The 62,729-nt window shown below is 39.5% G+C and overlaps 1 protein-coding gene across 2 annotated transcripts; it reads left to right on the forward strand.

Moving 5' to 3' along the window:
* Positions 1 to 19,063: 19,063 nt before the first annotated feature.
* Positions 19,064 to 59,440, forward strand: SLC44A3 (solute carrier family 44 member 3). 2 transcript variants are annotated; one of them, XM_035332672.1, is made up of 16 exons: positions 19,066 to 19,307; positions 19,439 to 19,546; positions 21,966 to 22,108; positions 22,717 to 22,853; positions 24,243 to 24,336; positions 25,831 to 26,000; positions 26,575 to 26,664; positions 27,294 to 27,418; positions 28,934 to 29,120; positions 37,462 to 37,627; positions 43,500 to 43,656; positions 46,215 to 46,298; positions 55,342 to 55,479; positions 55,969 to 56,205; positions 58,008 to 58,100; positions 59,161 to 59,440. In XM_035332672.1, exons 1-16 carry the CDS (start codon positions 19,281 to 19,283, stop codon positions 59,164 to 59,166), a joined length of 1,962 nt encoding a protein of 653 aa, XP_035188563.1. In that variant the 5' UTR covers positions 19,066 to 19,280; the 3' UTR covers positions 59,167 to 59,440. The 2 variants fall into 2 exon arrangements, with proteins under 2 accessions (XP_035188562.1, XP_035188563.1); XM_035332671.1 differs by having other exon boundaries at positions 19,064 to 19,307; positions 58,008 to 59,440.
* The last annotated feature ends 3,289 nt before the right edge of the window (positions 59,441 to 62,729 follow it).

Genomic DNA, 62,729 nt, shown 5'->3' on the forward strand with positions numbered 1-62,729 from the left:
GAGCTCCCATATATGCAATAAAGGCAAGTAAGTCATAAAGTCAGGTGTCTAGTGCTAAGAAAAAGATGATTGCTGTCCATATGAATCAATAGCAGCAGTCTGATATAACAGGTCCAACAATCAAAAAAGGGATTCTTCTGTTCCAAAATAGGGCTGGCTTTGTATACAAACATTTAATTAGACAATGATCACTTTTGAGAAAAAAAAAAAAAAAAAAAAGGATTTTTATTCAGAATAAAACTTTTGGTTTATTTACATGATGATAAGTCTTATATGAGTATTTACAAATGCCCAAATAATTTTAATGTAGAAATATCACAGAATCTATAGTTATCTCTCAAGAAAAGTAGAAAATGCTAAGAAAAAGTTTGGTTTTATCCATAAATTACAACATGCAATGACACTAGAATTGCCTACATATCCAAACTATTATCTGAAATACAAAGAGGCCCTAGTAAGTTTGCAGTTATTTTAATTGGTTTCATTAATTCACTTGTCACTTGTGTCAGTTTCTGTCACGTTACTTTTAAATGTGTGTAGCTGACTACATGCTCAGAGCAATGCACCAATTACACAGGCTCACATAGACCTATTGAATGTAATTGGCATTTCTTCTTCTTAACAGCTAGTTTTCAGTTTTCCCAGGGTATTACTACCTCCTCCTTGCAGAGTGGTTTGGCCATGATTTCTAATTGCATGAGTCAGATGTTCTTCCTTTTCCACAGCCTCCCACTTTGATATCAATGTTTTCCAGATTTATCAAGCAGAGAAGTATAAAACATTTGAAAACTGAGAGATGTGATGAAAAATGCTACATTTTAAAATTAATGATATTTTAATCTTTGAAAATGAATTACATAGTCTGTGAATCAAAAGTGTGCAATTACCAAAATAAAACATCAGATGTTTTTTGGTGCCAAGGGATTTTCTTTCAGTAGAATATGACTTTTAATTTAAGAAAATTTCCAGCCATTTTCTTGGCATATATTTTCATTCACAGATGAGACATTTAATTATTTTTTTTTTCTGTTCCCTAGCACACAAAATTCCAGTTTATTAAAAAAAAAAAAAAAAGGCTAATGATTCCCCAGCATCAAATAGATACACTTGAGGATCCAGCAATGAAGCCAGCTGAACATAATTTTATTTTCCCACACTGTTAAAAGGAAAAACTTAATGACAGACAAATTATTATTGTAGAATGTGTTTTCATGAATATGAGTACAAAGAGTCTGGTTAAAAGCTGAACAAAGCAATTTAATTTCTTCTTTGAATAGCTAAAGAGGCCAGCCCTTCAGCTTATTTTCTTCTTCATTAAACTGTCTTAACCATTGTTAGCTCAGCCACAAGAGTGAGTAGGAATGTGCTGATGGCCAGGTATATTGCAAACAGAAACCAGATAAGTAACGAGGAGATACTGCAGTAGTAGAAACTATTTTGAGAAATGACGGTTTTGACCGTATCCAATGATATTTTTTTTCAACTTCTTAAAATGCTCTGTCCAAATAAAGATTTGGGAGTAGGGAGATGGAATGCTAAACTCCACTGCTGAAAAAAACGTTCTGGCTTCTCACCTCTTATACTTGTGTCTGTTCTGATGAGCCATCATTGACTTCTACTAACGTTTCTCCATCAATGTAGCATATAACAGGATTTTTGTTAGACTGTGAGGTTTACATCAACACAATTTCCTCCTTTTTCTTGTCCTCTCTACTTCTGACTCTACTAGACTGGTTGCTTCTGAGAAAAAAAAAAAAAAAAAAAAAATCTTCATTCAGAAAATAAAAAAGCTGTAGCTAGCACTGGAGAGAGTGATACTGACTCATGAAGCCAAGCCTCACCAACAGGCTGCTGGTGGTTATTTTTCTCAAAATAAATGCGCTGAAAATGAACAAAGATGTTTTGTTAAAGTCAGATGTATGTCTGAAATCTTTCCAAATGCAAAGGAACTTTGCTCTTAATGTCTGATTCTCATGAAAATAGATGTCTGTCAGAGACCTCCCACTCCAGCAGTCTGTTCCAAGACCCTGCAAGAAGACATTAAATAATGAATTTCTGGTTCTGCCAGAGTATTTGGAAATGATCAAAACAAACAAACAAACAAAAACATTGAAAACAAAACCTATTGAAAACATTACAAAGTTTTTTATGCAGAAAGATCTCTCCATTTATTTGGAAACATGTAGGAAGCAGCCTGCTAGCACTCTTTGTATGTAGTCTACATTTATGCTGGTAGGTGAAATATAAGTCCAAGACCAAGCAAGCTAAGAGCCTGATCTGTCCTAGATCTTGTAGTCCAGATACCCACATGGCTTAAGATAGTCTTGCTATGCATGTTTCTGATAAGGCACTTCATGTGAAACCAAGTCATGGAGAGGACCACAGGACAGTACAGCAATCTGTATCATCTGATGCTGCTGCAAGGTGCTGTGGAATGAACAGCGGCAGACTTGAGCTGAGCAGGAATAGCCACGTCCGTCCATGCTGCTGATAGGATTGTGTTCAGGGAGAAGGCACTCGAGTAGTCCCTTCCTAATGCTATCAAATTTACCCAGAGCCCATGTAGGAGCACAGACTCATGTTCAGAGAGACCGGATACACCTTTTAGTCCAAATATAAACTCACACTTAAGTTTAAAACACTGTATAAGCAGAGTTATCAAACAGTAGTCTGAACTTGTGGATAAATGTTTATGTCTAATAGATACCACACTCTAGGAGAAGTCAATGTAATTCCCACCAACAAACTGAATGTGCAAAATGTCTGCCTGTAATGTTGGCCAAACTGAACATATCATAGTTGCTCACTAATTTAGTGTTCAGTGTCTTATTCTTTGCATATTGTGAGCACTGAATGCATTATGTTATTTGCTAACCATGAATTTTCTTCCTGTGTTAAACTTAAAAATACCTGCATATTTGATCAAAGCCAGATTTTAATCAAGCTTCCAAAGGTGAAAATCTTGTTCATCACAATTTTTAGTTGCACCAACTCAGACTGGATTTGCACATGCTACAAAAGAGAATTAAAGAATCTTCTAAACCAGAGACTTAAGACTTCTGATCAGCATCAAAACCAAAAGCATTGACATTCCCTGAGAAATATCGTGCTTCTGTTGTTTCCACCACAGGTATAAGCAATCAAAAATGCTTTGGGGAAGATAATCACTTCTCATGAAGTCACCATCATAATTTTCAAATCTTGGTAGGTTCAAAGAGTTCAAAGATACGGTTAAACGCCTTGAAAACTAATGAAAGTACTCTTTTATTATAACAGTGTGCAGTATGAGACAGAAGGGTATTTAGTATTCTTTCTCTACTACCAGACTGACTAACAAGGAGTGCATTGTACTTACATTTCAAGGTGTTTTGGATGAAGCAAACCATCTGAGGAATGCTATAAAAGGAAGCTGGAGGTCTTGGTGATACCGTCTTTCATTCTCAAATGGGAAAACTGGGTCACCAGAGAGTCAAGTGTCTTGGCCAAAGCCACCTGCAAACCTTAGAACTGAGAGCTATGGCACATTTGTTTATATTTATAAACATATATATCTTTCTATTTGCTGTACGGATAGTGCATATCTTTGCATGTTTGCTTTGCTGAAATGTAGTTGTGAGAACCATGATCTTTTCTTACAGTGGTAAAATGTTTGACTGTAAAGATGCATCAAAGAAAGTGGCATAAGGTGACTGACGTGCACAATCAGCAAAACTTCTGGGTCAGTGGAGAAAAGTCTTTGGCAAATGGATTGAAATCAACAAATATAGGTTGATGTTGAGATTAGGTTAAGTTTCTCAAAACAAATATATCCCTTCCGTTTAAGAGTCAGTGGCTAATGGCTATATGACATCAAAAGGTGATCTATTAAAATAGGAAAGTGCATTCTCTTATTGTCACAGCTGAACATACCGCAACTCCTAGTTGTGGTTTAATATTCCAGTAGGGCAGATTTCATTGTAGTTTCTGATAAATGTTAGAGAATTAACTTCATATTTTTATATACCCACCTGCCATTTCTAGGGTGTTTAGAGGTTATGTACTCAATAACATACTACCATAGCTTCCACATTTCACCGTGTGTTTCTGGATACCTTTAATCATGGAAATGTTTAACCAGCAAAACAAATAAGATCTGGAAGATCACCTCAGTGAGCAGATTCTTATTGTTACACTAAGATCCATTTCTGAAGTAAACAAACTTTAAACCCTTCCTTCTAATGTCCCAAAGACAACAGTCTTAGTCATGTCGATACTCATTTACAAATGCGTGTGAATAGATTTTAAGATCCAAATTTCAGCTTATTGTGCTTTATCAACTTGAATGGTAATGTTGGGTTCACAAGGAATGCAGAATTAACACATGGTAAGCTTTCAGGGAAGTCTTGTTACCAGTAGGCCTTAAACTCTAAAATTTGTCTGTAATGCAGGTTGATTGCACTGTCTTTTCTGTTTAAGAAGTTATATTTAGGTGATAGGACATTTGAACAGCAATATTCAGAAATACAACACTTTGTCATGCATATGGCAGTATGTATGTGTATTGCTGTATACATACGAATGCATGTCACATATATACTTATGCATAAATATATATGTACATACATCGGGAGCGCCACATGGAAACAAAAGCTTGGTTTATGTTATACTTCTCCTTTCTAAAGCTGGAGTACTGCTCAGTGCTAAGGAATGCTGCAGCTCTATTCATAGCAATTTCTGACACAGCATTTAGCATGACCATACAGAGACATAGAGACATAACAAGCAAAATTACTGGAAAATAGTTGTATTCTAATTAAGTGCCAATAAAGCTAATAGAAAGCACAAGCGCCACAGACATTTTGCAACATGAAGTAGTAAGACCTTCTGTTTGTAGAGGATGTGGTCTGAAAGAGCAGCAAATAGTCTGCAACAGTCAGAGCAGTTTTTTTTTAAGGGTTAGTATTACTCAGCAAGTTTCTTATACATGAGTCAACCGTTTTTCAGTTCTCTGGGGGTTTAGATGTTCAGTTTTAGCTGGCTGCAGGGTGTATATCATTCATGTTCTTTTTTTAAACCAAAGAAAGAGTTTTCAGAAAAACAAGGAAAACAATAATAACAAGACAATAGTGTGAACTATTTCACTTCTGAAGTTTATAGTAACTTAGAAACCAGAAATGTGATTTCTTCCATGGTGGAGCTGGTAGTAAAGGTTCTTTTCTGCCAAGTACCTGGAGAAGGAGAGAATGGTAAATTGTTCATCAGCTTTGCTGCAAAGAAAAATGTAGTGTCTGTTGCCTTGGACAATTACACACTGAAGCCAGTTTTTGACCCCTCAGAAATGTTGTGTCTTGACACAGATGACTTACAAGAGCAACCCTTTTTTTTGTCAAGTTTTTCCAGCGAGGATCAAGGGACAGAGTACATTGCCACTTGCTCCATGTGATTTCTTTCCTTCTCCTTCCTCTTTATTATTTTACCAGGCACGCAGCCAAGGTCTGGGCGTTTTGTCATTTCATAACCTCAGCTGTGCCGCTGCTATTTTCTCACCACACTTAGGTCCTGTGCCCGTCCCAGCCCAGCTCATTAGCATCAACTGGGCCCAGCCTGGCAGTGCTCCCCCGAGACCTGAGCCTCCACAGATGCCCGTATGTCAGACGCGCTGCCAGAGGCTATCTTCTCTGAAGCTGTGCCAGGGACTTGCTGTTTTCCTGGCTCATCCTGGTGGCCCTCCTCAGCCCCAAGCCCATAGCTCTGTGCCTGTCCCACATCTTAAGCAGTGCCATGAGCTGCACCTCCTCATTAGGCTCTAGGTTCATTCTCATGGTCCTCCCTTGCCCCGGGTCTCCCTCCTTCATGCCTGCCTTGCCCCTGGAACCCTGCCCTGATAGCTGCCTTCTCACCACACCTGCTTCCCATCATCCTCCCAGCCCCAAAGCCTTGCTCCTCCATGTCTGCTCAGCCTCCAGAACAGTGCTGGGGCCTCATTGCTGCCCTGCCCTGTCCTGGCTCCGAACCTCTGTGCCGCAGCCCCACTGGCACCATGCCTCACCCCAGTACTCCAGACTCTGTGTCTCCTTGTCAGTTTGGCCCTTGCTGGATAAATACAACTTCTCAGAAGCCATCATTGCTTTCACCCAGTTCCTCAATGCTCGCTTCCCATAGTGTGTTCAGAGAACAATGTTCTGCTAATGGCGAAGCAGATAATGACTGTGATCATCCTTAGTGTATGACTGCAAAGGGGCTCCATCTGATGGTTGTTGTTCCATCTTTTCCATCTCACCACCTCCTCCCTCTGAGACATCTTCTCTGTCAGATTAAGTTAGCTAAGGCAATAAATCAATTTTAAGACATTGAAGGCTCTATGCATATCATAATAATATAAATATTTTGTATTTACTGCTCATCATCGTTCATTAAGTTGTTACTTCTGACAGCATGTTTTTTTCCAGAGGAATAAACACTCAACGTTAAATTGAACAAGGCTGGACTTGGTATCTGTAAATGAAGGAGAGTTAATGACATCTCATGTGTTTTTATTTTTTTTCATGGATTTACTTTGTTTTGCTTTAGCTTTAAGCCACAAGCACTGAAGATTGTTGGGGAAAGCTATTTCCTAAAGATTGGGGATGGTTGTTAAGTAAATATTTTTATTGTGCTTAAAAACCTGGAAGATACTGCATAGCTTCTTACTGTGTTATTTACAGTCTTACAGCTCAATTCACTTAAGACATTCTTACACTATTTCCTAAATCACTCAACAAATAACTAGCAGAGGGAGATAGATGATTACTGACAATTTTGGGAATGAAACAGTATCATAACAGTAAATAGAAGAACAGGAAAGAAAAATAGATGTTACTAGGGTAATTCTAGGGACCGTGAATAATCTGAAGGGGAATGACAGAACAATATTTTAGCTATAAAAGCGATACCCTGGGAAAGTGCTGAAAGCCTGATCCCCCATGCCTCAGTCAAAAGTGGTCCTGGCTGAACATTAGAGAAAGTGCTGGGTTTCTGGTGAAGAAGTAAGGGACCATTTCACCAGTTAAATTTTTTGCTTCTGAGATTCCCATGACATAATTGATACCAGACATGGACCATATTACATGCGTTTCTTTGAGACAGCAGGGTTTCCTCCCGCCTGCTCATTTAGGCATCATCTTAAAGCCTCAGAGCAGATCAAGTAACAGGGCAAATTCATTGTATATGGTTTATGAAACATACATTCAGTCCAAGGTCACCAGGCTTTGGACCAGACCCTACATTTTAAAACCACTGTGGCCTGGGGCAGATGGAGCATAAGTAATCTGTTCCAGTCAAGAGAGGCAAAATGAAGTCCTGGAACATATTCTGGAGTCCCTTCTCTGTCTCTGAAGGTCTCCTGCAGCAGGGAATACGACCATCTGTGTATTGTGCTCCATCATTGTATGGATGAGCAGAGAATTTAGCCTAGAATGGTATTTGCAACCTTTTCTAATAAGGTCTAATCAGATTGCATTGAGGAAAAGCCATTATGGATTCCACAATTATTTGGTATTTCCAGGGGGAGATAAATCAGTAACATTCTTATTGTCTAGGTAAGCACAATGCTATTGCTTTACAGCACTACAGTTCAGCTGTTCTAAGCACATCAATGAAAAACACAAAGGATATAAACGTATTGGGATCTGGGGACTAGGGGCGGCTGTGAACAGCCTATGTTTGCTAGGAAGCACTCACATAACTGCCAACTCTGCGCATGACTGTGCATGTGTGAGGGGGACAGGGGAACAGTCCTTTTGCAGTCATTTTGCAGATGACCTCCTGATGGCTTTCAGACCTGCTGTGTCCCTGAATCACAGGCTGATTTCTGCCAGCCTAGAGTTCAACCTTAAGTACAGGCATACAAACAGTTTATTTTTACTAGACTTTACTGAGGGTATTTTTCCACTCCACGTTTTATTAAAGCTGTTTTCAGTCAGCTGTAGCTCTTGTAAAGATTCCAGCCTGGCAGTTCCAGGATGATTTTATGTCTATCCAACAGGCTGCAGCAACAGGGCTAGCACACGTTAGCCCACCTGATGAGCCTAGCCTCATCCGACGGGGCTCTGAATAGGGCTGAGTCAGCCTCAGTTATTCTGTTATCCACATCTCATGTTTTCTCTTTCCCAAACTTGGCATAATGGGTTAAAAAGAGTAACACAAAATACAAAAGGATTGTATTAGAAACAAAGAAATCCACTGAAGAATGGATGGCATTGGTAAATAACAGGGTACCTAAGTCAAAGTTCCTGAATCAATATACAAAATCCCCAAATATTTGTGACATTCTGACAAAGGTGTTTCCATCCCTGTAGAATTTCGGGCACAGCTACAGAATCAATGTTTTGAAAGATCAGGAAGGACAGCAAGTATTATCAATCAGTGTAATCAGTGTATCTTCCTCCACAACAGGAGGAACTATATTTCACCAAATTTGCTTTATCAGTCAGTATTAAAAAGCTCCTTCACTGATCCCTAGAGGGAAGGAAGTGAGATTTACACATGAGGGTTTCCAAATGATAAGAATTTGCAACAAATGTGTATGAGCAATAATAGAATTTCCTATTCAGTTACCTGGAAGTATTACGGATACTTCCAGAAATCTGAAGTGTTCTAGAGTGCTCAAGTACCACCTTCATGTGTCATGGAAAAGCCTAAAGAGCAAGCTGCAACAGGAAAGGTATGACTAGTGGCTTGATTTACAAACATATTAACAGGAGAGCTTCAAAAATATGGTACAAAGGAGTGAAGACTCCTTGTCCACACAGGTAGCTTAGGATGTTTGGAAAATAAGTATCTTCATGCTTTTAATTTTAAACAAAAGCTTCAGGGCACTCCACAGTAATAAGACCTGAACCATGGAGTACAGCTGGCTAATATGCATTAAGAACTTGCAGCTACTTCCCACAGATCTGACCAGATGCTATTTAGCAGGCTACATCCATGACACACATTGTTATCAATGGCTAAAGCACTGTTTACCTTGGACTCCGTCTCTTGGTTCATAACCCTCTTTAAGAAGTCTGATAAATAATACAGACCACACATGCTATAATTCTTTGGGTTATAGCTGTTGTCCTTTCAGATCATCACATACACACACAATATATACTTCTCTGGGACGGTGTCATAGTGAGAATGGAAGTTGCACTGTTCTGTGGAAAGCTGCCAAGTGAAACTTTTTTTTTTTTTTTTGAGTGATTTTCAAAAAAAATACATTCAAGGAAATCAGGCTCCCACTGTGACACCCACAGATGGGGATGTTGAAACCTCTTTGCAGATAGCTGATTCCTCTGGGGAATATATCACAGTTGAATGTTTTTATTCAGATTACATTATCTCGAATTGATATATTTGGTTTTGATGCCTCTTTTCCTGGTACAATATCAAATATTTTGTTGTTGGTGGTGTTTGTGGTGGTGTTTTTTGTTTGTTTGTTTGTTTTGTTGTTTTTGTTTTGTTTTTAATATATCATCTGGGAATAAGAAAACTGATGTACACTGGCTACTATTTTTAGAATTTCAGCCATGAATAATATATGTGATATGCATTTTTTTCTCCTTTTACTCTTTGTTTTATTTACATTCATCCGTAACAGAGCATACTCAGGTTAATAGAATGAACAAAATAATTTGTGGCAAAGATAGCTTACTTCTTGTACATAGATAGGTCTGAGAGTGCTTTACAGGAGCAGGAAAGCACCGCAGCTCGTGGTTTACCAAGGAGCGGGGCTGAGGCAAGCAGAGGTAGATACTTGTTTGACAGCAGTTAGTGAGGTAAGGAAGAACTGAGGAACTCTCTAAAGGTCAGATCTCTGCATATAACCCCAAGCCGATGCATTTTTTTGCTGCAAGAATGAGCAAGCGACTACAAACAAATAATCATATGGGAGCATACTGTGAGTTCAACTTGGTGCTATGTCCTGGTGTGCTTCAAATACTCTGCTTTCAGCAGTGGTAGCAAGACTACTACCTGGCCTACAGACTTCAATGGTTTCAGAGTAAAGCCAGAAACAGTGCAGGATTGCCCCTTGCCTCTAATTCTCTTACCACAGTTACATGCACAGAATATAATCAAATTTTAAATCCCTGTTTGCTGTGGCATGTTACTTTCAGAGCCAAGTGTTGACAGACAATGGGATTACTTTTAGCTGCATAACTGACTTATGTAAATACAGAAATTTGATACAAAGTTCATAGGTCAGCAGGGTGAAGAGTGTCAACTCGTATGAATAAGCCTTCGCATGATTAGCCCATAGATGTTAGTTTTGTCTGATCTCCCTTACTGGTAGACAGGAAGGATCATGGGAATTCCCAGACACATGCACATCCTTCGTGCTTTATAAGCTTTACTAAACAGCATTATCAGTAACATTATGTTGTGCAAACATGTTACGTGAACAGGAAACTGTATTATACTGTCATTGCTCAGACCATTTCAAATTTTAGTCACTAGAAAGATGGTCAACATCCTCTTTTCAAAAAATAGCTTTCCATTATTAAACACGCCATGATTGCTGCAAAATGTTGTTTCCTCAAATAGCTGCTCAAAGAAGATATTTTTACCTCCCATCAAGTGTGTTTGTATCACACATTACCTAATAGTTTACTCCACTGTAATGAGTTACTAAAAAAAAAAAAAAAAAAAAAGCTCTTGTAGGAACAGCTCTTTTACTGCATGAAAATGAACAAAGTACAGTAGCTATCCCATAACTTTCATTAGGGATACTGTTATTCTGTTGTTGAATCACAACAGCTTGGAACACTCCTAGGTTTAACTGCACATGATGAAAATAAATCAATACTGCAACAATATGTAGACATTCATGTACATTTGTCTTCATATAGGTCTCTAAGTCTACTACAGAAGTAATACTACATCTCATTTTAGCTAACACTGCAGAAGCATTTTACAAAATAATATTGCTGATATGCTGCATCAGGATTCTGTAATAAGCATTATGACCATGGCAAATTAGTTGTTATTACAGAAGCAGTGTTATTACTTGAAAGGAAGTCTCACAAGTCTCTCTAATGCATTTCTTAAACTTAATCTTAGAAATGGAACATAATGAACTTCAGTGACGATACTACCAAATAAGTAAATACTGATTTTACTGCTATCATAGAAAAATGGTTTCTTCTTTCACTTTAAGCAATCAATGGAAACATTGCTGCAAGTGCTTAAAAATTAGATGAAACTATATATTGGTACCTTAAGTAGCAAGAGGCAAATGGATGGAGCCCTGAAGAGTATGGCTGACTGATGACATGGAGCTGCCAGGCTCCTGTTTTTAGCATCCAGCTGCTCTAACTAGCTGAACTTAATGGATATATGCTGGATAGGATGCTACAAGACAGTCTGACATACACCATATAATGATATTTTCTATATATTTTTGATAATGGGGAAAATTAAAATGTCACGGAGAAGACTTCAGGTTTCAGGGTTCTCTTTTCTGAAACAGTAGCATATAATCACTTTATTAATAGAGTTGGAATTATTTCTCTAGCTATACAACATTTAATTGGGATTCGCAGAACTGGGCCATAGTTCCCAGCAAATATTTCAGCTATTGGACTCATCCTGAAAGCAGCTGCGCCTATAAGTATGACTACATAACTTCCGTGAGTTAGAGCCTGTCATCTGAGGGAGTTTCTCATCAGTGGCCCAGTGCTGATTCAGTATAACTTTAGTGAAGATGAACAAACTGTATACATAATTCATGCCATCAACATTCTGTAGAACTATCGCTCACTGCTAGTCATGGCTGCCTTCTGCTCACTGTTGATTTTCTTTTCATGAGTAATTAAGGTGAAACTTTCATTGAGCAGGTAATTTATGGGAAGTCCTGACTATTAAAATGTGTCTCTATAAAGCCATTAAAGTAAAATAGAGGTAGTATGAGGAATAAGTCAGATAAAAACCAGACATCTTGTTGGCCATTATCTGACTTCCTATGACTACTTGCATATAGCTCTTTTTTAAATTTGATGTTCAAACATCCATATTTATAAAGGAGTTTGTCAGTTCTTTGGAAGGCGAATATATTGCCAGTGAGCAAATAGTTACCTTTCCTCCCGCTGTTAACACGCTGAGCAAAGCAGGATGCTCAGCATTCTCTTTTCAAGCAACAAAGATGCCATGTCTTTGAGTCTTTTAAAGCGCATTGTGCTGGAGTTTTGATTCTCATTCATTTTTATAAAATGACACAGAAGCATGTCATTACACATGAAGAGCTTTATGCTGGAATTCCTCACTACCGTAATGATTATTCCTATGCATAGTAATGGCAGTAAGAGACCAGACATATGCGGAGAATACAATGAAGTCTACAAAGTGGCCCAGTAACTGGAGCAGATTTTTTGCTTGCTGCCTGTGTTGTGCTTGCGAGCATTAGGCCAGGTAAGTTTGAAAGGACTGGATGATCTATTGTCTTCTTAGCATAAAAGCTGTTATTTGTAAGAAGAAAAAACAGAAACTATATGCTGCTGTCTAAGCCTCTCTATGCTGTAAAAAGTTTAGTTTTAAAAATACAACTATAAAAATACAGATAGAATTGTACGTGCTTTTAAAACTGTACAACAAATGTCTAGACATAATAAAGCCATGACATTACTCTTAATTAGTCACTGAAGGAACCGGTGGGAAGCAGTTCCAGAAAGTCCAAAATTAAAATCAACAACAAAATTGCACTTAGGCCACTTAGCTGATACTGTAAACACAGTGATGTGCTGTGTATGCGTTAGCCATCTGGAATTCATAATCCTTCCTCTGCTGAAGGCAAAGCTGCCCAAGAGTGACATCCTGTGGGGAAATCGGCCACAGCAGCAGCTCCTTCCCATGCGCAGGAGCAGCACTTCTGAAAGGGACTAACGAAAAGCCTACAGACCAAGTTGTCTGTCGGGATTCAGTGGATTACTTTTTACTGGCAAACGTTCAATAGCTGAATCCACCTCGTTAAAATAAATTGAGCTTACAAGGACTGAACTATCAATGAAGGATCTTGTGCTGGCACAAAAGACTTCCTTCTAGTCCTCGTAATGAATATGTTACTTGATAAAAACCACGCTGCCATGGGCTCCACCCAATTAATGAAAAGCTCTCATCCTTTGCACTCAGAGCTAGACCTGACTGTATCGGTCACAGAAAGCTCTACGGGCTCCACATGGGCTGACTGATGCCTTTTGCTAGCTAACTGCCTGTTTGGCTGGGGTTTATTCCAGATATTCCCTGTTTCCTTTGCTGCTTTCTAGGGTGCCTTCTGTCCTTCCTTCCATTTACATAATTTATAGAACAAACCAGTCTTCTCCAGCCTTACAAAAACAGATCTTTACTGCTTTTTCATGATTTCCATTTCTCTGAAACACAGCCAATTCTGTTCCCTGGCTTTTGCTGTGTGTTGTGAAGAGCAATATATGTACTTCTCCAGTCTGTGTACTGATGCACACGGATGTACTGGTGTGTCTACTCTTTAGGATGGAGAGGGACAGCAGCAGTCCCAAATAGCAGATATACTTCCAAATCAAGCTCATTCCTTTTATGGTACCCATGCTATTTACCGCTCAGACCATTTAGTAAGTACATTGTAATTGTGACATTCCACAGAGGTACAACTCTAGTGCCGTTTCTTGTCTGGGCTTGTGTATAAAGAATATGCAATCCTGAAACACTGATCCTCTTGCTCTGTTCTAAGACCTTGAAATGACTCAGCTCTGAAGTTTATTATCAGCTTCAACTCAGCAAGCACACTCAAAGTTTTGCTAGGGTCAGATTGTACTCTAGCTTGGGTATTGGCAAGGCTGAAAGGGCTCTTTGTGAAGATCTCTGCTTGCTCATGTGGAAACTGGAACAAACTAACTTTGTGATGTTATACTCCTTTCTTGAATGATTCACACAACTGGTAAATCACAAGAGGGGTGGTCGTTAGCGGTAGCAAGCTAAAGCTAATGTAGCTGGGCTCTAAGACATGTACACTCTGTTCTTCTAAATCCCTGTGTATTCGACACAATAAATAGAGCCCCTGGATGCACTGGAACCACCCATGAGACTATTAGCTTGTTAAATTAGAGTGACTTTTAAGGCTAAGATGTGAAACATCTCAAAAAATAAAAAAATTAAATTACTAGAAAAAATATTATTTCATATTTTGTGCTTTTTCGTTCATGATCACCTGGATAATGTAGAGCAGTTTGTTTCCCAGCTGGAAGCATATTCTTTTATAGCTTTATCAGGTGGGACTTTACAGCTGAGCAAACAGAAAAGCTAACATGGAGCATCGTAAAGACACTAATTCAAATTGTCAAAAGGATTGAAGGATTGGATTCCCTAGATACATGGGACAGACCTCTGCCAGCTGATCCAGTGGAGGAACTGACAGCACTAGCAGGCTGATCAGAGCCTCCGGAGGGCAACCTGACTTGTTTGGCAGGCCCAGGACACTTCCAAGGAGCTTTGCGGATGTTTGCTGAGAGCAGAGGAAAGGTGATACTCTGGCTGTGAAAGGGAGTGGTGTTAGCAGACCCAGATTATTTTACACATTTCCCACAGTCTTAATCTTTTATGCACATTCAGGACTTGTGCTATTGCTTGCTTAGTCCCCACATAGTTTTCATGCTTCTCAGACCTACCCTTTTCTGCCCTGGCCAGTTGTACTCTTCCTTAAACCGGTGCTAACCTGTCTTTGCTCTCTGTGTCGTTCTTTGTCCCATCTTCACCTCACTTTTCCAGCTGTCTCCTTCCTGGCTTTCAGACTCATTCACATCCATTCCTACTCCTTTCTCCAATCCTGCATGCTGTCCCTCTGATGGCCCTCTCTCCACCTCCTCTCTCTGGCTATCATTCCCCTGCCACCACTGTCTCCCATTTTGCTCTAAGATTTATTTCCAGTGTCTTCGCTGAGCCACTCCTGGCTGTCAGTCACGGCTACTGCGGCTCAACAGAAGCATAACGACCCATTGTGTAGGGCTATATGTTAGGTGCTTTAATGAGCCCTCCTGATACTGACCTTTCGAATCCTCTGATCACTTGCAGAGAGCTCCTAGGCCCTGCTTTCCTTATTCACCAAGGTATTCCTTATCAACTGCAAGAAGCTGTTTGCCAAAAACAATCACTGCTTTCGTTTTTCTTTACATGCATCTCAGCATTTTTCTTTGACTACTGTACCTGGACACCATCAAGACGGTCACTGAGACACAAAAAGTGTGAGTATGTGGCAGGTCAGAAGCACATTTCGGGGTAATCCAAACAGTGTTGAGCAGACTCAGGAATATACGATGTAGACAGTCTTCAGACTCCTTAGCTTCTTTGTGAAACTTAGCAAGTTGACTGAGCCTACACTGTGATTTATCAAAGTAATTTGGGCAAACGCATATGATGTTTCTCAGACATGAGAAGAAACAGAAGAAGAAGTTCTTCTCCTTGTCCAGCCAATCTCTGATCTAAAACATCTGTAAGAATTTCTTTACTAATACCCAAAAAAGGTGTTGCATTTATTTACTACAGATAATGTCTGCTTTTCTACTTTCATTCTTAGAAATGACTGAATAGTTTGGGTTGAAATTGTCCAAAAATCTTTAGCACCTGCCATGAGAAATTTCAGGCTGAATGGTTCGAGTAAGGCAAGGTCATAAACAACAGGCTTTAGAGTGGAAATTGTCAGAAAACCTAACAGCCTGAACATAATAGGTGGCATTCATAGGTGGTGTTCAGTCTCTGGGTGTGTTTCAGTTCAGGATATTCCAAGTAACATAGCTACATATGGAGAATAGTGCCTACTTGCAAAACTACTGAACATAAGCAAGATTATTTGAGATTAATGGAAATTGTGCCCAGCTGCACCTTCTCTACTTAGGCAGAAAATGTTTGCTTTTAGATTGACTTTCTCAGTTGCTGTATCCTGCTGTTAAAGTAACTGGTCTCTGTTTCTTTTCTGACCCAGAAGGGGATACAGATAGGGGCAGTCATCTCACTTAACCAGTCTAGCAAGGAAATGTCATGCTGTCATTCAAAACCTTCTCCCAACCCACATTCCTGCCCCAGTTTTAACCAGGTAGGTTTTCTGGTAAGAAAGAGGATCTGTGAATGCTGTCCTGGTAGCACCAGGACTCATTCTCTGTGAATAACCACCACCCCCGTAAGGAATAACAAGAACCTTGTGATTAAAGCAGAGGCTTGGAGTCAGGAAGCTTGAGTTTTTCTTCTATATATATTCTGAGTGACTTTGTGAATTGAAACCAGAAGACAGTGCCCAGGAGTTCCTGGTTGCAGCAGAGTGTATGAAGCATTAGGATTTTAAGTAGCTTTTGTCTTTGCAGGGAGCAGTGCATCCTCCAGAGAGCACTGAAGACTCCTAGAAGAATGCAGACACACATCATACTAATCTCCCAGGAAAGTGGCTGTAGTTGGATACAAGACTTAAAAGTAGCATATTATAAAAGTCAGTGTCTTGTGCATGTGGCCCAGGGGATGGAGACCAAAGGCTCCAAGTTAAGCTTCTCATCAGAGGGCACAAGTCAGTGTACACCTCTGTAGCCAAGTCATTAGTGCTCTCAGAAAAGGAACAATTCTGGAATCCAGTACCCTTTTTCCAGAACTCTATTTTATCTTGTTTCTACTTAGGTTAAAGTGGATCAGTGCCACAAATTGTCAATTCTAAAAATCCCCGTTCCCCATTAAGTGCTGGAACTACCGAGCTGCAGAACCAGGTTCTTTCCAGTCCTCTAAAACTCAACTTTTCTCTGTCGATAGAAACGTTCACACTAAAGAGGTACAGATAATTTTTTGCCTCAGGTAACATACAGGGCAGAAAAAACCCTGAACAGAGCCCAGACCCTTACTGCTCCAGTGCCAGGCTGTTACAAAAGCAAGAAACCTTTGCAGCTGCCAGTACAAGTTCTGCAGGCTTCACCCCATCTGGTGTTGAGGGCAGGCACGTGGCAGTGAGAACACGCTCTGAAGCGTGCCCCTGTGCTGAGGGGTGCCAGCCCTTTGGTCCTGGCCGTGTTCAGCTGTGAGGCACCTCAGGGCTGCTAGGCCTGTGCAAGGTGAGGCGCTGGTGGCTGTCACCCCAAGGCTCAGTAGGGATACCTGAAAACAGTATGGCAGAAACCTCAAAGTCATTGGTGGACCCAGGCCATTTTGGCACTGGCAGGATTGGACAAATAACAAGAAAAAATTTCAGTATTACACTTTGGATGTGGATTTTTAAACCCTTATCAAATCTGAGCCTTGCTTAGGGGTATACTCTTCAACTGTAACGTGAAAATCCTCAATTGTTATTATTTGCTACGGTCTGCATATGGCCCTTGGCACAAGTCCTGTAACTCAAAGTAAGGAGCAGAGCACCACCTGGTGACACGCCACAGCATTACCCACCTGCTACTACTAAATGCAATAAAGGTTTGATTCGGGCATGTTTAAAATTCAGGAAAAACAAAACAAAACAAAACAACAACACTATTAAATTAGTTTTTTTGTTGTTGTTGTTTGTTTGTTTTAAATCCTATTCTAATCCGGAAGTATTTGCTATTGAGTATAAGATAACTTTCCCAGACTGATTGAAAGAATGCACTAATTCTGATGCCATTTGGTAAAAGCAGACCTTACACTTGATTCTGGTGATTTTCCATGAACTTCATCTGCATGGAATCTGAATTTGTTAAAAACATGTGCTCTTCTTGCTGCTTTCCGTTATTCACAGTAAGAATGTAATGCAAAGCTTAAGGAGAATCATTCAGAAAGGGGCAAATCAACAATGAAAGCTAGTATTAGCAAGCCATCAGTTCTAATATCAGCCTTCATCCTTGGCATTGTTCTTTCAGAGGGATTTTTCCCAATCAGACAAGGAGGTTACTCCTCCTGTCCAAGTTACAAGTTGTTAATAATTTTGGTTATTTTTCTTGATATAATCAAAATACTAAATTTCTCTTACAGAAAAAAAATTGAGCATCACATGAAATTTCACATTGGTATTTTGATGGAAAATGACTTCTTTTCTTCATGTATTTTTAAAGTGCAGTAGAGCAAGGAAAAGTTATTTGTCTATTTAGGCTCTACAGACACAAAATTACTTGTGCAACATGTATTAAATCTTAAAACTTCATTCTAAATGTCCTACATTACGAAAACTCTACAGACAGATGAATCATGAACATTAAAAGGTACAATGCTGATAAAGACAGCTGTGAGTTGCCTAGAAATTAAAAGGTTTAGGAAAGCCTTTTTAAAACAGTTTTCAGCAACCCTTTCTGTCATGTTTGGTCAGAACCACTTGTGCAGGGGGGTTAAATATAAGGCAGAATGGTGCTGAGCCCTATTAAATCAGTAGAAAAAGTTAATTTAAGAAAGATTGCATAGGTTAACTTATTATTATTATTATTTTTCAGTTAGCATAGAAGCAGCCTGAAATGCTCTGGGACAGATTCATATTCTCTCCCTCTCTCCCTCTCTCTCTCTTTTTTTTTTTTTTTTTTTTTTTTTTTAGTCTGAGTTTCTGGTATTGGCAATTTACTTCCATCTGTGCTAGTTTGCCACCAGTATTTCATTCTGTATTTGCATTTGAACACCGAGGCAAGTTCTTTCTTCTAAGCAAAGCCGGCCTTACGCTCTCCCTCCTGTGCAAGACAGACCAGCTCTGAAACAGCTTTTCACAACAGCTTCAGTTTAATTCCGTTTTATTGCAGTTGCTGATTTTGTATTGCTGAAAAAGCACATTTTTCCATTGACTGTCAAGATAGAGAACACTAATACTTTATCTTTTTGAAATATTAGCTTTCTCTACTTTATTGAGCTGGATGTGGTGAACATACATCTGGAAAGACCGCAGGGACAGCACTGCACAGAAAACGGCTCGCTGCAACCGGGCGGTGCTTTCTGCATTCGCTGGTCATTCCAGCCACAGGTGCTGATCTAACTCAGGGTGGTTATTGTGTGCATGCTGAATTCATGTGGGCATCCGTGAGAGGCATGTGCGATCTACAGCGTCAGTGTAATGTAACTGTACAAACAGAGAAAGACAACGCAAAGCCCCGCGGCCACCCCCAGCGCAAACCGGCAGGGCCTCACAGCGGTCTGTATTTCAGCAAGGCCGCCGGGACGGCGACTTGGGCGGCGGCTGCCCCGGAGAGGGGAGGGAAAATGCCCTTTCCCCGGCGGCAGGAGGAGCCACCGCGGTGCCGCTGCCCTCCCGGCAGGGCCCGGCCCTCGGGCCCCGGTGGCGCCCCCGAGCGGCGCGGTCCGGCCTGGCCCGGCCCGGCCCGGCCCGGCGTGAGGGAGGGAGCATGGCGCGGCCGGGGGGCCGGCGGCAGGTGAGCCGGGGGCCGGGACCGTGCGGGGCCGTGGGTGTCCGGTGTCCGGCATTTTAGGTGCTTTCAGAGGATCTCAGGCATCGGGAACTTGTTTTTGATTTCACAGTTGGTTTTCTTTCCTTTCATTTTAGGATTCTGGAGAATGCGTTGCTGAACTAAGGGAATGGAGACCGGTCGTTTATAGAAAGTGCACGGACCCTCTGTGGCTGCTCCTTTTCTTCCTTTTCTGGGCTGGTTCGGTAAGCGTGCCCTGCCTGGAGGCAGCCCAGCCCCGCAGCGCGGTGTGCTCGGCTCGCGGCGGGCCGGGGCCGGGGCACTGCTGCCCGGGGGCTCCCGCACCTCGCCGCCGGCTCACACCTCCGGGTCCTGCCCCTGCGCGCCGTATCCCGGGTCTGTGCAGGGCTGGGGTACTCGGAGTCCACTTCCCGTAAGCTAATCGGGCTCAGACTGGACTCTTGTTTCTACTTATTTCACCCTCAGGAGCTTTTTTATCTTGCAACATGTCTCTCGGTCTGTCAGCTGGCCTTCTGCCCCGTTTCTGGAACAGGACACAAGCTGTGGGGAGCCTGCCTTGTCTTAAGCATGAGTGTTTTTTCACGACGTGTCTGAGGCTACTGAGCGATGAATACACTATTAAATCAGTTTTAAATTCAATTCCTAATAACTGCTTTAATGGAAGCTCATGAAGAAGAATATATACACATCTTGAACACTGCATAAGCTGGAGCAGAACGTTGTGGTCGGGGTGGTTGGTTGGTTGGTTTAAATGTGTTGTCTTATGCTTGGTGCTTTGGTCAGTGTAAGACATGCCAAATGTTAATCCCATCAAAGGGTGAGGATTTAGGATTTTTGTTTGTTTTCTCTGCCACTATTCTTAGTGCTTAATTTCTGTAAAATAGTTTTGTTTAATCTTATTTTTAGAAGACTTGGAAAAAAAAAGGTAATACTGATTTATTCACATAATGGGAAAAAAAAGAAATCACACTATTGGCTGTGTGGAAATGCATATCACTGGCAGGCTGAGAATGACACACCCCTCCAGCAGTCACACAGCTGTCTATTGCTTAACGAGATTTATGGCTTGTGTGCAGCATTCTGTACCTTAAAAAAAATCATTCACATGCACACAGTACTTGCTGCACCGATGGCAATGGTCCTGTAACTTCTGTCTTTAGAAGGTTTACCAGATTTTTTTTTTTTTTATTTTTTTTTTATGGTTTTTTTTTTTTTTTTTTTTTTTTTTTGTTAAAAGATTTTTAACAGGTATTTGCTTTGTAAATAAACTGGATCTGAAAATAACTTGTTACTGTAACAAGCATCACACACACAAGTAGTATGCCAACTTTAATTATGGAGTCTCTACAAAGTTCTCCATGTTAAGACAACATTAACATGTGAGCATAATTTAAATAGTATTATTTAAATAGTTACAGTGCAAACACATAAGCACAAATTAGACTACCCTTAGGACTAAGGAGACACATTTACTTGTTTGTGTATGAGACTCGGTTTCTGCCCAGATCCCATCTTTAGTCATGAGTGCTAAAAGTAGAATAACAAAGGCACTAAACCTTAACTAATAAAGCAGTTGTGCTGGATCTGATAAGTGCCATCTCTCCCCAGCACAGCCGATACTCAGCTACTCTATGCGAAGTAGCAGTGGTTAATGAGGGACAGAGAAGACTTGCTGCTGCCAACAATTTGCATGCAGCCATAGAGCCAACTGTTTTGTCCTTGATGTATGCGAAATGTGTTTTACACCCCATGGGACAGAGGAGATGATTAAATCACCAAGTTCCTCAGCTGGAGAGCTGTAAATAAGCTGTTGGGTAAAATGCTCAAGACTTCAGCTTCACAGAATTACTGCTTCTTGGCACTTGGAAAGCTTCTCTTCAAAGGGCATTTTGGCCCTCACGGGGTACATGAGCAGGGTATAGGCTGCATTCCTAGGCACAGCATCTTATGTTGATGAAATGTTGCTGCTACTCAGGTAGCAGAGGTGCTTAGCTGCCCCTGAGGTGTACAGCTGACCTGCAGTGCCGGGGCTGTGGTGAGGCAACAGAGCATCCAAAAGTTTGGTGCAGTGACACCTAAGTTCACAATGTAGTTCTTTTGAGGTTTTTCACGTGGTAAACAATGCACCTTCCTGAAATTTAAGATAACCTGAATTTTAATTACCCTTTGTTTTTAAAATACACCTTAATAGCAGCTGCAATGTCTCAACATTTCAGCAGATGTAGTGTCCAGGTGTGTTCCTAAGGGCACTCTGAAATACGAGAAGCAGTAGCTACATACGGAAAATTACCACCTGAGTGACCTTGCCCAGGGACACACAGGAACTTCGGCAGAGGCAGGATTTAGCACCTTATTGCTTTTTTCCAGTCATTTTAATCTCAGCCCCTATCTTTCTTTGCCTGTGATGTTCTGCTAAATTAATTCGTGTACTGTCTGCTTTCTGCAAGATAAAGGAAGGGTCTGAGGAGACACCAGGGCTAAACTTGTCCATATGACTTGCTCTGGCCTTGTTCAGAGGGGTGAATTTTAGATTTAACTGTTTGCCTTCACAAGACAAAAATGCATGTGTTAAAAGAAATATTTATTGAATGGGAGGGAAAGGCTATCATAGCATGATTTCACATTAATATTTTTTTTTAATAGATGTTTATAACTGGCTATGCTGTGATGGCTGGTGCGGCAGAAAGACTTGTGCTTGGATACGACAGCTTTGGGAACATATGTGGTAGGAAGAATACTCCTGTAAAAGGGGCACCCCTTTCTGGACAGGACATGACTAATAAAAAGTAAGTACATCAGAGAATGTTTAAATAAATCTAATGTTTGAGAAGTGAGCATAACTTCATACAATATACATCATCTAGTTGTCAATCATTTACATGCATATATAATTACATGCTTAAATTTAAAGGCAAATAAGGTCTAAGAAGTGTGCAAAATGGTGAGGGAAACTAAAACTTTAAGATGGAATTTGAAAAGGTACTACATCGTTATGCTTTATGCTGATTTTTTCTTAGATAGGGTCTTAAATAGGACTTCAGACAGACCAGCAGTCATTCTACACAGACAAGTGTTTGTATTTATGGAAGTTTAAAAAAAGCTGAAGTTGCCAGTCGTTCTGTTGACTGCTGTGCAAGAGAACACTTGGAGAGTGGCACCCACCTTGGAAATTTCTGATCCCATTTAAGAACCTAAACTGAAATGTAAAAATGTAGCATATTCTCAAATTGCTTCTTAACTTTAGCCTTCAAACTCCATTTTTTTTTTCATTGTATGTGGAAAAAGTTTCATCTGCTTTGTAGCACTTTAAAAAGATGGAAAGAAGACTCAGAATTTAAACCTATGAAAACCAGAAAGCTTGTTTTTTGAAACGAGGATCTTTTTGTCTTTCTAGGTATGTGTTCTTTCTGAATTCATGCAGCCTGGAAATGCAAAGCCTCAAAATCAGTTCAGTTTCCTTGTGCGTGTCTAGTTGTCCACAAGAGCAGCTCAACTCTTTGGAAGACCTCCAGAGTTTTGCAAGGAACAATGGTGTGCAACAGGGAATATGAGTATCTAATGTATCTGTAGTACAGTTGAGAAGCTTTCACTTTATTATTCTTCTGTTTGCTACGCTAGGGAGTCATTTCTTACCATTAATTTCCTGAGCAGTCCATGGCAACAGAAAATAAAACATCGTCTCTGCTATTTCAGAGCCATAGTTTCTAGAATTGTTACAACTCTCTTATGCAAATTTAAAAGCTGTTGATTCATTTCTGCACGATGCTGAGATTGTCCAGCAGAAAACTGGCTGCTGAGAATGAACTGAATTGGTTTGTTGGGGATGCCTGTATGTGAACAGAGCTTATGTGCTATTCGAGAAACTTGCCTCAATGGTTCTTTTAAAATTGGTTAAAACCATGGTGGAATTATTAATTCTAGATATACAGAGGCAGTGTTACCTTTTTTGACATCAGAGCCCCAAATTTGCAATTTTACCTAGATTTTTTTTTTTAATTTTTCTACTGTTCAAGATGAATATGATGTCAGAAGTAGCTATTGTGCAAAAGAGGCAGCTCCAGTTTATTCATTTCCATCACGTAAGTAAAATAACCTGTGGCCTAACCCTTGTTCCACAGTGTATGCGTCAACTGCAGACCGTACAGATACGAGTGGCTATTTTTATTGGAGGTCAGAATTCTATTCTTTTTGGTTTTGTTGAATTTTTGGCAAGGGTTTATATTTAAATTGACAACATTTGTTAAAATTTCATTTTGGGATATTTTGTCATCATTCGGTTATGTACAGAAAGCTGTAAACACCTGTGATATTGTGTAAGTAATTTCAGTGTAACTGAATAAAATGGCATGAAATTCCATCCACATGCTAAAACTGCTTGCATATTCATCTCGAGGGAGAGGGCAATGTTGCATTTTGAATGGCTTGAATGCAACCAGCATTTCTCTCCTAGAAGCATTAGATAATGGAGCAGAGCATTATTAGCAGAGTGCCTGGCACTATTTAGGCAGAGTCCAGAAAGTACTAAGCTTCTGGATAGACATATATTCTGTTCTAAATTATGAGGGACCTGGCCCTATTGAAGCTTGTGTCAATTTAGGTTTTTCTGTTGTCTAAAGGAGCAAGAGTTTAAAACTGAAGTACTGTACTATGGAACAAGCAGTGTGCCTGCCCTCAAGGAAGATCTTTAAATGGTAATTGAAGTTAAGTGTAGAAGACAGAAGATCCTGTAGGGGTTGCTGTAGGTTTATCCATTAATTCTAATGGGTAACTAATTCTAATGGGGAATCTACATTCCTACAAGAATATCAGTGATGAATATGGCCTGCTAAGGGATTAAAACAGAAGTGCAAACAAAACTTAATGTATTTTTTTTTTCAAAATTGTAGCTAATATTAAGCTACCATTTCTCTTATTTCTTAGGTTCTTGTCTTTGTGTTTACAACCTGAACGTTTCCAGCTACACACTAAATCCAAAGGCAGCTGAGTTGTGTCCCACACTGCCAGTTCCACCAAGGTAAGAATTAATTGGTACTTTACAACACCCTTGAGTACAAACAGCTTCTTAAGGGTTCTTACTTCCTCGCATTTTGTAGCTGACGTGATGCTTTACAATCAGAATTTTGTTGCTGTGTGCCTGTGAACACGCCTGTGTCCTGTCCCACAGAATGAACAAGGACTGCATTCTCATCATCCCTCCACCCTTTAGAGATGTTTCCTCTCCAGATCAGGGTCAGAGCACTCCGCATGAGGAGCAGCTTATCTCCTGCACAGACTTTTGCTCTCTCCCTCAATGCCAAGGAAGAGGAGCTGTGCTCTCGGACCTGGCTTGTTATGCTGAACCCAGAAATTTTCTGTCAGAATCATTTCACAGCCAACTGGCTTGAACCGCAGGTCTGTGGATGTCAGCATCTAACATTCTGCAGCATGTAAAAAGTACAGATGTCAGTTTAGTTGTATTGTTTAATTTGTTACAAATTAGTGAGTCAAAATCCTTAAACCCATGATTTTCAATTCCACTGTCATGAAGATACAGCAAATAATTGGAATCTCCATGTCTGCAGAGCTAAGTCCTCTACTGCTCTGAACAAGAGAAAATAGAGGGAAGAAAAAACCACAGAAGAGAGCAGGAGACACATAAAAGCATTATACAATGGATCAAAGGAAGGCATGTAAACGGATGAAAAATATGACATTTTACTTATTTCTTTGCCTTTTTAAGCCTTTATTTGGCAAGGAACTTACCATATACATCTCACACAGTAACATTTCACAGTAGCAGCAAAGCTAGTCAGAGAAGCTTTAAAGTGCTGACGAGCAGACCTCTCCTTTTTAGGCAGGGATGTCTCTTTGTTGTAGTGTGGCCTTGCCAAAATAGGATGATAAATAAATTCAATAGGCTGGCTCTGAGAGGCAGATAATTTTATATGTAAATATTAGGTGGTGTTAATTGTACAGTACAAACATTGCTGTGGAGCAGCTTTGAGAATACTTAAACATCCTCAAAATGATGCAAAAATGTTCATGCTCTAGAATTACCTACAACAACATAGTTTCCAGCCATGCTAGCAGGAGTTTAGGTTTTACATAAACACATGGGAGCAAAGCAGACGAAGCCAGATTAGAAACAGGATAGGAGCTACATGCTGATGATGACTGAGATAGTAATTCTCCAGGTTGGTTTCGAATGGATGTTACAGCACAGCAACACAGACATGGTGCTGCCAAGAGTTTATTTTGCAGATAGAACTGCTGTCTGGCCACTTGTTAACAGACCACTCCCATGCCCGGTGTCCTGGTGTGTCAGACTCCGTGTGTAAGGTTTTCTCCCAGGCAGGGAGGATAACTGGTAGGTCGCAGATTGTCTGGATGCTGCTGCAAACGTGTATTGAGGCCGCTGGAAGCGCACTGCTTGAAAGGGAGCAGTGGAATAGATTGTTGTGAGTTTGAAACTGTTTGTTCAGTAATGAAAACATTTTTCATCATCTTTTTTTTTTTTTTAACCTTCCAGTAAATCTTTTCCATTATTTAATCGGTGTGTTCCACAACATCCTGAATGCTATTCCAAATATGCATCTGTCTTAATAAGTATGGTTAATGAAATGGATGTTTTTCACCGAATTCTGAGTGGAATATTGGCAGGAAGAGATACTGTGATAGGACTGAGTGTCCTTGCACTAGGTAAGGTTACAAAAAAAAATGAGGTTATAAATAAAAAGTGAATAATATTCAATTAGAGTTTGAGGTTTAAAATGTTTCTATGACCTTTATAGTTTTTTATTTAAAAGTACTGACCTTTTTTACATTTTCTGGGTAGAGTTGTTTTCAAGGAAGAGTTCTTGTTTCGTATCAGGAGGCATAGACTGGTGAAATTCAGTGCTAGCAAATATAAGATTCTGTGTTCCTAGATATGATCATAAACCTTTTTTCATGGGACTAAGAAATTGTTGTTAAAAAGAATAATAGCATTAGCTTTAACATTTAGATTTTAACTTTAGTCTTTATACAAAATATTACTGAATAGCCAATTATTCCCAAAGGGAAATATTTCAGTTATAAACTTTACTAGAAAGTTATCTATAACTGTTTTAAATTTTAAAAAGGTCACCAACTTCAGTACATGCTGTTGCTTTTGAGACCACCCTTTAAAAGTAAAAGCCCAAATTCTACTAGGACCTTAAAATTAACTATAATATTAACAAGAGTTAAGTTAAATGGTTGGTAACACTAATAATAAACTTTGTGTATTTTTCAGCTTTCTGTTTTATAATGGTTTTAACCTTCAGATTCATTCGGACACTTCTGGTCCATACCTTGATTGCTCTGGTTGTATTTGGGTTGTTATGTAAGTATATTTACCTTTTAGTGTATGCGTAGTTAAAGCACTCATCTCACTGAACTGAAGGAGAGACAGCTGAACAAACAGCTGTCCCTTTTCTCCTTGGTTCTCCTCGGTAACCTTAAGCTTACCCCAGCCATTTCCAAACTGAGTCCTGCTTGCCTTGGGGTACCAACATCTGGCTGTGCTGTTCCAGCTGCTGAGTGTTGGGGTGATGATAAGATTTAGTTATTAATAGATGCCTGGAAATGACATTTCTTCTGGCAGATAAGTACAGTTACAAAAATGCTGCTGTTTCACAGAAAGTTTAGTGAAATTTTATATTGCCTGCTTTGGAAAGAGAGAACTGTAGGAATGTGTCCAGCTAATGCTTGTCATTCCATAACAGTTAGCTTCTTTTTTCCTCAACAAAATTATATTGGCTGAGTTTTAGCCTAGCTCCTTCTTCTGGGTTTGTACCTCAGAGTAACAGACCATGATGTGAATTTTCTTTGTGATCGTAGATACTGTACCTCTCGTACATGACAACTCCTGAGCGGAGCTGGGTGTAGGCAGAAGGGTGAGGGGATCGGGAGAGAGGTGGGAGCTGCAGCCTGGGGAGCACTGCCCATCTTCACACTGCTTGTTTGCTGCAGTTGTCTCAGGTGTCCTCTGGTGGCTCTACTATGACTACAGAAATGATCCCAGCACTGAACTGGAAACAGAAAAGGAGAACGTAAAATTTCTACTTGGATATGCTATCTTCTCTACAATAATTACAGTAAGTAGTAGTTTACAGTAAGCAGTGACGGAGGCTGTAACTAAAAATTTTGAACTACAGGGGTTCTGCAGCAGTAAGAATAATTCCTCATCCATTTCAAATTTGAAAAGGAGAATCAATGATGAGATCTGCTTACGGTCATTTAAACAGTTCTGTATCTTCACTGTGAATTTCATTTTTCATCACAGGGCTATGTCACACTTGTATAAGCATCATTAGCACCAGTTTTGTAGAAATGCAGGAGTTACGTTCCATCCCCATTCTTCTGTGCATCAGCTAGTTGGAGAACCATGGCGAGTGAAGAGAGAGGCTCTGGCTCCTCGTGAACAAGATCTGTGCATTCGGCCCACCATGTCAGAAGTAGAGAGGGGTGGCTCTTTCAGACAATGAAAGGGGTAGGTGAAGCACAGGCAGCAGTGTGTAGGCCTCAAGTTACAGGGTTAAATTCTGCTTTTCTCTCACTGACCTTGTTTTCCAACAGAAAACCTGACTCTGGCCTTCAACTTTTAAAGGCATTTTTTTTCACTCTGATGTTGCAGTGTTAAAGGAGTCATTGTTCAATACAAGTGTACAATTTGTAGTTGATGAGACATTTGTCAAAATGTATTTCTGTTTTCTTCAAGCAGATCCACAGACTAGGATTCACTGGATATGAACAGTCTGAGTTTATAGTGAAAATATAAATGTTACAGATCAGATTTTTTCATATCCTCTGTAACTTACGAACTTACCTTTTAACATCTGTTGATAATAAGAGGGTAAGAAAAGGTCCATTTGTATGCAACTGACTTTCATTCATAGGACAGTGGGAACGTCTGCTCTTCTCTCATGGCTGGTGGCATCTTCGTAGTACAGGCAAGAAAACTGGTGAAGGAACTGCCACGGGTTGCATTTATTATTTTATGAATTTCAGCCTGTCTCTTAAATGTTGTTCATAGTTCCATGTCAAATACAAAACACTTGTGAGGTGTTTACACCTTGTTGTTGTTTTTTGAATTTGTTTTTGTACTTTGGCAAAACTGAATTATTTAAATGGAGGTTTCATCGTACATCTGCTTTGCTTCAGTGTAGACAGAGCTCTTAAATCTATTTAGTTTTGCTACTGTTACTTTCTGCAGAAAAGGACTGGACCTCCTCCTAGTGTGAATGGTGGCAAGCTGACTTGAGTAGGAAGGAAGTTTACATGTTCATGACATACAGAATATCTGGAAGTGTAGCATGAAACATACATTTATGTTTGTTGCTGTAAAGCAAAACAAACTGTTTCCGTTGGGTGAACTGAAGTTTTTTGAGTCTTATTTTGTTTTAAAGCAGCAATAGTAACACTTCATAGATTTAATTTCATGAAACTAAAGATTTTAATTCACAGGCTCCTTGATAATATAGGCAGTGTCTTAGAAAGCATTTCCAGTGCACAGTGTTTGTGGAATATAAATTTCACGTATGACAACTTCTCCTACTTTTCTTAAGGAAAGAAAAAAAAATTACTATTTTTTGTTTTCTTTTTTGTAACAGATTGTTCTGCTTTCCCTTATACTTGTGCTAAGAAAGAAGCTTCAGTTCACTGTACAGCTCTTTCAGATTGTTGGTAAAATAATAAGTAGAATCCCTTTCCTCCTTTTCCAACCACTTTGGACCTTTCTGATTCTGATTGTCTTCTGGATATTCTGGGTTGCTGTACTACTAAGCTTAGGAACTGCAGGTAAGTATATGCTGTTCATGTTTTTGATGAATGTTATCTGCTTCTGAAGTTCAGTTCTTAAATATGTGACCTTCTGGTGTTAGTATGCAAACTATGGGCTAGCAATTTTATTTAGCCATTTTATTTAAAAAAAAAAAATCTTGCTGCAGTCTTTGACATTGCTATATTTCTGTGCGTCAGCACTACAGGAGAAAGGTTTTTTGTTCCTAGATGTGGGCTTTAGGTTTGTTCTTTCTCAGTTATTTAATTTATGATTAGATGGTGGTAGATATGTATATGCTTTATGTATTTAAATGAGGAAAGTAACTCATTTCATAACTGCATTAAAAGTTGTCATCTCTCTCCTGTTAATTTCCTCTGACTTTAAACAATGCCCAGTTGTCGTGGAGGCAGCACATTGTTTTAGAGCAGTACTTTATTGACAACTGCTGTAATTATTTAGATTGGTACAATAGTATTTGGATCGATCCAGAGGCTCTTGCAATTGTAGAGGAGGTGCTCTATAGAGAAAGTCAATCATACTGTGAAACATCTGTAAGAAGAACAGGTCATGAGTATGGAAATGGTATTACTGAGGGACATTCTGCTATAAGATTTGTCACTGATTGAACCACAGCTAACTTGGATGCTGTCCCTTGGCACAGCATCACTGTCTGAGGGAGAGGAAGGTTATCCTTTTGTGAAACATCACCTGAAGGAAGGATGCTAAACTGGTTGTGTGTAGCTCTGGGAATAACTCTTCATGCAGATACCAGCTTTTGTCCATGGGAATCATAATGATTTGAGTGTTGTTTTTTTGTTTGTTTTTCATTTTGAATTTCTACAGTGACTACTACTAGGAGTCAGATGTTGTCCTGTGGGTTGGAGTTCGTACAGAATTGATGCAGGCAGAGACAGCTCTTTGTCATGGAAGCTTTAGTTATTCTTGTGTGTTCTGTTGTTGTTTGTTTGTTTGTTTTCCTGAATCTTTGCGGTCCTTTGTGTGTGGAGAAGCAAAATGCAGCCAAGGTCTTTTAACACTTATGTTTTATTTTGTCATGTGCTTCCACCACTTCTTGAGCCTGTGGTTGTAATAACTCCTCTGCACAGGCTTGTAGATCCCTCCAAGGCCAGAAAAGCCTCCAACTTTTCTGTAGCTGAGCCCATTTGCCAAAGCTGGCAATATTCCCCACCTCTGTGGGTCAGGCACCTCACTCCTCTCCCATGACAACTGCTTCCATCTCAGTCTCACCCCGTTAAATCTGGCAATGTACAAAACCCACTTCACCTGCAACATGAGACACCATCTGTCTGAGTCTATACTGGTATTGTGCATCAGTCAGCCACTGCTTCGGCTAGACCAGGATCTATTTCCCTCCATTTTTCCTTGGAGAGTTATGCAGGTTTGCAAGGATCTCTCTGCTTCAGCTACCATTTTCCAGTAGCTCACGTGCATCAGATATTGCTGCTTGAAGCACTGTCTGCCTGATGACCTGCTTCTACAAAACGGTCTGACCTAGCAAGGCCAGATGTCCAGCCTGCAGTCTCTTTGTGAGTGGTTCCTGCCTGACTAAATAGTCAGACAGATTCACTTTGCTTTAAGGGTCATGGATATTTCTTTTCCACGCTCCTCTGAGTTGGGTTTTCCCATTACAGAGACTGTATTGTGTGCTAGACATACCTTTGAGTGTTAGCTTTTCTGTAGTCTTAATCCCGTTTTTGCACAGATCAGCTAGGTGGCACTAATTTTCGAACTGTCCTTGTGGGGTACCTTTTCACTGGTTCAGACCAGTCCTTTATAGAAAGGAGCATCTCCTGAACCAACTGTTCATTTCATGCACCTGCTTGGATCACAAGCAATTTAAGATAAACATTAACTATAGTAAAAATAGCAGCAGGTAAATAAAATGAATGACAACACACAGATTTGCTAAATATATAATTAACCGGAACTATTAGAAAAAATACTACATCCTTGATTTTTATCTGAGCTGACACATTACCCACAAGAATATTCATTGGTTCTCTTAATAAGCACACGTAGGGATGTGAAGCTTGCCCTTGTTAAATCTAAATTTAGAAAACGCCAGCCGAGTGTGTCATATTGAAAAGCTTTTGGAAATGCAGAAATCATTAAAAGAGTAGAAATATTTTAGCTTATATAACAGAAACAGCTTGATGATAAGTGCCGGATGAGGAACTAGTCAGATACTTCCTGGATGCTTTTACAGATTTGCAGGAAAATAGTGAGTTGCACATTACATCTGAAAGCAAATTCCACGTGTATTCACAGGGAAATAAAAAACAGTGAAAACCGCCTTTGAGAGACTTTTTATGATTTGTCCACGTTGTGCCATTTTCCCGTATTGGTTATGTTCTTTGTTTTCTGCTAGACATTTCCATTCAGCTTATTTTTCCTGCCATATTGGAGAACAGAATCCAAATAGCTTGTGACGTGCTCTAACATTCATAGTGCAGCAGACGTCTCTTGGCTCTGAGGTATTTTACTTTTTTTTTTTTTTTTTCCCTAGCATAATAGGAATGTTAGTGCTCCAAGATACAAATGGTGGTACGGAAGGCAGCATAATCTTGCTGCATAGTAGAGCAATGTTGAAATGTCTAGCGTGCTCTCAGTTTTTAAAGAATTGATTTCTTGCAGATATAGCATAAGAATGGAAGGTCATTTCCAGGCACTTACCTATCAATGTATTGCTCATGTAGGGAGTCTAGTAAAACATATGTTTTAACAGATCTTCTGCCAGGATATTTTTAGTGTAGGTGTCAATCCTTGTATGGGTTTTCTGCTAATAGATAGCATGTTAATACTTAGAAGGGAATGTGTATCTGATAAAGGATCTGTACCAATTCTAAGTCACAGCCTAAGCGTGAATGCAGGTAGCAAAATGCACTCTACGAGTTTCATTAATTTACCTGATTAAAGCTTGAATCCATTGGTTTTATCATTTGTTTGCAAGTATGCTTTTTATTATGATGTCTGTGTTACATGGTGGCTGTTGTTACCCAACAGATGTAAACTGAGTTTTTGGCAAAGTCCAGGGCTGAGGTGTTCTTATGTAAATAACATGTAAATGACCTGCAGCAGCCTCAGTGCCCACTAGGTGCCGATAAAGTAGTGTAGGAAAGATTTATTTCTGAATCTACTCAGTTGTTTACAGCTGCTCTGATTACAGATAACTCCTGAGAGGAGCTCGAAGACAACAAAGGCAGTTTTAGCCTTTTAATGATCTGGGGAGATAATAAAGGATTGTTTTTATCTGGCTCACAGATCAAGGGGTTTTGATGAGGTGACACTGAAGGTCGGTGTCAGCAAGAAGTTATGATAGTTGTTCCAGTCCTGTACTCTACCCAGTAAACCACAGCTTAGATTTCTTTCGTAGTTCAAAATGAGGTTAATGATCTCTAGGCTAGATTTGATATTGAGAAAATTCCTTTAAATTTTATTTCAAATTTTCAACCCAAATATGAGTCCTCAAAATGCTGCCTGATATAGCAGATCAGAGTAAGGTAGCTGGTTGCTTTGGTTTTTTAGAATGGCTAGAACTTAAGCATCCCATATATATATATACGTACATATATGTACGTATATATGTGTGTATATATATGTACGTATATATACACACACACATATATATACTGTACTGTTTGGCTAATAATACATTGGCAGACCAGCTTTGCATTTTTTACTTGTTTTCTTTAATCACCCTGTAGATGGAAGACATTTCTTTTGCTTTTTGAATTCTGGGGACTTTTTGCAAGAGCTCACAGTACTTTTCTGAAGATCTCCCAGGATCTGCTCTCTTTGAACAATTTGTTTTCTCTGTTGACAAATAGCTGCCTAGCCAGCATTCACTACATAAAATGTAGGTGGTTTTGTCTTGTTTATGACACTGACTTTTTTTCTCACACGTGTATTTTCTGGATCTATATCTTAAATGGAAATATATTAAGAAAGCTGAGAAACTGAAATGTTTATAAAGACACGAGTCTTTTGTATAATACAAAGAAATGGGCAAATTAAATTGACTTGCTACTGTGCTGCACCTGTTCTTAACATTTTTCTTGGATCTTCACTAGTTGTATAATATTTATAGTGTCTCTGCATCTCACAGCTCTGGAGCACTGGATTCTCGCTTGAGCTGTGATGCACCTGATCTTTATGTGACCACACAGGCACCTTATTTACATCCTCTCCAAAAGTTAGTGTTACTTTGAGAAGAGACTAACTTCTTGGGAGCTATAGAAACCTATGGATGCCCTTGGAAAGGTACTTATGCACATGACTGGCTTGAAAAACGTTGATAATCCTATTAAAATCAGTGGGACGACTTATGCATTTTAAGGTAGGCATCTGCTTAAGTACCTCAGTAATTCAGAGGCTGTAAGAGCAGCAGAGAGCGAGTGAATTCCAGACCTAGAGATCTAGGACAAATGCCAGACTCCACGAGACTTGAGACAGCGCAAACAGTGGCACCAGTTAGAACCATTAGCTGGGTAGGAATGGAATTCAGCTGTGCTTTGGAAAAGCTGATATATCTTAGGGTTATTGAGTCTTATTGTTTGCGAATTTGTGTGCTGTTTCATTGCAGAACTTAAGTGTCTGTCTGGCACAGCAGAACACGTCTTTCAGCTTTCTAGCATGCGGGAGCTGTGAAGTCCAGGTGGCATTAATACTATGTGCGTAATGCAGGATGAGAAGGCAGCATGAGATTTTCCTGTAGTGAAGGTGCATCCTACAGGCAAGAGCAATAGAACTGCTGTATAAAGTTGTTCAGTAGCTAAACCAACAATAAAAACCTAATCCTTGCAGAGTCCTTGACATTCCAATTACAGTTGGCTAGCTTTGCTGTAAATACCACCACATGGAAAAAATAAATAAATAAAATTACACAATAAATTCTGTTGGAGGACACATGAAGATTCCGTGCATGCTGCCAGAACCTTTCCTCCCTTAGCAGTGGGAAGTGCACATTGTATTTTCATGTTAACAGGAACTGATAAACAGGCTCTTGGTATTTTCTGGGCAGTGGTTCTTTGTTCTGATAGTGAAATTGCTAAACTAGACTTCCCAGGAAATTTCATCCCTTTAAAACAGCCTGCTGCTTTGGGCATCAGCAAAAACTTGCAGCAGCTGCTGCCGAACAAGAGCATCTGACCCAGGTCTTAGAGTGCCAGAGTGTAGCTGGTGATGCTGCCTGTGCACGCTGCCTTTCTTGTCGTTGCACTGCTGTGCTGGCTGGCACAACGGCGCGGCACGGCGCTGCAGTCAGCGCACAGCCAGGTGGAGGAACTGTTCCGAATCCTGCTGCAAACACTTGTGATTGTTTGCATTGTTAACAGCACCGCTTTGAAGTATTTGCAGCAGATGAACATTTGTACTGATCAGAGGTTTTCAGATTTGGTGATTCAGCTGGAGGACTCTAGTTCTGTAAGCTCTTTACTACTGACTTGTTAGCCTTGCCACTAGGAGCATATATATAGTACACCAGAAGGATTCACTTTCAGCAGACTGTGCTGTGAGTGTGTAGCTGGAGGAAAAAAGCTCTGCTGACAAATTAAAACTGTATTTCAAGGCTTTGTTGAGAAAGTTTAGCTTACGTGAACAGTAAGATCAAAGTGGAGTGATGAGGAAAAAGGCATATGCTTTTCTCATAAGCATATCTAGGGTAGCATTAAAGCTTATCTGTGCTGCTGGGACTGACATGAAAAGCAGCATTGCATGGAATTCTGTTGACAGCATTGTATATGCACAGTAGGCCCAACAGACAGGGTATCAGCCAGGCACAGATATTTACATTGGTAAACAGATTTCTGTGAGGTAACAAAACCTGTGCAGCGGGGTACAGTGCTGTACACACGGCCGTGTGTAAGGTTGGCCAGGAAACAAACCCACTGCTGTTGTTTCTGCAGGTGGTTATTTCAGTAGGCTGGAAAAAAGCAAAAGGAATTAGTTTACAATGCAGATATTTGCCAATCCTCGTGACAAAGCTAGAGAAGCAAAATCAGAAATGTGCTTTTTTAAAAATAAATAAATAAATAAATGTTCAGGTAGATTTTATGCTGGAAAGCATGGTTAATCCTGGTACCAAACGGCATAATGTCTTTGCATAGAAATGGGGAGGTAGGAGACCTTGTATTTTATTGACCTATCATTTGCACAAATTCCGCAGAGAAGGTTATAGGCTATGGTTAGTGGGCATATTTGGGGAGAATTAACTGGGTGTGCTGCAGGAAACTGGCAGTCTAGAGCCCCTGGAAGATGCAAGGGCGATGAACCCCCCCTTGGATTCAGAACAAGAAGAAATGGTATAGCACATAGCTTGTTTTAATGTGCCAAAGTAGATGAACCTCTTCTCAAAAAATCTAAAAAGGATAAATAGCTTTTGTATCCAAACTTAAAAACAAGGAGTAAGGGAATGGGGAAGAATGGCTGTGATTTTGTGATAAGGGATCTGAGGTAAGAGTAATATCTTTTTCACAACAGCAAGCATCTTGCATTTCACAGACTTAAAATGCATTTGAATATAATGGAAGCAGCAATATTTCTGGGAATGATCAGCCTTACAGCACTGCAAAGAGTTTAGCTGTTTAGTTAAAATTGATAACCTTTCAGAAAACAAAATAGTTAAAAAATATGTCTGTCTGCACTTCAGCAACGTTTGCCTTGCTGAACAAGCCTGATACCTACAGTACCTACAAGCGCTTCCTTGAGGCCAGCTGTGTTGTGTTGATGGATGCGAGTCTTGATTACAAGAGTGCTGAGAACAAGATTGGTTCAGCTGTGGGAAGAATGCTTAGTTTGTAGGCTATAAATCTATTCATAGACTTGTTCTTTTTTCCATGCCTTTCAATAGCAAATAGTTCTTCTCTGAGCATCTAAGAGGGATGAGTTTCTTATAGTGCTAATGTTGTAGGAGTAAAATAATTTGTTTATTTAAATACAGACACATATTTAAGCTAACCATGTAGTAATGATTATGCACCTGTGTAGTGATTTTTGGTCCTTTCAAAGCACTTCAAACTAATTTTGCAGTGCTGCTATGGGGTGGATTAATATTTTTCATAATTTACAGGCAAATGGACTTGGGTTGTAAAGCTTGCCTAAACCTGATGGCTGAAAACAAATCTTTATTGTTTCTACTTCTAGCTATTCTTGAGTATGAACTCTGTTGTTGTAGAAAATAGGACAGAATTAAGTGAACCACTTCATAGCTTACTATCTGTGGTATTTTTGAACTTGCAGATGGTGCACATTAGTGCTGGCATTAGAATGCTGCTCCAGCAGTAAAAGACAATTCTGTCTCTTCTTGCAAGCAGCTGGAGTAAGAAACCACTCACCTCCAGAGATCATTTTATTCTGTGATCATGTATATCTTGAAGGTTAATGGAGTAATGGCTTGGTAAAATAAAAAAAAGCAAAAGCAAAACATTAAAAAAACAACCACAGGTTATGGACCTAGAGACCTTTCCCTAGGAATGAATGTTCTGATACAGTTACTCCATGACTAGACTTCAAAGTCAAGTGTCATAAATTGGATTGTATAGGGAAAGGTCTGATTGCTAAGTTGCCTGAGTTATTCCTACCTTCTGTGAAAAGCTATCTTTTGAGTATGGAATGAATTCTTTGTTATTGATGAAAGTGGAGACAGTTTTATTTAGCTTGAATAAGTGCATTTTTCAATGTTCCTCGATGTAGTAGTCACTGTGGAGCACTTACTACCATATAGATGTCTGCATTATTATTGGCACTGGGTTTGGAGAGGCTTTTCTTATATGCCTGTATTTTGCACAAAGATTGCAAAGTATAGAGAATGCAAACTGAGTTGCCATTGTTCTATTTAGTAATAATCATTAAAATAGTAATTTTGTTTTGTTGCAGTGTTATACATCCTTAATATTCCATGCACTTTTTCTCTTTTGCTCCTTGTAAAGAAAATCTAAAGCATTTCATATTTTCAAATTTGAGTTTATTTCAAATTTGAATGACGAAAACAAAGATTTTTTTAGGATGCTTCTGAAGCATTTGATTACTAAAATATTGAGTAATGTTTTCGTAGAAATCTTTACTGATTTATATTTCTCCTCTTGACTTTATTGGCAGCTCTGCTTTAGACCAAATTTAAACCCAAGCTTTTAGTTTTTGCAAGAGTTTCTTTTTCAAAATTCTAGTTCGATTACAAAATTTTGGCTCTTTGGTTTTGTTGGAGTGGGTAGAAATAAATAGCACTTGAACTTATTTTTTTTATAATTTCATTGGACAAATGTTAGGAAAAAGGTTACATACATACTTATTTGTTCTTCTCTGATGAATTATATTCATATGGTGGTATAATCCCAATCCCAGGTACGGCACAGACCATTTCAGAAGGACAAGTAGAATACAGAGCTCTGTCTGGAATTTGCTACATGGCATGGTACCATTTCGTTGGCCTTATCTGGACTAGTGAATTCATTCTTGCCTGTCAGCAAATGACAATTGCTGGGGCAGTGGTTATTTGCTACTTCAACAGGTAAGTGCTGAATTGCCCCCTTACAGTTCTGGGGATTTACCAGCATTTACTTTCAGTCTCTTTCTAGGTAAGGTAGGCTCAAATGAACTGCAGTTTATGCCAATATTTTGGAATCTAGTTTAGTATAAAATAGTGTTGCTCGTTGCAAGATCTTGATTTTACAGCATGAGTGATCTTAATATGACTCATCCCTACTGCTTGAGTTACTGGGCCAAATTGAGCCATGATACAAGCCAAGAGAACTCTGTTGACTCTGATGAAATTGCCATTCATAAGGCATAAGGCTGCATTTGACCCTTTTTCAGGAGATTGCATTAGCTCCAAATGGGGATGTAATATATGGCTCTGCTGTAATTTCATGTATTCATCGGCCGTTTGACCTCTTCCTAAGTGTTCATCCCTGCTCTGGGTTTCCAGCTCTGACTGCAGGTGCCTAGTCTGCTCCATTTCTTTTATTCTGTGCAGATATTTGCAGTTAACTGTAAATGCTTTAACAGCCCTGTTAAGATTTTCGAGATGTGTAAAGAAACTTCCTTGAATTTTATACTACATTGGGAGGTAAAGGTGGAGGAAAAATCCCTACTTATCATGATTTGTACTGCTTTTTACATTTAAAATATTATAAGATGATTGGTTTCATCTTGTATCAGTTAAACTGGTTTCATGCACCTGTGTGGTGCTACCCTGTCACTGTGAGGGAGATTTAAATCTCACAATTGCTGGCCTTTTTTTTTTTTTTTTTTTTTTTTGACAATGGGAAGAGTAGTATCTGGAAAGCATTTTTCTTCATAAATATTTCATGAGCTTTCTTCCCCTCATTGCTCTGTTCCTCTACTCCCAGCAATGAGGGTTTTCCGTTTGTAAAAACTCAAGTGTGGCAGGAGAGGGCCCAGGGAGCTTCAGCGAAAGCAGCTTGGGACAGCTGGGATTGGGGATCAGGGAAGGGAGACTTCAGGCTTCGCCAACACCTGGGTAGCAGGTTTCTGTTGATGCTCTGTAGAACATATCCCTGGATGTTTCCGTATCTGAGAAAAGCCTCCTTCCAAAAGGTTTCCAAATGGTTTCTGCTGTGCCCAGCAGAGATAGCAGCACAGGGCCTGTGTGCAGGAGTGCTCCAGCGGTACCAGCACAGCTGGAAGGTGTAACAGCCGGTAGCCATTCTTGTTTTAAGCAGTGTTTAGCCATCCCATTCAGAAAGCCAGGGCAGGGCACTGTTTAACATGTGCATTATGAATTCTGTGCTAGGATCCTCTACACAGCCAAGAGCCATTCCACAGAATGGGTGCTAGTAGGAGTGCTGACAGAACTTAAAATGCTGTTTTTCAAAAGGTTAAGACCTGCTGAGTGACACCGCTACTTTACATGCTGTGAAAGGACCTGATAAGGGAGGAGCTCACAGTTAAGTCATCTTTTTCCCTATTGAGGCTCTGAGTGCAAGTAACTAGCATGTCTGTGGTTCTGGGGTAGCTGGTTGCTCTGTTCTCCTAAGCAAATTTTATGTTCTTCAAGCTTTAGCAATTGATTTAGCTTTGGCAGCTGAGTGCTGAGGCACTAAGTATTCATTTAGGTTGTTTGCTTGGGAAAGTACAGGAAAGAAAATAAGTTTTGCTGCCTTTTACTGTTTTGCATGCTGCAGTGCATCTTTGGACGATACACCATCTAAATCCCCAAGGTAAAGACACTGTCCATATCTTCATGCAGAGCAGGGAAGCAGCTGTAGAAGCTGTTGTGGTGACTTCTGCTGCTCTGTCAGGGTCTTCCGCTTTCCAGCTATTTTCTACTGCTGCAGGAACTGGCTGTGGAGTACACAAGGTTCCTGCACCCACTTGTATTGAAATCATTTTTGTACTGCTACTTTTGAGCCCTCCTCTTGCTTGCCAGGTTAAACATACAGTGTTGAGTGACTTGTGCTTGGAAAAGGAAATGCAGGTTTGGCGTGGTGGTGACCCCTCTTCATGGTCTTTAGGCTGTCAGCGCAGACCTGCAGAGATCAGGGAAGGGACGGGGAGAGGATGGTGAGCTACAAGAGCAGTCGCACTGTCGAGGGCAGGGGTTATCTCAAGCTCTTCCAGAAATTCAGGGCTTGCCTCCTATGTGTTTTTAATGTATTCCCTGGGGCAGCATCTCAAAGGCATGTCACAAGAGTTTGTTTATGATACCTCACAGAGATGCTTTCTTCTTGGCTTCTGAGTGCTCTGAGGAAATGGCATGGCCTTTCCTTGCGGAAATCTCCTTCCACAGCACACGCAGCCACGTGCTGTGCGGCTGGCAGCCGCCGCAGGATTGTGAGCAGGGAGGGCAGGGTGGTGGTTTTAGCTGGGTCAGCTTTACAGGTAATGTACATTTGACCTGCAGTACCACCACCACAAGGGAATTTTACCTTCTTTGGTTTTAGATGAAACATGAATTTGTGAAATAATTTATTAATTCAATAAAATAGATTGGTTACTTTGTATGACTTGTGAAGAAGGTTCAATCTAAATATATATATATATTCTTTGTTAGTATTGCTGTCCTACACGAGGGTTTATTTTCACCTTGGTGGGCTTAGGGGTTACGCACGTGTTTGCCTTTTTGATGAGATGAGGTTTTTCCTTTCCCTGGGATTAAAGGAGGGTGGTATGGCAACTTGACCTATGTCACAGGGATCACAGTCCTGTCCATGTTTGAGCTTAGCCAATAACTAAGTCTTGTATGTATTTCACTGCATAGTGTTGATGATCAGGAAGTATATAAACATTGGCAGGACTGGAGTTTTCAACCTGACTCTAAGATGCTCAGCACCACGAACTTCCAGTAGACTCAGCAAGAGGTGAAATACATCTTGCAGTAAACCAAGGTTTATGGATTTACAGTCAAGATTTATGGATTTGCACCGAAGTCATTGAGACATGAACTAGGACCAAATTTGTTAAGGATTCCTCTCCCCTTTTCCAATACATCTGTAGCATTTATGAGCATCCTTTGCCCTACTGACCTACCTCATGAAAAGGGTTATCAGCATGCATGTAGTCAGACCTGTCCCTGTGATGCTGAGAGCAGCTAAAAGGGCAATTTTAAGTACACTCTGAGAGTTTTCTGTTAGCCTGATAATGTCTCTTCTGTTACAAATCTTGAAATTTTTAGTGGTTCTTTAAAAACTGGAATTCATATTTACTTGGAGAATACATGATTTGTTCGTTAATGCTTTTGAAGTATTTTACAGTGAATCTCTTTTTAGGCAAGCTTTGAAAAAGGTGAGGCAGGATTAAGAAAACTATAAGCACAGCTCTGAGGAGAAGTGTTTTTGTTTTGTTTTGTTTTTCCTTTTAAATATCTAAGACTTCTGGGTCAGTCTAGATGGCATTTTTTCATCACACAAGAAGTGGTTTTAAAATTCAAGTTGAGATGCTTGTGATCATTCAATCCAAGGAACTTAGTGTTAAGAAAGATATCCAATATCACAGAGCTTATAAGAAAATAAAGACAGCTGGCAGCACTTGAAGAAATAAAGTGATTAAAAGATGATGTAGTATCGAGGACAATTCACAGGGTTTTGGAATGGTAGTGTTCTGTATAAATCAAGCAATCCCTTGGTGACATAAAATAGGAATACTAAAGAGGAAAATCAAGCTGTGGCCCTAATCAGTCTTGTAACCAGTCCTATCAGGAATCTTCCTGTTTTTCCGTGGTATCTTGCGTATGTTGGGGCACTGCGTTCATGCTGTGAGTCTACATGCACAGAATTCACTGAGCAATACGAACTTTCCACAAAACCTTATGCATGTGGCTGACTGCATGCTTGTGCTAAAGTTGTTCCAGGATTGCAGGCATAATGTAAAAAGCTGGATGAAACTTCATCCTTGAGGGTACTTGGGTGTACATGGATAATTGAGCCAAAACTTGATTAGTCACAAGCATCACCTGTTGTTATATTTGGCTAGATATTTTCCTATGTTTCCTTCCCTGAGCCAGAATTAAAAGGAAAAAGTTTTTTCTTTTTCCAATCTGTTTGGAAGCAAAGCAAGAAACTTTGTCAGACTCTGTTCTTGTGAGAATTCCTGTGCTAGGAAAAGAAGATGTGAAAGAGCTTCCAAATGTGTAGAAATTTATCTAAACTTCAAATTCTGAGATTTTTTTCCCATTAATCAGACCTGTTAAAAGTATGAAAGCCATTCTTTATTATTCTCCTTGGTAGCAAGTAAATTATCAAGTAAAATTTCTCAGCCTTGGTTACCTTTTAACTTGCAGAAACTTAATCTTTTATATTCTGAGATTTGACTGAGGCTGTTACGTGTAGGACAGTGTAAAAGGGAAAAGGAAACACTAGTGCTATATGAATAGAGTACCTTCTCTATTTTGAGATGGATGTGTTTCCAACATGGAAACCTGATAACTTGAAAGAAAAACAAACAAACAAAAAGACTTATTATAAAATTTCAGTATCCCCAAGCGGTTCCTCTAGTTGTGAGACCAAAAATAATAAATGCAGCAACTGCATTGCTGGAATTTCCTATTTAAAATAATGTGGTATATTCACATATTTAAATATAACTGCAGTTAGTGTTTTGAATGAACTGCGGCGATACCTTCAGGATTCTTGCAGAATTGTGATACCCATCATAAAGCAGTGTATATGAAGACTTAATTAAAAAATATTTATATAACAAAAATATATTTGTCACAGTCACCCTCTCTTATCACTTCCTTTTTATTTTTAAGCTGCTTCTGCAAACTATTAATTTTTCAAGGTAACAAATGTTTTGAAGGAATTACTTATGAAAATAGAACATTGTATTTATGATGTCTGATCTTTACTTAACCACTGTTTCTGTTGCTTGAGTAAATTTTTCAGGGTTGGGCCTATTGCATATGGTTGCATTATAAATGGATAGTTTGTGACTCTTAATCATTGGTGGTTTTTTGTTGTTGTTTCTTGTTGAACCCTCTGAAATATACTTTTAGGTATTTATAGTGTTAATCTAATTGATTTTTTTTTCTTACAGTGTTTGAAGAGGGGTTGGGCAATGGCTTTAAGTTCATTTCCTGGATTTCATATGAATTCTTGAGAGCTGTGTCATAGTATTCTCTGTAAATGATTGACATTAAACTGAACTCTATAAAGGAAGCAAGGAAATAAAACCTGTATTTGGGATTCTTAGGCCAGTTGTATGAGGTTAACTTTTTGTCTTTCTATTTGAAATTTGGGAAATACATTATTTCCCCAAAATGACACAGATTGCAGGGGAATTACAAGATTTTTAGGCCAAATTATAATGTTAAACATACAATTTAAAATTCCTTTCTTGTGTGTTCCATTTTAAAACAAAACCTGTTCAGTGAAAAATAAAAAGCATTAATTATCTGAACAAAATTTAAAACAAAATTCAGTCAAGTTGCAACAGTGGAAGTAGACACTAGACCTCAGTTTTGCACAAGAGATCTTGTCATATTTTTTGTTTTTAGCTTTACCACTAAAGAAGAAATAGTGAATTCATTCCTTCAGACTAAAATCTTGCAGAAAAGACAGTCAAAGAAAAGATTGAGAGGATAAAAGTGACAGAAACTGGAGGGAGATATTTGAGGAAGTATTCTCAGATGTTGCTCACTTCTGTTCCATAGAATTTTTTTCTAGATATTTTTTCCATTACTGAATATATCAAAATGTCATTGCTTAAGAATTAAACAAACTAATAAAAGTTATAAACTTGGCTACTTTGCTTTGGACTAAGGTGAACGTTCAGATGAAGTCAGAAGGAAAACTGGAGTAGTTTTAAGTGTGAAAGCGTATACCAGCTTAAATGCTTAAATCTCCAAATACTGAAATGATACTACGCATATCTCCTTAAACAACAGTTTCCAAAACATTTTAAAATGTTGTTTTTCTTTCTAGAAACAAAAATAGCCCACCACGTCACCCAGTCCTGTCTTCCATTTCAATTCTTTTCTGCTATCATCTAGGAACTGTTGTAAAAGGCTCATTTTTAATTACTATACTGAGAATACCAAGGATTGTTCTCTTGTACCTTTATAATATCCTAAAACAAAAGGTAAGTATATAATTCTGTAACACATAAAAGTAGTAGTTAAATGGTGAGGTTTGAGAAAAATAATGTGAAGAATATACCTTCTTTAAAATGGATGTGAATTTTTATTCTATCCCATTTTCTTCATGAAGAAAGCCTTTTTCAAGTGCTTCCATTTTTTTCTCTCAACTCGGATATTTATACGAGGAGAAAATGATAACATTAAAAAACACCTTTATTTAGTTTTTGTATGTAAATGTTTTTATGACAGATAAAGGAAAAATACAGATTTGGCAGAAGGCTTTATTTAGAATTTTCTCATCATAAATTGAAAAAAGTAAAGATAATAAGAATTATATTGTTTAGTATAAAATACCTTTTGTAGAAAAGATTTCATGTGTTTTATGATATGTGTTTATAGAAAGAATATGTGAAATAAGAACTATTCCAGAGATTTATACAGGATCCAAACCACATCTTTTAAGGTATATAAAAATACAGCTAGGCTGTTGTGGTTGTTGCCTGCATTCTTTCTGTCTTTCATGCATCTCTGCATCTCTTACCTTCTGCTGAAAACATACCAGTGTGGTTAGCTCTGGCACTTCGGCAAGGAGAGAGTGAGCTCTCGTGACTGCATAGCTCTGACTTCAGAGGTAGATTCAGACTAAGTTTTTAAATGTAGCTCTTAGAATTCATCTCTTTTACTCCAGAAAAAATGCCTTGACCGTGAAGCATGTTATATATAGTTTTGACAGGGTATAGCTTTGAGCATCCCTGGCACTTCTAAGATGTATGTGGGTATACTTTGAGAATGCTCAGCTAAAAAAGCCCTTCATAATACAATGCTCAAGAAATGTAGAAGTGTTTGGGTTACCATCACTTTCATGTGAAAGCATATGACGGTTATAAAACCTGGTGATTTGGGTCAATTAAGAATTTTGTTTAAAAATGGTAGGTGGGTTGAGTTGTGCTAGAAAGAAGACAATATTGCCTGAATCTAGAGGAAGCAGAATCAGTGGACTTGTTGGGCATGCTTGTTTGTAATCTGAATACTCGTAGAAATACCTAGGAAAGAAAGATTACTTTTTTTTCAATAGCAGCATGCCTTAAATTCCTTTTCGTCCAGCTGCCAATCATCTAGCTAGGATGTGACATGACCCAGTGCCATAATTGCTCCTAAAAAGGCTATGAAGTGCTCAGTCCACAGAAGGATGTCCCACCAAGTAACTTTGCTCCATCCCATGGCAGGAGGGAGGGACTGTGGCCCCTTTCCATCAAGGCTCTCTCAGTAGAGGGCAGGAGAATTACTAAAGAGGGAGAAGAGATGCTGCATTCTTGTAGAGCTCACCCAGATTTGTCACCTTTGCAAAATAAACTCCTGTATTCTGAGAAGAGGAGAACTCAGGGGTTTGCAAGCTTTGCAGGTCAATTCACTGGTGTTTCCTACGTAGCAGTCTTCAAGCCAAATAGCAGAAAGCAGATAGCAGTTGAAGTCCCTTACTCTGTTTTTAATAAACAGTACTTAACAAGATTAACGTAGTTGTAATAAAATCATCCCTCCAGCAAAGCATGGCGGGATTAAAGTATTTCTCTGCTATCAGGAGTTTGTATGTACACTCACCATTTTAAAGGAATTATTCATGAAATATTTTCAAGAACTTGGGGGAAAAAAAGTTGGGAGGCCCATGGTTTCAACATAACTCCATGGTAGCTGTGGGACCTGAGTATTTCATACAGTAACTGGAAGATCTCTGCTTTCCAAAACAAAAGAAAAACATTCTAGCCTCTAGAAAAATAAGGTTAAAAATACTCAAGTATCACTGAACTGAAATTCCTTTTGCTGAGAAAAACAGCCGTTTAAAATTGGAAGGCTACCAGGGTTACCAAGGTATCTTTTTCTTGTCTTGCTTGATAAAATCTTTGGTGATGAAGAGTTCTGAGCTCTTGTTGGGGCTGTGGGGGGTAGAACAAACACTGAGTTTTCTTCTCTGTTTTTAGTATGAAATTAATATAGATCCGTGGTCTGCAGTCTGTTCTAGAAAAAAGTCTTTTCCTCATGTCTTGGAAAGTGAATGTATGCTCTGGATCAACACAAACACATAAGTCCTGCCCATTTTTTAATTTTTCGTCCATTAGGATACTGCTCATTTCAGAACTGTGAAAGTTTTTTGATAAATGACAAAAAAAAAGTTTAAAACAAAAAGTAGAAAACAAAAAACAAACAAAACAAACAAACAAAACTGTACTCCCTAAACGCTGCATAGTACTTTAAGGGTTACTGACTTGCCTGCCTGTTTTGTTCTCTGTGCAGCTGTTAGCTCACAAAGCTGCTTACAGCACTTATTTTCTTTCCTGGAGAAGTATCTTCCATCTACAGGAAGAAAAAAAATATGCTCAGCTCATCAGTCATTAGTACTGTAGGGTCTGAATTAAAAACAAGTCCTGTAATCCAAAAGGAAGCGTGTTGTGCCTAAGAGAATACTCTGTTAGAAGAGTCGGTCACCTGTAAAGCATGCTTTTCTAAAATGGTAGTTCTGAGTCTAATTCTGTGTCCAATAACCAAACGTTTCATTTTATTGCAGGAGAGTGCATGTGCAAAGTGCCTGTTGAAATGCTGTTCCTGCTGGCTGTGGTGCCAGGAAGGTTGCTTAAGTTACTTTAACCAGGTACGCTCTGTGATCTCCGCCACTCAACCATCTGCATACCTAGTTTAGAAACCACGTGTGTGTGCTAGCTCCATTTAGCATGACTAAAGCAATATCCAGTGCATGCAAGTCAAAGCTACCTGCTGGCTAGCTAAACCAACAAAAAAATCTTCAAGTGTGGGTAGAGATTGTTGCAAAGAAACAGGGAGTGGACAAACATGCAAGGTAACCAAGTGTAAATTTTAGAAAACTCATTAATACAGCTTGAGATGACCCTTTCAGAGGGCCACTTGCTATTTCTTAAGGTAAGAGGACAGCATCTTGTTAAGTTGTGCCAGACAGACAACTGAAATGTCCAGGTAGAAGGAAAAAATTAAGTGAGAAACAGACCTGGAGATGCGTCATTAAACTAGATACAGTATTTTCCACCTGAAAGTCCCTATTAAAGAAAACTGAAGTCTTGGCTGATTTCCATTATCAAAATATCTGGGAATATAATCCATGATCAAAAAGCTAGATGATATAATACTCTCTGTATTTGAAGGACTTCTTTGTTTTGTTAGCAGTTTTGTTTCAGAAGTGCTTTTATTGGAAATGAATGACTTCTGTCATGCAGCAGGTTTTCTGATACTTTCCTTCCTGATCCTTTTCTCCAAATTTATGTATATTACTCCAAGCTCTATGTACATCATTGTAAATAGCTAATTTTTCTCTTTGTCAGTCCCCTTTTGTTATCTCTGGTGGCTGTGATATTATTAATGTGACAAGGAATCAGATGTTCTTGCTGATTCATAACTCTAACTGTTGCTTTCTTTGTTCTCATTGCTAAGAACAGCAGTGAAGTAAACAAGACGATGCTGATAAAGGGTCAGATTTCTCATTCTAAAGTAGTTGCATAAATAAAGCTTAATCCTGGACAACTATGAAAAGAACAGTTTTCACTTAGCTCACCTTAGATTAAATACTTGTGCAATAAAATCTCTGGTTCTAGCCGATGAGTTTTCCAGACTTACATTTTTTAGGTAGATCTTATGGTCACTGACTCGGCGAGGAATCTTAGAGTTCATTTTAACTCCAGGCTTCCTGTTTGTAGTCACCCTTTCCCTTTGGCTTCCTGCCTTTCAAAGAGATAGCCAGCATCATAGTGTTTACTTTCTCCAGCTGTTGTATGATATGTGTTTGTTAAAAGGAGAATTAATTACAGTAATGTACTTTCTTTTGTTTCAGAAGGCTGTATTGTATCTCTTGTTCCCTTAAAAGATTTCCTGTTTCCTCATCTATTGTAGGCAAATTTATTTCTATACAAGTTGTGTTTTTTAGCCTAATGATCTTAGTATTGTGTTTGCTGTTAGATAATTGTTTGTTTGAACATCAGTTTAGATGATGGTGCTACACAAGCTCCAGATCTGGGGTAGTTTGGGAGACAGAGGAGAACAAAAGCAAGAACATTTTGTAAGATTCTGATAGAAATGTTATCTGTATGAAAGGGTAATGTTCTCAGATTATTGCATTTCATAGGGCAATTAATGTTTTTTTTTCTATAAGAAATATATTCAAGCCTATTAAAAAATATAAAAGTTGACTAAGATTGAAAGTCTTTGTGGAAAAAATAACTATAGTTTTAAGAAGCTTAACATACAGCTTGATTAACACAAGTGTTGAATTTAAGAGTGCTCGCTGAGATCAGTGAAAGTTGGGTACAGCCTTGAAATTTCATATTGCTGTTAAACATGGACTCAAGGGTAGGACTTCAGGGACTTTAAAAAAAATTGCTTGTATGTATGTATGCGTATGTATCTAGCGTTTTGAAAATATTTTTAAGTTTAGATTTTGATTTCTCTATGAGTTGAAATTATAGAAATGCAGAACGGCTGTTAAAAATGTCGGTCCAAAGCTCATTAACATTCCTTACTGTGCTATTGCCTTTTATCCCACTATTATGTTCACCATTGTAATAAGCATCTAATTACCTGGAAACTTAAAAAGCCTTCCCCATCACTTCTGCATTATTTTCTTCAACCTGTTGTTGTATTGCTTAGATGTTTTAAGTCCTTTCTTGCTCTTTCATTCACAAGTATAATCAGATTAAGCAGAGCACCTCATTTTCCCTCTGGGAAACCTGCAGATGATAAAGAGGTGTTGGAGGAAGTAACACTGGTGATAGTGTGTGAGCTTCTTTCTTCCCATGCAGTGTGAACCAAGTGCCCTGTGATGTTGTCAATGGGCTGATGTGCTGTCTTTCAGGTGGGGCGTAACAGTAGCTTTGATTGTTGTGTGTATCCCTGAAGAGATTCCTTCTCTCCAGGGTCAGTTAAGTTGCGTTCAGCTCTCTTGCAATTTAAGTTGAACAGGGCCAAAAAGGTACCTACATCCTCCTGTCATGACAGATGCTGCACTTGATGCTGACAGTTGCTGTATTTCCAGTGGCAGTTGTTGCAGGGGGAATAATGTAAACCAGTATCCTGTTCACATTGCAATGTGGATAATTGCATTCGGCCTTCCTAAATTTCTTTTGGATATGCAACTGGATCCTGTGCTAAACTGTGGTGTAGTGTTGCTATGTGCTGTTAAACAGTTCACTCCTTAAGCTGTTCCATTTCAGTCATGGGCAAAGTGATTCATGTGTGTGTATAATCCATTAGTAACAATTGTAAAGCACTCTGGGTTCTATCTGGATGAAAAGTGCTTTGTGAATATAAAGTCATTATCCTTACTTGACAGTTCTGTTTGCCAACACTTGTCAGAATTACCACAGATTTTTCATCTTCTGGCTCTGATGGTTTCAGTATGTTCCAGATAAACATATCCAATCATCTCAAGTAAAATCTGGGAGATTGAAATTTCTCTTCCGTAAAAAGAATATACTGTTTTCTTTATGTGGTTTGGGAGCTACAAGGTCTGTCTGTCTCCTGCTCTCTTAAATTGTTATGGCAAAGTCTTAACTCTTGATACATCAAAGCAGTCACTTTTTTTCTTTACAGCCTTGTTGCAATGACATTTTTTAACAATATATCTATTTCAGGATAATTCTGCTTTTCTGTGTCTGCTCTGGGTTCATCTGCAGCCAGTTGGCAGGCAACCGCTCCGCAGTGCAGCACATGGATTTCTGGAGCTGCTGAGCGTATGTGGTTTCTCTGTTTTCCTCAGCACGGCTTCGTGCTGCGTAGCCTTCCGGGCCCTGTGGTAGCTGTTACTGGTGAATGACACGGTGTGATTGCCTGCGTTTGCTGGTACTGAGACCCTTCAGTGACACTGAAAGCCAGCAACTGTCTAGTTTGAAAAAACAGAAGTCTGTCTCTTGGACATATATCCGTGGTAGTTAGTTGTCTCTTAAACTTTGGATGGAAGCCTATCAGGAGGTTGTGCTTAAATGCCTTCTGGAGAAATGACCTAGATAAAACCAAAATTCAGGCATGCTAATGTAAGTACAATTCTCCTGTGCGCTGCCAAACATATTGTGCCTCACCCCATCAAATACTTCTTTTTTCCTCCCAAAACCAATACTGCACTTTAATGTTACTGGCAAAGTTTCTTCCAAATGTGAAGCTAAATTTTCAGTCATCTTGAAAATACTGGCTAAAACATTAATCTTTGGTGAAATCTTGTTTTAAATATGTTTGTTTTCCCTCTAAAGATTTTTTAAATATGCAGTAATGGGAGATAAATATTGCAGGTCTTTCCTTGCTTCATAGGGTGAACCATGTGGGGCATAGAGATGAATGAGAATGACTTGTTCTTGCTTTGATGCTTTTCTTCTCTCCCTTCTCCCACTTAAAAAAAGAACTAAATAAAAATGGAGCGGGATGGGATGCAGCGAAACAACTGACCACTAATTTAGTGCTCTTAAGCAGGGCAATTCTGAACAACTCCCAGACCACATTCAGTTTGTTTTTATTTCAGAACTCCCTAATGGAAACACTGTCACACTAACTGCAGAAGCTACAGTTAAGTGGCTCCAGAAATAATGTAATCATGATGCAATGGGCACTTAGAGCACATTCTCTGCAGTAAGTCCTAGCAGTAAGATGCTGCAGGAGGGAACACCCAATTATCCTCTCAGGAGAAAGCTGTGTTGATCGTACCTTCTGGATGACACCTGCGGAGGGAGTATGTGACAGAGTAGAAAACAAGGCAAGTTGAAGGACAAGATATTTTCCAGCAAGTCCAGATTGCAAATGTAAGGTGGAATGCAAAGCTGGGCTTTTTGGACTGCTTGGAAAAAAATCAGGAGGCGTTTGTCGAGTTTATTATAAATAGTGATTAGCCTAAGAATCAAAAATAATAGTTTTTAGTTTTTTGTATTAGCTGTGTGCTCACTGGGGAAGTGATGGATGAGAATGTTCTCCATGCATTTATCTTTCACAGGACAATAGCCATTAGTTGGTTACTGAGATGGCTGCAGAAGTGGTTGCTGGTTTTAGGTAGTCAGCCTTACCTCACAAGATGGGTCTGGAATATCGTGGTGTGTCTACCCTTACAAGTAAAGGGTCAGAGCAAGCGCATTTGCCATCTCTGAGTGTATCAGGAAGAGAAATGGCAGGGAAAGGTAAGAGCCAACACAAGATAAGCAGAAGAATGAGTAGTTGTAGGCTGTTCATGAGTTCCTGAGTTGTCTGGAAATTGGAAGAAGGATCCTGAGGACCAGAGTGACAACAGTCTGGAATAGATCCAAATGCAAGGGCTGGGAGAGGGAAAAGCCCTAACTAGTTTAAAGAGGGAGCTTTCCACTTAGAAGAAATTGAGTAGCGTGATAGCTTGAAATAGCCAGGGACTGGAGTGGCTGAACGTCTCTTCCAGTTTTACGTGTCTGCATGGCATTGTAGTGGGTGTAGATAGCCAGGGCAGCCCCCAAGGGAGTTGGCAGCAGCAAGCAGATTGGATCAGGCTGAAAATATCAGTAGAGCAGAAAAAGCTGAAATGGGATGTGAGACCAGCATGTCTCCTGCTTCTTTTTTAAGAGGATTCTGTTGCTATGGCAATCCGGTCTTTCCCCAAGCTCATTTTATTAAAGGAAGTCCTAGAATGGAAGACTGAACTCAGCTGTTGCACAAAGTAGCAATTATTCTCAACAATCGGGGAACTTATGGGCTGGATCTGAGCCACAGTGCCTTTCTCATGAAACTGGCAGGTCAGTTTTTCCAAGACCCTTGACATTCTGTGTTGTGAAGCATAGAAGGATGTATTCTTTAAATAGTTTTTTTTTGCATAGCGTGGTATTTGGAAATATGTAAACATTCACATTCCTTATTTATTCCTCCTGACACTGAGAAACCAGTGTCTAGTTCCCAGGCTCCGAGCCAGAAGAGGGTTGTGTTCTTCACAGAATTGGTGACACAGTACCGACTCAATGGTGCAAGGATAAAGACACTTCCTTACCCGCTGTCTCCCACGCTTGCTGATCTGTGGTATGCTATCAATGCTATTAGTACTTGCTTGTCACTGCAGCAGAGACTACCACTGTAAAACATCGATGCATTAAGCAAAGTTTAAGTATATAACAGCTTTATTAGGCCAGACAGAACCTCTGCCTAGGTTGGTGACCCATCTCCAACAGTGGCTGTGAGTGGCTGCAAAGCCATAAAGAGTGTATGTTTGCCTGTCCCCAGTGCTGTTTCTGAATCTGTTTTAGGCCTAGGAACATCCTGAGCTGAGTGTGGTTTCTGTGTGGTTAATATCTCTCAGTGGATCCCTTTTCCCTGAACTTCTCCTGTCTCCCTTGAGCTCACGGGAACTTTTAGCAGCTAGAGAGCATCCTTTGGCCAGGAGCTCACAACTTACAGGATGCAGTGAGAAGAACTGTCATCTGTTTTCAAATTTGGTTCCTGCTGCTTCATATGGTTACCCCCTCTGCCTAGTCCTTGCATTAGAAAAAACAGTAAGCATCTAATCCTACCTACTCTCTTCATATTTCTCGTGCTTTTGTAGCCCTCTTACCGCATCCTACTTCAGTCATCTCTTTTCCAGACAGTGGAGTCTGGTGCACTCAGTAGTTCCCCAGACAGAAGACATTCCATACCTTTTGGATCATTCCTGCTGCCCTTCTCTCACACATTTCCAATTCCACTAAAGCTTTTGTGCATGAAGAAAGAGAATACAACTGGTAGGAAAAAAACACATTTGAATAGTCTGTTTCTAAATGATAGCAGGCTCTTCTGTGACTGCAGTCTGCCATCTTAGCCTTCGCAACTATCTTTTCTTTGAAAAGGAATGGGTTGCAATCCCTGCAACTAGAAAATAAAGGGGAGAGCTAAGCTTCTTAGTCCAAAGTCCAAAATAATTTGCAAATATTGGGAGTAGCTTATGTGTATTAGTTATTCTTTGGTGGGTAAGGATGAGAAATCATTTGAATTAGTTTCTGTGCAACTCTGAGTTTGATGGAAATGTATTTTTTCCCCAAAGATCGCTTGACTCAGTCTTCAGCTTTTACTAGGAACATTCATACTTCACCCATGACAATTACTGCTTTTGTAGCCTTCTAGTAGTAGTTCATTCATTTCTGTGCCTCTTCTGTAATGTTGGGTTACCACCTGGCTGTCTCTCTTGCTTGTGTGTTATGACTAGTTGATGCTTGTATTTGTTGAAGTTGTACTTGTTATAAGTTCGATTTCTTACTAACTGGTTTGTAGCATCACAAATGCCTATGCGGGTAGTATTCAGTCTCTAGCATTGTTTTCCCGTTCTTCCGAGAAAACTGTTCTAGTTAATAAATATCAGAAATTCTTTTCATGGCACATTCCTCAGATACCAAAGTGGCTAATTCCAGAATGTGCACAAGTGGTTGTTTATTTTAAGGTTTGGTACAGTGTTTGTACAAGTGCACATGCATTTTCAGCATTCTTTTTTAATTTTTAAAACAGAACTTTTTTTTTTTCTTTCAGTTTATAGTGAATGCAGAATCTGTATTTAATTTATTGGCAAAATGTATACTGACCTCACCAGATCAGGATCTGCTCTGTGAATTTAGTTCATAAGGGACAGCAACAAACTTACAAAACCATTTTTTCCACTTTGTGTCTCAATTTCCTGTCTGTTAAGGGGAACGATGAAGCAGCCTTAATTCACAGTGTGTTAAGAAGATAGGTGTATTATCCATGTTTGAAAAATGCAGTGACAGCTATAGACAGAAGGCAGAGAGGGAGCCTGTTCTGAAGCTGCCCTCCCTGAACCTGGTGCCAGCGCCTTGGGCAGCGTAGGCCCAGCGAGGCTGCCCTGGGCCTGCTGACCTGAGGGCCTTCAGCCCCGGGGTGGGCGAGCTGGCAGGCTGTCTGCCCTCCTTGCCAAGCGGCCAGGCTGCGTGGGGCAGGTGGGATGAGGCTGCCTTTCTTTCAGAGGTGTGGGCAACCGGGAAGCCCAAGGAACGGACGACGGCTGGCTGGGCCAAGGGGCAGGCTGCCTGCAGGCCCTGGTGCAGCACTCCGCAGGATGGTGTAAATGGAAGTTATACTGAGAGCGTTTTTTCTGATTTGGGAATGGAGAGAACTTGCTTGTTTCAACAGATTTTTATGCCAATAGTCTACATGTTTCTGTAGAGTTCAGGGGAATCTTTAATTTTATTTATTTTTTTTTCCTCATAGTGGGCAATAAATCCATGGTTTCTAGTTGTATTTTTTCCATCTACAGATGCGTTAGGTACCATATATGTACCGTGCTTACAGGATGTTGCTGTTTGCTTATACTCTTTGTTTTGCTTACTAATCAGAGGAAATAAGTCCTTTGCTATATATAAAATAATATTAAAAATGAAGATACAAAGGATCTTTGTGTTTAATTTCTTTCTGTGCAATAGTTTAAGATACAGTAATGTCAATATAGCTTTGCTACACTACAGTTTATTACAGAAATTGAGATAAAACTGGACTCTGCAGAAATAATTTTCTCTGCCTTGAGATATCTGAAGCTGTTTTATATTTTGATTTGTAAGAAAAAACAGATTTTTTGAACAGGAACTGTTTTGTAGTAGGCCAATATAATTCACTTTTAGCAAACCATTTTTTTCTGCTTCTGCATGTAGCAGTAAGTAATCTAAGCACTTCAGTACATGTTCAGGTATATAAATTCCTTCAAACAGTAATCCCTTGCACACTGCGGTTCTTTTGAATGTACCAGATGTAACTAATATATTGCGACATAATCCACCTTCTAATATTCTGAGAAAAGGGAAACTATTCATAAGACTTGCTGGCAAAGTTCAGCAAATATTTCAGGTAACCTGAGTGCTGTTATTCCTAGCTGATACTTTGGATGCTGTTTCAAAGCCTCATTGAGGAGTTCTGTAAATGGGACAGGTGTGTCAAGTTATCTAGAACAGGTGCTAAAATAATCCAGTCCAAGAAGGCCATCCCACATGTATTGGCCAATTTCCACAAAGAGAAATCTTATAATATTCCTGATACCTTTGATTGTCCCTACTGTCTGTTAAAATTATTATTATTATTTATAGTGACAAGATTCTTCACTGGTCTAGTCCTTTAGCTGTTCTTTTACAGCCATTGTTGTAATTGTTTTCATTTTTCATGCAATGGTTTTATTTTATGGCTGTAGCTAGAAGCTTGAAGTTCAGTAGCATATGAATAGTCTAAAAGGGCAGTGCATAAAACGTTTTTAATCATCAACTTTTAAATTACTTGATCACTACATAGCTTGATTGTTCCGCATATATAGGTTGCCAGCAGTTGTGGAAGGTAGATACATGGAAAATAAGTATGAATAGCATGATTCAGATAAGTGTTTTGTGGTAACTATGTTAAATTAATTAACAAAAATTAGGGTAGAGAACTTTGGTGTTTTAAAATAAATTGGATAAAGATGGGTTTAGAAACTTGATTCATCCCTGTTCTAGCATTTGCTAATGGTGAAAATGATGTAGAAAAAACTATTTGACACTAGAAGCATAGGTACTCTAGTCACTTGAATTAAAATTGTCATATTATGTACGATTAACTTTTTTTATTCACAAAGTCAGCATTTCCAAATCATGTTTAAAGCTTTTCATTTTTGTTGAAGTAAAATCTAGATTAAAAGGGTCTTTCATCTCCCATTGCATTGTTATCTTCTCTCATTTCAGCATGTGTACGCAACTACTGCCATAAATGGGACAAGTTTTTGTACATCAGCAAAGGATGCTGTCTTTATTTTGGCAAAGAGTTCTGCTGAATTTGCATCCATTAGTTGTTTTGGAGGTTTTATCCTATTTCTAGGAAAGGTAAGAGTAAGAAAAGGTACTGCAAGGCTGAAGTGAGTAATCAGGGTATGATTCTGTTTCTTGTACCAAAAGTAAATAAGGTTTTAAGCTTAAATAAGGTAATATTCTTGTTAAACTTGGTGTTGTTAATGCTGTGAAATGAGTTTGGGAGAGAGGAACTTAATCATTTTCATAGCTTTTACTGAGTTACTTATTTGTGTTAAAGTAGTGTCCTTGGTGCCACTCTTGCAGTTTCTGTTGCACAGTCATTGGTAAATATATAGTAGAAGATTGCCTCTGCCCTACAAAACTGCACACTGAATTGAATACAAAATGTGGCGACTATTTTCCAAAATCTGCATAGCCATCTCTCAGATGAGATGTTCTTTTAAAATATTAGCTGTAATTTGCCTGAGGATTTTGGTGTGTTTTTGTTATGTTTCTTAGGAAAACAAAGGAACAAATTACGTGATTAATAAGGCTGCATTTCTCTCTCGATGCCCTTTACAGGTGTTTGTTGTATGTTTTACTGTTTTTGGAGGATTGATGGCATTTAACTACCATCGGGAGTTGCAAGCTTGGGTAGTTCCTCTGTTGCTGGTTGGATTTTTTGCCTACCTGATGTCCCACAGCTTCCTGTCAGTGTTTGAAGTGACGCTGGATGCCATGTTCCTTTGCTTTGCTATTGATATGGAAACAAATGATGGATCTGCAGAGAAGCCATACTTCGTAGATCAGGAACTGCTGGTAAGCCCCAGTGATAACAGCAAGGATATTTGAGGCATTCTAAGCTTTTGGGGATTCTCTTTCCCCATGACCTAGTAATCTGAACTCTTAATCCATCTGATGTTTTCCAAGCCCTTAGAACAGGATGGGCTCAGGGATGCAAATTAAAAAAAGTGAGTTTTAAAATTGAAATAAATGATCTCCTCCCTCTGGCCCCTGTGTGCTAGCTATGACCTGCTACCTTGTTTTAGATCATACCCTATAGGCAATGACTGACTCTTTAAGGCTTAGTAAATTTATAAATAAATAGCTGAGCTAGATGCAGTACGCTCCACAGATTAGATTAGATGTTTATGTCCATTTTGACTGACAAGGAACAAAAATAAAGAACAAGCTTGTAGCAGGTCAGCTATTCATATATATCTTATGGATGCTGTAGTTCTGAACAAACTTGATTCAGACTTGAGTTGCTTTCCTTCATACGTATACAGATGCTTTTGCCAAAATACTGTCCTATGTTTCCTGATTAAGTCCTTCTGTCTCTGGACTGACCGTTCTGTCTCTACCCTGATCATTACTGCATTGAATTGCAAGCTTTCCATGGAGAATCATTGCACAGCTAATAGTGATGGAGAGCTTTAGTTAACAGCTGCATCTGAAGCATTTGAACGTATACATGCCGTCCCTTTCATATGAATATTGGAAATGTGGAAGCTTTTTTTCATTTCATACTATTTTTGCCTGCCCTGTCCATTCTTTCATAAACCATGCAAAAAAGAAAGTTTTAGCAGCCCACCAGACTAGCTCAGATGATGTGAATCTTCTGGAAGGATTTCTTCAGGACAGTGTCAGAATAACTGTTTTTTGCTTTGTTTTGGTTTTGTTTGCTTTGTTTTGGTTTGGTTGATTTGGTTGGTTTTGGTTTTGTTTGTTTGTTTTAATGCTGCTATTAGATTTCCTGTAATGTTCTTTGAATTTTGTTGAAAACAAACAAAAACAATAAAAAGGCAGCCTAAAAATAGGCTTAACCCTTTTTACAGAAGAAAGCAGATGGTTATTCTTTGGCCTTGATTCAGAACAGTACTTAAGCACATGTCCTGAATAGGAATATGTTACTTAATGGAAAACTCTGAAGCCTTGACCTCTGTCCTTCTTCCTCTGTTTTTCCAAATGCTACAATACTACTTAAGCCAATTCTCCTTCATGAAACAAACAGAGGCTTTCCTTTTTCCACTTCCAAACTTTGTGGTAGTTTTTCTTTACCTCTGGTTTAACCCTTAATTCTTTGTAGTTAGCCATTCCCTGGGGTCTGGGGTGAAGAGAGGGCTTCCCACAGGGGTGTCTTCCAAGCAGGGCAGTTAGTATGGAAAAACTGGGGGCAGCACATCCAAACTCCTCCTCACTGCATGACCAAGAGTATGTTTCATCACACAGACAAGGACTTGGAGTTTCCCAACACATGAAGGCATTGATGTGTGGCATCTGTGTTACAGTTGGGTGATAAACATCTGGGGGTGGAAGGGAGGCGTTGTGGCCCTCAGGATGATATGTGGCAATAGGTGGAAGGCTGGGTGAGTGATTTCAGGCAGCCAGAGCTCCCATTGCTGCAGCAGAGAAAGTAAGAGGGATTCTTGTTTCATCCTATTCAGCTGCTTTCATCACCCTGCAGAGTGCCTCCCAGTATCACTCAGTGTCATCCAGCTAGAAACCAGCTAGTTTCATAGCCCCAGGTTAACTATCTTCCTTTACAAGGCTGTTTATTTTATTTTATTTACATAATAGTTCGCATTCCCAAATGATCTCACCCTGCTTTTTGTTTGTAGATGTTGGTGAATCAGAGTAACAAGTTAACAGAAGGGCATAGACACAGAACTATGAGACATGACAACGAAGATGGGACAGAGCTCCAGCCTATGGTGAGGAAGGAATATGGGCTGCCAGCTTGTCTGCCAGCTGCTATTTGCCTTTATGTCCTGAGAAGAAAAGATGTAGACTGTTGCATCTTCTGATGTTTCACAGCCACAAACATTTCCCTTCTATTGCTTTCACTCCTCAGAAAACCCTCTGCTGGCACAAAATGAAAGGATGAATATTTATACTCATACTTCTTACCATTCCCCAGTGTGCCCAGCAGAGGATGAGAAGAATCAGACAATTGCAAGGTGATGGGAGAGCAATCCTCTCTGGATAGTCCTTCACATGCCTGCTGTAGGAAAGCCAGAACAGCAGCAGGCTGCTTAATTCTGTGAACTCTTTCCGGAACTCTGAAGTTAGAGCTTAGATGCCTAACCCTCCTTTTCCCCCTCGCCCTGGCATGTCCTCTACAGTAATTATTTATTGCCTGTTTTATGCTGGGGTAAAAAAGCTGAGATGCTAGAAGGGAGTGTTCTCCCACACCCAAACATGGGAATGTCCCGAGAGTGAAAGCTCACCATCTGCCATCTGAGGTGTGCTCATTGCCCAAGCTGAGGAACTGCCCCAGCCAGCTGAGAATCTGGGGCGATTTTACCCCAGCACCTACCTTACCCCAACACCTGGCTATGCCAGGGCTGCTGGAGAAAGATGCAGCAGCTGCTCTGGCACCAGCTCCTGCTCCACATTAGTGTCTTGCATCCTAGCAACTCCTTATGGGGATGCAGAGATTGCGGTGATTTTTCTTGGTCTACTTGGAAGAGGTCCCAGGCTCTAGGGTACCCTCCACGGTCTTGTGGGCATTCTGCTATAGGCAGTTGGGCTAGAGGGCACTGCTTCAGTTCATAACACTTGTTCTTTTCGCTGTGTGTGTCTGTTACTGCGTTCTGCAGTAATATTTTGGCAAGCACAGAATCTGGGGGGTTTCTGTTCCCTAAGAGAAGACTGCAGATACAAGACACAAAAGAACGGTAATTATTTTCCCAGTTTACTTTTTCGGGCATATAAATGCAGTAACAGGACCAGTGCTGCACATTGCTTGATTCCTTTTTTCTCTGTTTGTAGACTTGAATGTGAAGTACACCAGGAAGTATGAAGACAAACCAGCAATAGCAAAAACAGTTGCAGAAAAAAAGGTTACCAATAACCCAGGACAAAGTAACGATTAGTTCTGTAAATCTCGTTAAATCTGTTGTACTGTCTGCACTGGTAAAATGACCGTCTATTTGTATGAATAATGTATTTCATGTCAGCATATCTTATTTTTATTAATAGACTTGTTATGATAGTCTATGAAACTTGTTAATAAACAAATTCCTTATAAGTTTCCATGTCCCTTTTACCTTTGTAGCATGTCATTTAACGTGTTTGATTTTTTTTTTGTTACATATCATGCTTCTCTGGGCCGGTTGTGCCTGGATTAGAAAATGTAGAAACATTTGCAGAGGCACTCTGATTGTTTCCTGATTTATTCAGTATATCTGAACAGCCAGCGCATCCAATTAAGGAATGGCACTGAGCTCACTGAGGGAATTCTCTGTAGTCAAGATAATCAATAGTTAGGAGGTAGCTGTCATTCCTGCAATTAGACTCTATTGGGAATGGTCTTTACAAGTCAGTATCATAAACCATCCCTTGGCTCCCCTTCGAGGGGCAGATGAGGAATGGCCTTTTTTGGTGTGTAAATAAACAACTACCTTCTCTTTGCAATTGAAAAGACAAAGCAGATACAAATTGTAGCTGGATTTAAAGCTTGACAAAGAAGTGGTGGCTGAACAGAAATGAGATAAAGGGATGGTATAAATAATACTTTATGAAGAAGTGTTAGTTGAAACATAGATGTGAAATACACAGTGTCATGGAGGAACGTAGAGGTGACTGACAAGGCTTTAAATCAGAAGAGGGAGAGAAGGTAAGTTTAGATGCGGTTTAAAAAGAAAAACTCAGTGTTTTCTTGGGAGCAGATCTGAGGTCTGTTTAAACTTCATACTTGGACTGTTTATAAAACACTTTCACAGTCCACCTTGTTCCAGGTATGGGGTTAGTTTTAGATTTTATTTAGTGGGACATGATTTTATTCTTTCTGAAGAGAGGTTTGAGGTAGGAAGATGACTCCAACTAGGGATTTCAGTCCCGTACACATCAAGTACATCAGGAAGCAAGACATTACTGCAGGTTAAGTGACTGAAACTGCTGTAACGAATAAGGCCCGTAGAATACATTGCTAAACCTCTGATTAGTCACAGCTTGGAAGTGACATAGAGACTAGTAAAGCTCATTGATGGTCAGAATGCCAAATCTATTTTCATCTGAATACTGTTATCTGATCTGCTGCTGAAAGGAGCCTAGCTACTTGCCAGGGGATGCTCAGAAATAGTGGCTGCTTATTCCTTGTTTAAATAACCTGTCTACTTTAGTATGAGCCACTTCAAGAAGAGGAAGGATGAGGGATGGATGATGGGAAGGGAAAAGAAAGATTAATTACTTTCTGGCTGGCAGGTGAGGTTGATGAGCTGCTTGGTTGTGACTCACTACCTCGTCATTATTTTAAACTATACACTTGGGTACTTCTGGTGCTTGTGTTTGTGGATGCTGTGGCAAATGAAAATTACACTGAATAAGCAATAGCACTCTAATATAGAGAAAGCGTGCAGATACAGTACTTACAGAGGAGAAAAACTTTCTTCTTCCACAGGTCTCAGTAAGATTGTTTGCAAATGATAGCATCTGCACAATGTAAACATGATGTTTTGCAATTTACAAAGCATAGTAGATTGCCTTGGGAGTTAGAAAAATCAGTTAATGTGCATTATTATTTTTTTCCCCGGTTTGTACTTGATACTCACACTGCATGTTTTGGCCCTTGACTTGGGAACTCAGCCGAGTGGTGGAAGAAAGGAGGGGATGTTTCAATAAATGTATCTCCATTTTCTGACAGTCCCTATGCTGGACAATCTCTAGATGACTTCCAGGGGTACCTTTCAGTCTCAATGACTCTGTGATTATGTTCATTGCAATTATGATTCAGCATCATTGCCTTCAGTGCAGTTACTGGATGGAGAAAGGACTTTTAGATGCTAACTACTAAGTCTGGTTTGTATTTCAAAGAAGGAAGTTACTGAAAAATCACAGTTAAACTGTACTTGAGTAAGTTTCATTTAAGCAGTGCTGTGCTGCCTGTAGGCCAGAAGCTACAACTGTGACAACAGAATGTTTTCAGTCAGGTATAGTTTTACAGAACAGTTCAGAATGTTTACCTTTTAACTATATTTTGTACAGAAAGCATAGCTTTATGGCTTTCAGGTGCAACACAAGACTTCCTAATCATATACATTCCTCTAGTAATTATGTCAACAGCCTCCAAATGTAGCAAGAATCTTCACCTGAGTAAAAAGGATAAAGCAGCCTTAGAGAAGCTGATGCTATTTAGTGCTTGTTACTGCTATCCTCCCCTGCAGGACACCTAGTCAGGCAACTGTAAAGCAGGCAGGAGTAGGTGGAGGGGCTGGTGTTGGAAGGCGGGCAGAGCTCGTGAGAATGTATTTATTACTACTGCATGTACTGGTACTCGGCCAAGTTGCTTTTGGTGTTTGCAATGTCTGCCCTGCAAGGCAGCCCAACAGCACATGGACCCTTCTGGACTGACCGATGCTATTTCCTGCACCTACAGAAGACTGGGTTCCGAGGGATGGAAGGTACTTTTGAAATTACTTCCCTTAAAAAGAAAAAAAAAAAAAGAAAAAAAAAACAAGAGAGAGAGGGACTATTAGATGGTGTTTCTGCATCCTGGGAAATAGCTACATATTACAGTTTATTGTTTTAAGCAAGGAAGTTTGTATCTAGTCTTGCTTGGTGTCTTCTTCAAACTCTAGTTTCCATTCCATTGCGTACCTCTGTGCATGAAAGGAACAGGCGTGCTGAGAACAATTTGCATGTTGTTTTGGGCCTCCTTTCAAGTACATACATCATAAAGATGTGCAAGAAGTTTAACACATAACTTTTGGCCTCAGAAATAGCAGGAAGGCATGGGTCAGGCTTTCACAAGAGATCCTAACTTCACCCAAACTATGAAAATAGCAAAGCTTTTGTTGTCAATCATGGCACTGCTTTTCAGCATTTAATAACCTAGTTCTAAATTGTTAATTACAACTGTCTTGAAGGGGGGGAAGTACAGTATAGGTCAGGAAGAGCAGGTCTGAACAGATGTCTTGGTAATTCTCTTGCCCTGCATGCAGGGCTTGGACCAATGACCTCCAGAGGTCCTTCCTAATTTAAAGTCTATGAAATAAATAAGCCTAAGACGTATTCAACAAATAAGTCAGTTGAAAGTCAGCTCACCACACCTGAAGATAAACTTAATGGAGCAAAGCACAAAATTTTGTCTCGAGGGAAGAATCTTTTACAAGTCCAAAACTTACGTGTTAAAATACCTTCTATTATTCACAGAATTTAGGACTAGTGAAATTCCCCCCACCCTTGATAGAAGCCTCTTTTTTCTCCTGTTGCAAGGAGCCCAGGTAAATTAGTACAGCCTATCTGTACTCTATGGCAAGGACAAAAACATTTTCAATTTAGTTACTATTATCAGAGCTTTATTCCTAAACAATTCAGATTGCAGACCAGCAGAAATGAAG

Source organism: Oxyura jamaicensis, chromosome 8, assembly GCF_011077185.1.
Source record: "Oxyura jamaicensis isolate SHBP4307 breed ruddy duck chromosome 8, BPBGC_Ojam_1.0, whole genome shotgun sequence".
NCBI classification, from domain to species: domain Eukaryota; kingdom Metazoa; phylum Chordata; class Aves; order Anseriformes; family Anatidae; genus Oxyura; species Oxyura jamaicensis.

Excerpts from the sequence above, each read along its gene's own strand:
- SLC44A3 (XM_035332671.1), top strand. The coding sequence starts at position 19,281 with ATGGCGCGGCCGGGGGGCCGGCGGCAG. Across the intron at positions 27,419-28,933 it reads TCTTCTCTACAATAATTACA|ATTGTTCTGCTTTCCCTTAT; the intron begins GTAAGTAGTAGT and ends TTTTTGTAACAG. Across the intron at positions 55,480-55,968 it reads TTATCCTATTTCTAGGAAAG|GTGTTTGTTGTATGTTTTAC; the intron begins GTAAGAGTAAGA and ends TGCCCTTTACAG.